The following is a 72,089-nucleotide window of genomic DNA, read 5'->3' as shown; positions in this document are numbered from 1 at the left end:
AGTTTGTTTTGGTTTTTGAACTCATTACAAAGTTTCCATATTCTTGTCTATAGACAAGGCAGTGCTACTGAGATTGTCAATGTTGTTATACTGTCTGTACTGCACAAGGAGTTGATTCCATTGATCTTTCGTACAATTATTATTACTGTTTTCCTTGTAAGTTTCCTTGAAAAGGATTCCTTACTTCAGCGCGAGTCACAGAAACAATTTGAAATGAAGTCTAGTGATGGAAGCAGCCAAGCCAGGTATGTTGATCTCTGCTTATCTGGTATTATATTGCAAAGCTATCCGGGTGATTTTGTCTAGGCTTCCCTAGGCTTCCCACACTGGTAGTTACCACAAAATTAAAGTTGAGCAAATTGCAGACGTGCTTTCTGATCTCACTGATCTACCGACATTTCTTGCATTGTTATTCGGGTGATTGTGTCTAGGCTTCCCACAGCAAATTGCACACGTCACACGTGCTTTCTGATCTCACTGCTCTGTTGACATTTATTGAATTGTTAACATTAGCATATATCAGTTTGTGGTATTTCAGTGTTGCTAACTCGCTATAACCAACAGGACGTAAGAAGCAATGTCAAGAATCTTTGACTGATGTTAAAGGGAGTGATGCCATGGATAATATCTTGTTCTTCTTTATGGAAAACATAGGACAAGTCTGTCTCAATTCTGTATTTAATACTTTCAATATTAGTGTTGCAACATTGAATTCTCGACTCTTAAAACAGGTGGCACTTCTTGGTTTCTTAGTAAACTATTCCAGCAATCTAATTAAGAATCACTGAGTTACTTGTCTCATTTAGACAGCAGCTGAAGTAGTAGTCCTTGCTTTGTGGATGGCATTCTCAGAAATTTAGCCAAGCAAGTACATTTGAGTTATGAACAGGTGGCATAAGATCCAGAACCTCAAAGTTCCTACAAAGGTTTTGCAGAAATGATATTCCAGTTAGGAATATTTTATCAGTAAAGGTGTGTCGGCTCCTATCGTGTGTCGGTGTGCAAGGCTGTTGTAGAACATCTGCTACTTTGCAGCTCAATATTGCTGGAAAGTAATATGCATTTCATATAATGTGGGATATTTGCACTAAAAGTGCTGAGAAACTAAATATACTGTTTTATGCGATCAGAAATAAGAAGGTTTTTACTATTATCAGGTCTATGAAGTTGCAGAACTTTCAAGCATCTTGATAGAAAAACAATTTGTTTAATGATCTCTTCTGGTGCTGGTAATGTCGAAAGTAATGTGCACGTATGTTTTACTTATCATAATCAAAAGCAATATTGAATTGACAATAGAGATACTCAGATGCACATAATGTTGGAGAGGATTCACTCATAATTGCTGATTATAGCACAGATAACTGCCATTGTTAATTACACTGCAGTTCTTGAAGGGAAAATCTTCTCAATGGATTGGTGTAAAGGGGATGGGAGAGCTTGATGATAGTCCATTCCATGCTGCATGCAAAAAGAAGTATGCTGGTCCAAAAGCAGAAGAAAAAGCGGTGGAGCTGAATTCTTTATGGGAGGATCACCTGAGGGATTTAGATTGGCATCCTTTTAAGATTGTCGCTGTTGAAGGTGGTAACAATCACAAGGTATCATCCCATCCTTCGTTTTGCCTTTCTAGTAAATTTTTGTCGATTGCAACCATTTAAAAGGAGAGTGTCCAACAACAACTTGTTGTGGTTCAGAATGTTGTTTTTTACCATCAACTGGGCATCTACTACTTATTTGTCATAAATAGGTTGTTGACACCTTAATTTATACTATTTTAGGTTTATATTTGGGTGTGCAATACAGTATGAATAACTCCATAGGCTGCATCTCGCAAGCTTTCTTCTTCTTTTCTTTTTTTGCAGAAGGTGGTAGCTGCAATAGATTCTCAGTAAATATGGAAGGCATTGTTAAGTTTGACAAGTCTTTTGTGCAATATGTAGTGTCAGAGTTTATGTAGTCATTTTGGTAAACTATGTTGCCGGAGTTTTATATACTCATTCCAGTTTGGTAAACAATGGTGCCTGAATTTTCATACTCATTCAGGCAAGTACAACTGTTTAATCTTAGTTGTGAAATGGTTTTTGCAATCAATGCAATGTTACTTTTTTTGTCACTGGTAAATATCTATTATTGTAGTTACATTTGAGGACACCAGAGTTTAAAATCAGCTAGAGCTCATAGTTATGCACTAAAAATACATTTATATATCTTCTGCCTGCAAGCTAAGAAGATATTGACATTAGGAAAAGTACTACAACTTCTGAAATGTAAAAATATATGAGATACTAAACACTTGCATGCACAAAATTCCCAGGCTTCAGTTTTACAGGCATAATTTGCTACTGATGGCTCTTGCATTTCTCCATGCTCCGCGGTGCTGCAAGCAACAGGTATACAATCTTACTTTTGGATTATGAACATAAGGCTACTTAAGTTAATGAGAATATGTAAACTTTTAGTGAGAAATTAGGATCTGGTATGCCAGGTTCCGGACCAGAGCATACCTAAACCAATTGCCTCGGAGCCTTTCATGATCCTTAACCTCTTGCACGAGTCTGTGAACATACTGATTGAGTGAAGATCATTGATATTAGTATTTATAAAAGTTTTCAAGTAGCTAACATTATAAACATAGCATATCAATTTAGCAGCTAGATTATGAGAACCGTTGAAGAGTATAAGATCATGTTGGGGCCTTTCTCTGACACCCCAAGGTTTTAGATCGACTGGTTACTTAACAAGAACAGATGTTGAAAGTAACAGTTAGTTATGTAACTGTGAACTACTAAATGAACATAAATCAGATATTTATGCCAACAGAGCTCTAAAACTCTTGAGAGTAGCAGCCTGATATCTTGATGTACTTTTGTAATTTGTTCTTCTTTTTTTCGCCTCTAGTTGCAATGCACATATGTCCAGTTACCTCAAAGTTCCTACAAAGGTTTTGCAGAAATGATATTCCAGTTAGGAATATTTTATCAGTAAAGGTGTGTCGACTCCTATCGTGTGTCAGTGTGCAAGGCTGTTGTAGAACATCTGCTACTTTGCAGCTCAATATTGCTGGCAAGTAATATGCATTTCATATAATATGTGGGATATTTGCACTACAATAATATTTAGTTATAACGACAGAAAACTCCTTTGTTATGTTATGGACATCCGTTAGTAAAACTGCTTGCTAACGGAATGACAACTAAAATATTCTATTAGAGGAAACGTTGCGGGGAAGTCGTTGCCAACAGATTTATTTTCGTTACTAAATTTAATAGCCAGCGGACTAATAACAAAATTTTTATTCCAGTACACAACAACATCCCGACCAACCTAACAACGGATTATTCCGTTGATATTATTAGCAACCCTATGGCAACCTAATATCCGTTGTTAAATTTAGTGGCATATTTGTAACAACAAATCTGTTGCTAATATTAGCAACCAAATGAAAACGAAATTTTCGTTGTTAAATTTTATAACAAATTAACAACAAAAAAACTGTTGATATTATTAACAACTCTATAGCAACCTAATGTCCGTTGTTAAATTTAGTGGCAGTTGTTGCTAATATTAGCAACCAAATGAAAACGAAATTTTCGTTGTTAAATTTTATAACAAATTATCAACAAAAAATCCGTTGGTATTATTAGCAACAGAGAATCTCTGGTTAATTTTTAGTAACAAATTCGTAACAGAAAATACGTTGTTGATTTGAATTTTATTTAGTAACAAAATACCCACTAAATCTGTTCATTTTGGCGACAAATTTTCAAAAAAAATCCGTTATTATGTTATTTTCCCAACAGATGCATAACATATTCTATATATAAGATTTTTAAAACCTGGACAATTTTATAAATAAAGATAACAAAAGACAAAAGTCTTTTTGTATTATAGTAAAACCAGCAAACAGATATAGAAATCCTTAAATACCGATAACTAATTCAAAATGGGGCTAAGAGTTACAACATCTCTCTAGCCCTATACTTAAAAACAGATCAAACATAACATCCAAAGTTAGCAAATCTGATACACTGGTACTAAACCAGATTTTGCCAGATGAGTGTAACCAAAATTATCAAGCCTAATAATTAAACGGGTACTAAACCAGATTACCAGATTTCCTCAGTGTTACGTTACACGCACACAAACATTTATAATTTCAAGTCAAATGCATACCAGACATGCTAATAAGTAGTTAAATACTAGTTGTCATCATTTTCACCATCTAAATTGGCAGGGGACTGATCACATTGAAGTCGGACCGAAGTAGCTTCAATAATCCTGGCCAACTAATTTTCCATTGCTTTCATCCGTTCGTTCATCTCAAGTAATTGGCGCTTCAGCCTTTGATTTTCTTCTTCACCAACAAAAGCAAAGGAAGACGTGCAAGGCTTATTCTTGGACTGATAGAAAAGTCTTTAGAAGAACCAACTCCATATACTCTCTTTTTTTTGTCAAGCCCTCCAACCGCTTCAAGAAATAATGCATTATTATCCACAGGCTGCCCAGCTGCCTCATGCAGTTCACGGAGTTTTAAAAAAGTTTCCTGCATTAATTCATGTTACACATGAGCAAAATATACAAGTTTTGCTATACATCTACATGTAATTCACGGAGTTTTCAGAGGCTGAGAGAGTTTATTTTACCATAATCATCAAATTCTTAACCTCAAATAATCACAAAAAGAAACAGGTAATTTTCAAACTTGGGTTTTTTTTGTAGATAACTTAGGGAGTTTTACAGTGTATTTATTTAGTACAATCCTTTATCACACAATATATAAGTTTTGCTATACATCTACAAGTCTACTTGCTAAACTTAATCAAACACAAACCAGTCCAAGACAGGGCAAATTGCAAACATCATCACACTTGTTTAAACTAGTAAACAAGTGGGCTTGCAGAGACGCGCAATCACATTGAATTCCAAACAACTAAACCTAAAACTATACTACTATAGTATGGGCGCATTGTTGACCAAATTTATGTATACCTACTTCTAATTAATTCCCATGGACTCTCTGTAACTCTGTTTAAGCAACTTTCCAACCATTTTACAAGCATGTGTGCATATGTTAATCAATAGACAAGCATATCTGCATAAATATCATAGTGGTGTAATCCTAATAATCAAATGGATATTCTCAATAATAAAACTCCCATATGTTTGTTAACTTTTTTTGTCAATCCACACGACTTCCTCCTCATCTTCACTCTCGTCATCCATGATATCATCACCCTCGCTAATAAAATTCTTCTTTTTCTTTACATGTCTGGTGTGTGTCTCATAAAATAGTTGGTCAACAGTGGGGGGTGCTTAAACTGAATTTTCTGTAAAAACAAAATAGAGCAAATTTTAGAGCACAACAATTTTGTTTTTAAGGTTTAAAAAATCCTGTGAAAATTGCATTATACAGCTTACCAAACGAGTTGCAACCAGCCTATGTGAAGCGGAACCACTCGTATGTGTTGAAAAGGAACCATCAATCCCGCTGCGCCGATTACTTCTTTGAATGAAAGACAATTTTTGAAATTTCTTAGATTCCCAAAACTTAATCCAGCTCGCATAAACATTCTTGCCAATTCTAGTATCTTGTTTCTTATTCTTTTCCCAGTTGGAACGAGCTACAGAAACAACTTCAAAATATTTCCTCCTTGCACTTGTCAGCCAACCATCATGAATAATATCATCTTCTTGCTTCCACACAAAAAAATTCTATAATAATAAAAAAAGACAGATTATACAAAGCAATTCAAAGTTTTGATGTGATTCTCATATAAGTATATATATCATGTTTCCCTTGGAATCACAAATGACTTAACTAATTCTGCTATAAAAAAGCAAAAAGCAGCTGCTGTAAAAAGGCCAAAAGCAGCAACTATATCTTATTTATAAATTTTAATTCCGGAGAAAGAGAAAACATGAGGTTAGTTAACTTTAAAATTCAAATTTATTAGTAAATAAAAGAATGCAGATTGTTAACAGATATAATACCAATCCATTATTAACAGATATAATACCAATCCATTATTAGTAATGGGTCTAGAGTTTTTTCCTTGTACACTTGCTAATACGGAGTAAGTATTAATTTTCAAGAATCTTTTAAGAATACCTCATAATAGTAGTGATAAAAGGAGAAGCAATTGGGTATTAAATATTGTACATTAAGCTTTCATTATTTTTTCCTTTGGAACTATGCCATAAAACAGAACATGTTTAGAAAATGGACTAATAGATAACACTCATAAATTTCCCAGTTGGATAATTTCATGGCATCTTCAATATATAGCATTGCTTCCCATCCACCACTCAGAAAATTTGCACTTAACCCAGGGTATATAAATGTTTATGTTTAACCCAGGGTATATAAATGTTTATGTTTAAACAAAAACCCAAGTCAGTCATTTCTCATAATTAATTGACTAGAAAAATAAAATACTCAACAATTAATAAAATTACTCATAATTATAATTAAAAAAACAAAAACTATCTTGGAGAAAAAAGCTCCACAATCGAGGATCTCAAGAACCAAGATACTCTCAGCTCCACTTAACTAATGAGATGTTGCATCTTAGTATATACTAGTATTTATATAAGGTCTCCATCCATTTGTATATTGCCTATAAATACTCAGATTGTTGGCAGCAAATATAATCGCTTCTTATTTATTACAAGATTATTAGTGATTAAGGAACTTAAGGATTACAAAATAGCTTCCCAAATTAATAGTACACAATGCTTGTGCATAATTCTCTTCATTGTTTCTCTTCTTTCTGGCCTAGCTAGTGCCCAGCTCTCAGCTAGCTTTTATTCTCGTTGATTTACGAGACTATTAGTATACATACTCATCAGTCGGAAGTTTTAAAAATTTAGTGGTCAGAGATAAAGTCAGAGATTACACTGTCCATACAGGTACTCAAGTAGTCAGAGATAATTATATTTAGATTATTTAGATGCAATGATTCAATAAAATTGATATGAAAGAGATATAATTACCTTGAATTCTTCAAAGTAAAAATTTTGAGTTTCTTGAGAAACTGACTTCCAATTGTATCCGGCAGGCTCAAGCTTCTGATACAATATCTTTTGGATCCTTGCAGAGCACTCATATGAAGGTTCCAATCTACAATATATAACAAATTAACACAAGGCAATGTTATTTCACTACATTATAGATAAAATAGAAAATGATTCGCTACATAGGTATTTTAATTCAAGAACTCTAAACTTACCCATCATCAATGACTTCTACTCGCACCCTTCCATCCCTCTGTGTAGAGCCAATATTCCACACTATATTATCATTAGCAGCTGTAGAGGATACATTTAGTGTGCTTGGATGTGATGGAGTTGGTGTGTATTCAATTGGTTCTGATTGAGCGCCACTTGTGCGTTGTCGTGATTGGGGTTCAGGTGTGCGTTGGTGTGATTGAGCACTGATTTGTAGTGATTCATTAGGTGTGCTCTGTCCAGATTGAGATGCACGTTATCTTGCTTGCGTTGGTGATGAGTGAATTCCAGACTGAGATGGTACACGTATTGGCAGTTTATCTTGTCTTGACTGAGATTGAGTAGAAAAACTTTGTCCAGATTGAGCTTGAACCCGTCCAGATTGAGAGGGAGCGCGCTGTCCATACTGAGCAGGAGCACGCTGTCCAGATTGAGAAGGAGCGCGCTGTTCAGGTTGAGTTTGTACGCGCTGTCCAGATTTAGCTGCTACTCCCCGTCCAGATTGAGATGGTGCCTTTTCAACAGTGTGTCTAAACCTCCTCATAGGTGCCTGTAATATAGAAGAAAACTAAGCGTCAAACTCAGCTCGCGTCTTTACAAACATATACAGACAAAATCTAGCAGGTTGGTTTACTAATCCATTACATATGGATGAATACTGAAGTCTTTGATGAGTCAACAACCAGATATATCATAAATAATTATATTACAACAATCAGTCCTGTAAGAAATTATATTTAAGTGCTTTTAATTAAAAAACAACACCTGTCACAAATATGCATAAAAAGAAAATGTGTAACAGCATGGTTTACTTGTCAATTACATAGCCTAAATCAACTTCAAGTGTCTCTCGAGCTAAAAAAGTGTTAATTCTTAACATCGTTATCTAAAATGTCCTTCAAGGGGAAGGATTTATAATTTTTTAAAGTATCTGGTCAAGGATTTATTCATGACAAAAATATATTAATTATCCTGATTGCAATGATATTAAACTACAACATATATCCTGATTACAAGGATATAAAACTCACATATTTTAATTATCCCACAACAACATATACCCTAATTAGAACTGATCCGAAATTCCTTATAAAACAAAATTATAAGTTGAACATAATAACTAATGACCATTTAAGATAGATCTAAAGGCTATATAATGTCCATTTAAAATTGATTTTCCCACAACACTCAACTGAATGAGTTAAAGATTTAACTTACTTGGTCTGTGTAACCCGCTGTCTCAACGAATGTTTTGGTAACTTGACTATGAAGAGCAACATCATCCTTTTTTCCAACATTTGCAGATTGAGAAAGTGTCTTTTCAACAACATTCTCAAACCTCTTCATCGGTACCTGTAATACAGAAGATAATATAATAAATTGCATAAAGTCATGTATATGATAAAGCTATTTAAGATTTCAATTTAATAATGTTCTGACAAAAAAACATGTTAACAAAACCTGTTTGTACAAGGTTAACAAGGATCATGAACATAAAACTCAATTTAATACTAAAACAAGAGAAAGAAAATTCAGTTTTTAGCACAAACAACTGCTTCCAAACTATGACTTCCTGAAGAGAAATTAATCTACACTTAAAAGGAAAAACAGTGGCAGAAAAACTGATAATGAAGTCAACCTTTGCATCTTTTCTCTTTACTAAATCATTAACTTTTGGACTCTTATGCCGCTCAGATAAACCTTTGTCATTTATATCTTGTCCATGGCTGCTTCCACTTGTATGATCAACAAGAGACAAACCTGCTTGCCTCACTTCTTTGTCACCTGCAGCGAGAAGAGCAGGGCCATCCTCTTTTCCAACATTTGCACTCCGGAAGCGCTTACTTTTATTCACTATATAATAACATCACTAAAACAAAAAAGCCCTAAATTGGTTTAAGGAACCATCATTCATATACCTTATAGTATAAACCCTAATACCAAAAAAGGGGGAAATGAAAAATTCTTAAATACAAGGACAGGAAAGGGTAAATATATATACCTTCGAATAGACATTTGAAAGGAATATGTCCTAAGTCCAATCATGTATTAGGATTTAGGAATAACTTTTATGTAATCTGTTTTGATTTCATTGATATTAATAAAGACTTGTTTTGTTTTTATTACGGGCTTTATCTATTTAAGTGTTTAAATAAGATATACCATAGTTTAGAGTAAAGCTTTTTATGGATTATGATGAGATCATAATAGTGAGACCTAAAAAGATGATAACTCTAAACTTAAATAGTTCCTGGTCATAGGATTACTAACTGGTAATTAATAATCCGCAAAGATCGGTACATACTATGCTTGCTTCATTATGAAGGATGTCTGTTCTCATAGACATTTGTGTGGTGACACTATAGCTAGTATGTAAGTGCTTATTATGGAATAAGTTCACTGAACATGACTCGCCCAGCTGAACAACTGATGGAGTTCACTCACGTGTCAGCAGTTGTTCGCTTAGTGATAGTTGTACAAGTATCCTTAGACTTGAGGTCATCATAGTAATCTTGTGTACACTGAACTATGCTTTGGTTTAGTTCTTAGTCTCTAGGGACAATTATTAGGGCTCTTCTGGGTATAGGAATTTGTACACGAAGATAGTGTATGATCAATAAAGGATCTACCCCTTACAGTGAAGGAAGCGAATGTTCAAGGATGATCCACTTATGCTAGTTCAGGAATCTCTGGCCAGAGTGAATGAAATTAGAAAGGAGTTTCTAATTTGCATAGAACTACGCATACTAAATGGTAAGCAAGTGATTGAATTAGATAGGCTTGACACGAGATTCATGCCTTGTATTTAATCGGAACATTGTAGGGTAGAAGGAGTTTATTGTACGGTAACTATTCACTGACAGGTTCTTGGTATTCTAAGCAGTGAATTCATATTATCCGGATAGTCGCGATATGTTGAGAAGCATCACTCACGATGTAGAATAAATGTGATTAATTAATTAATCATATTTAATAAATTAGAGAATTTATATAAATAATGATAAAATAGTTTTATTATTATTTATTTGTACTACCGGCTTAATATTGAACCTACAGGGTCACACCATAAAAGGAGAATGATTTTATGGTGGAGGAATTAATTAATAATGATTAATAATTATTTATTTGTGAAATAAATAATTAATTGGCAAATTTAATAATTGATTAAATGAGATTTAATTGATTATAAATTAATTAAGAAAAGTTCTTAATATTATTAATTTAAGGATTTAATTTTTTTTGGAAATTAAATCAAAAGAGAGAATTATTTCTAAAGTATTTAGAAAAAGGATTAATAATTAAAAGGTGTTTTAATTATTAATGAGAATAATAAATGGGATAATAATAATATTATTTATGGGAAAATTTCAGCTGAAAATTTTGCCTATAAATACACTATTATAGACCCTATTTTATTCCAACCCCAGAAACCCAAAAGTTTTAGAAAACCAAATTCTCTCCACCTCCTCCTCCTCCTAAAAGTCGTTTTCTTGGTGGATACCGGTGGAGTGCTTCACACTTGAGGAGCAACTGCTAAGGATCTCTGATCGTTGTCTCCGAATTAATTTTAAAAGGTTAGATTCGATCCCTCGAATTTTTATTCACGATTTATATGCTTTTATTTGGATTTTGTATGTGTAAAAGTGTTTTGTCATGCCCCCGCTGTGTTTAAAAATCCAACAATGGTATCAGAGCATAGGTTGTATGCATATAGATCTGTGGTAAAAATTTCAGAATTTTATGTGCTTGTATGAATTAATTATGATTTTTACAAGTTATATTATGGATTAATTTTGTCTGATGAGAAATCGTTTCTCAGAATAATTTTGAATGTTGATCTGGGTTCTACAAGTGTTGTAGATCGTCTGAGTATTTTTTTCATAATTTTATGATGTATAGATTTTTTATTATGAATTTTTGAAGTTCTTGCAATTAAAATTCGTAATTAAATAATCATAAATCACATATATATATAAATTGTTTATAAGTATGTATATATTTCTGTACATCTGCACCTGTACTGCTGCTGTGATGTCTGACTGCATCTGAGAGAGAAAGAGACAGGCACGGAAATCAAAAAAAAAAAAACTGGCAGGCGGCTGCGGCGGCTGATGAAAAACAAAAAGAAAAAAAAATAGGGGTGTAACGCATTCCGGGAATGCGTTACACACCTGTGGCGCATTCACGGGATGCGTTACACCCTTTAATGGCTTAAAAGGGGTGTAACGCATCACCGGAATGCGTTACAGGGCTTGTAACGCGTTCCTGTAATGCGTTACAGCCCTTCTGTTGATTTTAAAATTGATTTTCTGGGAGTTTCGTAACTCCGTTTTGGGCGTGCAATATACCGTTGGATTCTTTTTTTCGAGACGGATCTAATGGTGTGATCAATTTTAGTTTATATAAAAGTTTTGAACTGTTTATATTTCCATGAAGTGTTTTAAAGATGTTTTTGACTGTTTTAATTGCTTTTAAATGCTTCATGTGATACATAGAGATGTATAATGCTTAGACTAATGTGCTAGATGATGTAACATACCAACCTTGATGTTTATTCATGTTTATATATGTGATATATGCTTAGTTTATCATGCGATGATAGATTTAGGTGAACTTAAATAAACATAAGGCGTTTGTTAGACAACCTAGTATAGTGAAATTGTTTCATAACCTTAATAACAATATTATGAATACAATCATGAGATTCTTGTGTTTATGAAACACGTAATTGAATATGAATTTTTGATATGAGAGAAAGGATGATTCTGTCAACAACAGATTTCTATCTGTAAGAAAGGGTTATTAAGTGACGCCTCTTGACAATGCTCCACCCGATCTGGGAATCATCTGATTATTGATTATTGATTTGAAATATTTAATTTAAAAGGAAGAATCTCTTTATAATATGATTATGATTGTAACGTAATATAATCCCTCTAAAATTAAATAATATCAAGTAGTAGTTGGCCAATGATACAATGGGCTTGTGTCGGTCATAGCCTTCCAACATGATAGAAAGTAGTTCTTATTTTTGAATCATTGTCGGTTCGTGCTACAGCCGAGGGCTTTGATTTCGAAATAAGAAATACTTGTCTATTACATAGAGATGTGTACATTGAATAAGAATCTAAAGGTCGGTACGTGCTACAGCCGTGGGCCTTTGGGGACTGATTCAACTATACGGAATGTTGGGTTAGACTTGACTTAGAATATTGAGTTTGTCATGCTACAGCCGAGACTCAATTATTCAAGAGGCTAAAGTTTAATTAGGGAATAACATGAGATGTAATTGACCAGAGTTGTCTGTCTATTGAACATTGCATGGCGGTTCGTGCTACAGCCGGGGTTGTGTAATGGAATGTAGGATCCCTATTCCCACTAGCATTATGAATGCTTAATTTTTCACGTAGGGGGTTGAATAAATTAGGAAAACTAGTGGGAGCCACTTATGAATAAAGACCTGATTCATATAGTGTTTTGAAATGAAATCGAATATTTGCTAAGTGTTGTTATGTATTTATCATTTACAGATTTACTTTGTACGTTATGTCTTCTGCACTATCACTCAGGAGCATACTAGATGCTCACAAATTGACTGGTCCTAATTATGCCGACTGGCTTCGAAACTTGAGAATTGTTCTCAGGATTGAGAAGCTGGGATACGTGATTGACTCACCTAAGCCTACTGAACCTGCTAGTGATGCACATAATGATGAACATGCTGTGTATCGTAAGTGGATAGATGATGCAAATGTTGCTCAATGCATCGTGCTAGCTTCCATGAACATTGAGCTACAGAAGCAACATGAGCATATGGATGCTCACACTATCCTCATGCATCTACAAGAGTTGTATGATGTGGCGGGGAGGACAGCTCGATATGAGATATCGAAGGAGTTGTTCGGTTGTAGGATGTCTGAGGGATCATCTGTGAATGACCATGTACTTAAGATGATCAATTTGATTGAACGTCTTGGACAACTTGGTTTTGCCATGGATGGGGAGCTGAGCCAAGACTTGGTCTTGCAATCGCTTCCGAGTTCGTTCTCGCAGTTTGTTGTGAACTTTCACATGAATAAGTTGGATGTCAGCCTGCCTGAACTCCACAATATGTTGAAGACTGCGGAATCAAATTTTCCCCCTAAGAAGAGTTCTGTTCTTCTAATTGGTGAAGGTTCCAATCCTAAGAAAAGGAAGAGGAACTCTTCCAAGAAGAAGAAAGTAGGTGAGAAAATGCCGGTTCCACCAAAAGCTGAAGACCCCAAGAGCAAAGTTGTTTGCTTTCACTGTAACAAGGTGGGGCACTGGAAGAGTAACTGCAAGGTTTACCTTGCAGAATTGAAGAAGAAGAAGGATAGTGAGACTACCGCTTCTGATTCAGGTATGTTCATGATAAAAGTGAATATGTCATTAAATCAAACTTCTACTTGGGTATTAGATACCTCCTGTGGTTCTCAAATCTGCAATTTGTTGCAGGGACCAAGGAGAAGTAGGACTCTTGAGGAAGAGGAGGTGATTCTACTGATGGGAAATGGAGCAAGAGTTGCTGCTAAAGATGTAGAATCATTTCATTTACATATGCCTACGGGCAAGACTATTGTTTTAAATAATTGTTATTTTATTCCCTCGATTGTGAGGAATATTATTCCCAAGTTAGACTTGGATTTTTCATTTATTATTGAGAATAATGAATGTTCTATTCTTCGAGATAATATTCTTTATGGACGTGGTGCTTTAAATAATGGTCTGTATATATGTGACATAATTTACTTCAGATTGAACAAACTAATAAAAGAAAAGGGATGATGAAAATCTCACTTTATAGTGGCATTGCAGTCTCCATTTAGTAGACATGGAGAGAGGACTGCAAATTTGCTAGGAATGGTACACACAGATGTATGTGGACCAATGTCTAAGCAAGCCATGGGTGGATTTTCATACTTCATTACTTTCATAGATGATAGATCTATATTCGGATATGTGTTTGATGAAACACAAGTCTGAAGCCTTTGAAAAGTTCAAAGAGTATAAGTATGAAGTGGAGAAACAAACCAAACATAGTATTATAATTCTTCGATTAGATCGAGGTGGTGAATACTTTAATGGATAGTTTCTAGATTATCTCAAAGTAAATGGTATAGTCTCCCAGTGGACTCCTCCAGATTGGTATCTGAAAGGAGAAATCGAACTTTGTTAGACATAGTTCGGTCCATGATGAGCTATGCAAATCTTCCAGTATTCCTATGGGGTTATGCATTGGAAACCTCAGCATATTTACTGAATAAGGTGCTTTCCAAAATCTGTTCCTCAAACTCCGTATGAGATATGGAAAGAAAGGAAACCGAGTCTTAAACACGTTAAGATTTGGGGATGTCCAGCTTATGTCAAGTAAGTTAACCCAGATAAGCTGGAATATCGATCCGCAAAATGTAGTTTTGTGGGATATCCTAAAGAGACTTTAGGGTATTACTTTTGCACCGATCATCGGGTGTTTGTCTCCAGACGTGCTACCTTCTTGGAAAAGAGTTTATCCTTGAAGGAAACAGTGGGAGCAAAATTGAACTTGATGAAGTTCAAGAAGCACAAACTACTATAGATCGAGTGGAAACACCTGTTCTGACTGAACAACCTTTTGTGGAACAGCCCATTTATAGATCAGGGAGAGTGTCTCGCCAACCTGAGAGGTATTATGGCCTTGTCATTGAGAATGACAATGAGTTGTCGATCATTGATGATGACGACCCTGTGACCTATAATGAGGCTATGAGTAGTGTTGACTCAGAGAAATGGCATAGTGCCACAAAATCCAGAATGGAATCTATGTATACGGTATACAAAAGATAGATTATAGCAGATGGCCAGGTGGAGACCTATAAGGCCAGGCTTGTGGCAAAAGGATTCAAACAAAGGAAATGGATTGACTTTGATGAAACTTTTTACCTGTAGCCCTGTTAAAATCAGTTCGGATTTTGCTTGTGAATGCTGCTTACTACGACTATGAGATCTGGCAATTAGCCAGATGGTTTTCTTTCCAAGAGAAATGAAAACCTAGTGTGTAAGCTGCTGCGAACCATATGTGGTTTAAAGCAGGCTTCTCGAAAGATGGAACATTCGTTTTGATGAGACAATCAAAGAGTTTGATTTTATCAAAAACGAAGATGAACCATGCGTCTACAAAAGGGTTAGTGGGAGCGCGGTAACATTTCTTGTATTGTATTGAAATAGAGTTGACACCCATAACAACATAGCAGACCCACTCACAAAGCTACTTTATGAAAGTCACTTTGATCGTCATAAAGACAAGATGGGTATTAGATACCAGAGTGATTGGCTTTAGTACAAGTGGGAGATTGAAAGGAATATGTCCTAAGTCCAATCATGTATTAGGATTTAGGAATAACTTTTATGTAATCTGTTTTGATTTCATTGATATTAATAAAGACTTGCTTTGTTTTTATTACGGGCTTTATCTATTTAAGTGTTTAAATAAGATATACCATAGTTTAGAGTAAAGCTTTTTATGGATTATGATGAGATCATAATAGTGAGACCTAAAAAGATGATAACTCTAAACTTAAATAGTTCCTGGTCATAGGATTACTAACTGGTAATTAATAATCCGCAAAGATCGGTACATACTATGCTTGCTTCATTATGAAGGATGTCTGTTCTCATAGACATTTGTGTGGTGACACTATAGCTAGTATGTAGGTGCTTATTATGGAATAAGTTCACTGAACATGACTCGCCCAGCTGAACAACTGATGGAGTTCACTCACGTGTCAGCAGTTGTTCGCTTAGTGATAGTTGTACAAGTATCCTTAGACTTGAGGTCATCATGGTAATCTTGTATACACTGAACTATGCTTTGGTTTAGTTCTTAGTCTCCAGGGACAATTATTAGGGCTCTTCTGGGTATAGAAATTTGTACACGAAGATAGTTTATGATCAATAAAGGATCTACCCCTTCCAGTGAAGGAAGCGAATGTTCAAGGCTGATCCACTTATGCTAGTTCAGGAATCTCTGGCCAGAGTGAATGAAATTAGAAAGGAGTTTCTAATTTGCATAGAACTACGCATATTAAATGGTAAGCAAGTGATTGAATTAGATAGGCTTGACACGAGATCCATGCCTTGTATTTAATCGGAACATTGTAGGGTAGAAGGAGTTTATTGTACGGTAACTATTCACCGACAGGTTCTTGGTATTCTAAGCAGTGAATTCATATTATCCGGATAGTCGCGATATATTGAGAAGCATTACTCACGATGTAGAATAAATGTGATTAATTAATTAATCATATTTAATAAATTAGAGAATTTATATAAATAATGATAAAATAGTTTTATTATTATTTATTTCTACTACCTGCTTAATATTGAACCTACATGGTCACACCATAAAAGGAGAATGATTTTATGGTGGAGGAATTAATTAATAATGGCTAATAATTATTTATTTGTGAAATAAATAATTAATTGGCAAATTTAATAATTGATTAAATGAGATTTAATTGATTATAAATTAATTAAGATAAGTTCTTAATATTATTAATTAAGGATTTAATTTTTTTTGGAAATTAAATCAAAAGAGAGAATTATTTCTAAAGTGTTTAGAAAAAGGATTAATAATTAAAAGGTGTTTTAATTATTAATGAGAATAATAAATGGGATAATAATAATATTATTTATGGGAAAATTTCAGCTGAAAATTTTGCCTATAAATACACTATTATAGACCCTATTTTATTCCAACCCCAGAAACCCAAAAGTTTTAGAAAACCAAATTCTCTCCACCTCCTCCTCCTAAAAGTCGTTTTCTTGGTGGATACCGGTGGAGTGCTTCACACTTGAGGAGCAACTGCTAAGGATCTCTGATCGTTGTCTCCGAATTAATTTTAAAAGGTTAGATTCGATCCCTCGAATTTTTATTCACGATTTATATGCTTTTATTTGGATTTTGTATGTGTAAAAGTGTTTTGCCATGCCCCCGCTGCGTTTAAAAATCCAACAACATTAACAAGAGATGCTAGCTTTTTCATCTTAGATTCAGTTAACTTTGTCCCTGCGTTGCTCAATTTGGAGTTCAGTTTGTTGCCGCCTCCAGAGAGGAGTAAACCTTAATTAATATGTGTCTCCAAACCCAGCCCGCTTTATGTCCTGTATTTATGTTTTTTACTTTTAAAATCAGAATATGATTTATATAATAATTTATAGTTTACAATATAAGATATATGTAGTAATTTACAATACATATCAATACATAATTTTAAAATATTTTGTAACTTAATATTTCAATATTGTATTCTATATTAAAATGTCTTTTATAATATATATATATGATAAGATAAAATAAAATTTACATACATGATGGTGAAGAAAGACTACTCGGAGGAATCATCATTATCTTCACAATTATTACTATCATCGGTTTGTGAAGATCCATCTTCTTCCGATTCATATTCCATTTCTTCATCTGGAGTTCCGTCATCATCATCTAAATCTATTTCAACTCCATTTTCATCATTTAAATGTGTGGGAATATCATTTGTACTGATATCATTTAGATGTGTAGGAATATCATCTTGGAACGGCTCTTGATATGACATTGGGGTTTGAGGAAGATCAACAAGTGGACGAGCCTTTACTTTGCATACAACTAACCAATCAACCTTGTCTTTTTTAAGACTTGGATAATTATAAAAGTAAACTTGCATGGCTTGCATTGCTAGTACAAATGGTTCGTACACGCTCAATCTCTTTCTTTTATTGACCTCAACAATGTTTTAGCGTGGATGAATTCTTATTCCGGTATTAAGTGTAGGATCAAACCATTCACACATAAACAAAACAGTTTTCTTGACTGGAAAACGGGGATACTCGATAATCAAAATCTCTTCAACTATTCCAAAGTAATCATTCGATGCCTCACTGAAATTCGATCCCTTGATACATACTCCACTATTGAATGTTGATCTATTAGCCCCATATATTCGCGTGTGAAATTGTATCCATTCACATAGTAAACCGGTACAGACTTAACCGAACGAAGAGGTCCAAATGATATATCTCGAATGTATTCATTCGGAACTTGTGAGGGATTTTGAGCCTGAAATTATTAGTGGTGACTATTAAAATACGAAATAAATGGTTAATTCTTATCTACTATATTTATTAGTGAAGTATCAAGTAACTTACATAATGTTTAAACCACATGGAGAAATCACTTTCTAAGCACCTGTCAACTTCAACACTAGTTATGTATGGATTGTGCTCCCGAAGTTGATTTATAAAAATCCTGATTAACCAAAAAAAATTAGATAATAAGAACAATATTCATTAACCTGGACAAATAAGTATGTATTGTGATAAGAAAAACATACTCGATATATGGTGCAACCTCCGGACAGTTAAACAAGATATAATTGTGAGCTGCCATATATTCTCGATCATCAAGATAACGAGTAATGACACTCCCATGTAAACGTTCAGGATGAGAAAATATAGAAATGTTTCCCCCAAAACTCTCTCCACCTCCACTAGAATCATTCCTCGGAACTTTTCTATGTTTCGTCTGAACATGTTGTTTAAAGTAGTGTGAGCAAAAAGTGGAAGCTTCTTCAACTAAAAAAGCATTGCATATTGATCCTTCAACCCGAGCTTTATTTTTCACATTATTCTTTAAATGATGTAAAAATCTTTCGAAGGGACAAATCCATTGATACTGTACATAACCTGCAATGCGTGCTTCATACGGCAAGTGCACTAAAAGATGTTCCATGAAGTCGAACAATGATGGTGGAAATGTGTGTTCTAACTTGCAAAGTATAACGGGAATTTGTTCTTCAAGTCTACGCATATCACTTATCCTCAAAGTAGTTGATGTGAGATCCCTGAAGAAAACACTTAATTCTGTCACAGCCTCCCAAACATTATTCGGAAGAAATTCCTGAAAAGCAATTGGAAGAAGACGTTGCATAAACACGTGACAATCATGACTTTTCATTCCAAATAACTTGTATTCCTTCATGTTTATACACCTCCCCATATTGGACACATATCCATTTGGAAATTTTAGATCTTTTAGCCATTCACACATTTTTTTTTGTTTTTTGTCCAAGCTATAACATGCTTTGGGATACTTCTGTGTCAATTCATCAATTGCTAACTCGGGTCTCCGACAAATCATTGCAATATCATCTCTTGCCTTGGAATTATCTTTTGTTTTTCCTTCAATGGCCATTATTGTGTTGAAGATATTTTCAAAGACATTTTTCTCAACATGCATAACGTCAAGATTGTGTCTAATTGATAATGTCCTCCAATATGGTAAATCCCAAAAGATGCTTCGTGTCTTCCATCCACAATTGTAAGCCTTGATGATTCTAGCATTGTGTTTGTCGCTTCCTAATTCAGTAACTTTCATCAAACCAAGTGCCTCAATTTGTTGAAATGCATCTTCACCTGTTCGCACTGGTGGGGCAGATTCAGTCACTGTCTTTCCCTTGGTAAACCAATTTTTATTCTTTCGAAATGGATGATTGGAAGGTAAAATTTTTTGATGATTATCAAACCATGTAGTCTTTCCACCATTTTTAAGATTATAAGCATCATGATCATGAGCACAATGAGGACAAGCTAAGTGACCAGCAGTTTTCCATCCAGATAACATTGAATAAGCAGGGAAGTCACTAATAGTCCACATTAACACAACTCGCATACGAAAGTTTTGTTTCAAAGAACTATCCCAAGTCTACATGCCATCTTCCCACAACATTTTTAACTCAGCAATCAGTGGTTGAAGGAAAACATTTATCTTCTGTTTTGGATTTTTTGGCCCAGGAACAAGTACAGACAGAAACAAATATTGTTCTTTTGAACACATCCACGGAGGCAAATTATATGGAGTCACTATAATTGGCCAAGAAGAATATTTTCTACCTGTTTCACCAAATGGTTGAAAACCATCAGCAGAAAGTCCAAGTCTAACATTTCTCACATCTGAGGAAAATGAGGGATGTGCTTTATCAAATTATTTCCACTCCTCTGAGTCTGAACAATGGCGCATCACATCTTCTTCTTGATAATGTTTGGCATGCCATCTCATATGGGTTGCAGTTGTAGGTGAAGCATACAACATTTGCAATCTCGGTGATAGTGGAAAATAGATCATCTTCGTAAAAGGCACTTTCTTTTTCTCCTTCATGAATCCGTTAAGCTTGGTTTTGTATCTTGCATGTGAACAAAATTTACAGGACTCCATGTTGATGTCTTCACCCCAATATATCATGCATCCATTAACACAACAATCAATATGCTCAGAAGGAAGCCCCAATTCTTCCATATATTTTTTCATACTGTAGAAACTATCAAGAAATGAATTATCTTGAGGCAAGATGTCTTTAAAGAATCGTGACGTCTGATCATAACATGCCTCTGACCAATGATGGTCAGATTTCAAACTCAACATCTGAGCCATGGAAGACAACTGGGAAGTTTCACAACCTTCATATAACTCTCTCTCAAATGATTTTAAAATATCATACAACTTATGTGCTTCTGCATTTGGCATCTCTGGATCAAAACTTGGACCGGCAACATCCATCACCATGTTGTACATTTAGTTTTCATCGTCTCTTCTGCCTTGAGTATTGGAGTAATGTGTAGAAGATTGTTCTCCACTTTGTCTAGCAACATATGGCTCTCCATGTCGATCCCACACATAATAATCTCTTACAAACCCTTTCTTCAATAAATGTAATTTTACTGTCTCCGCATTCCAGAATTTGCCATTCTCACACTTAAAACATGGACACTGAATATTTGTCCCATTCATGGACGATTCTTGAGATATAACATATTCCATAAATTTCTATAACCCACTTAAAAAACCGAAGTTAAGAATCCTCTACTATCGATCATTTGATACATTCAATCTCGACCATTATTCATATTGAATTTTTTGATTTCCTACAAAAAAATAAATATTCACAACCCAACTAAAGTCAACAATTTTTCCATAACATAACATGAGTATGATGTCAATTAATTGTTATAATTCATTGTTAACCATTTAGATACCAAAATCAAATGCTAATAAGAAAATTGTAATTATACGAATCCAAACCAATCGAACTAGGTACTGTACTGTACGTGATTACTCGCATGGAATTTTAAAAATAGGAAACTAATTAATTAGTTTCATTTTATCATCATACTTAGACAAAGGTTAATATTGGCTAATTAATCATGCAATTAATTACCTAACTAATAATATGCGCATTAGCAACATATATAAATAATATATAGTATCATTAATCATATATACACGCTAAACTAAAATATAGATCTCAGGTGATAAATGTAGAATGGAAACATACGTTTATCCACCTCGGTATTTAGAGAAATATTTGCAGTCTCCGGCGAAGGAGACAAGGGACCGGAGGGAGTTACAGGAGGAAATCGAAAGTGATAAATGTATCAGCTGAAATTTGTGGATCGTCGTTGTGCTGAAATTTGGGGAAGAAAAACGGTGGTTTTATCGGATCTGCATAGTAGAAAACTAGGAGAAGAGGCTGGATATAATTAAAGATGAGATTGAATATGTATCAGCTGAACGGTAACAGGTAGTTGGCATTAAATATACGGAGTTAATATACCAACGGAATACTAACAAAACACTTAACATTTCAACGGAATGGTAACCGATTTTTTTTAACCGATCTAATATAACAACAGATTATTAACGGAACATATGTGGAAAATAAGGTTGAATTTCTGTTGGCATGTCATTACCTTTCCGTTGTTATGGGTGGCGGGATTTTTTGGCACCTTTTTATCAACGGAAATATCCATTACTAAATATTTGTCTGTTACAAATCAATTAGTATACGGTTAGTTTTCAAGTTTTTAGGTTCCGTTGATAATCCGTTGATAATTACCAACGGGTTTGTTTCCGTTACCATTTTCCCTTGGTATAAGTAAGAATTCTTGTAGTGTAAAGACAAGTGGTCGGGCGGTTCGGGTAGGATTATCAAGTCTTAAACAACACCGGGTCTGATCATCCAGCGTGTAAGAAAACAGGCTGTAATAATTTATTGTTACAACTTATAATCACTTTCCAAGATAAATTAGAAATACTTGCTTTCACAATATCTATATAGCCTTGTTAGATATATTTGATAATGTCATGGCTAATATGTTTTATGTTTAGCTTTCAGATCTTACTTGAACAAGATAAATCAGTACTTAACTGTTGATCAGTACTTATACTGGAAGTCAGGACTTAAGGATATCAGTACTTATGTTATCAGGAGATAATCATCAGAAGATAGATATCAGAACTTAAGTGCTGAAGGACGATCAGATAAGGACAGTAGCTGATTAAAGGAAAGAAGATCAAGATAAACATAAGAAGAGATATGCATGAAGAAGGAATTCTGTAAAGAATGGAATACTTGGAAGAAAAGATATCTGATTGATATATTTTAGGAAGCAGAATTATATTCCATATCAATTAGCGATTATCTTGTAACTGTGTAGTATATAATCACAGATATAGGGTTTACACTATAAGTGTTATCATTATTAGAGAAGATTATTCATTGTAACCCTAACAGCTCTCGTGATATTTGTTCATCACTGAGAGGTAACAGTTCCATACTGTAACAGAGTTTATTGTTTCAATAAAGTTTGTTTTCTGTTACTTAAGTTCTTAAAGTTCGATTTGAGTGTACTATACACTGTATTCACCCCCTCTAAAGTGTGTGTGTGACCTAACAATTGGTATCAGAGCCTATCTGTTAACATACATACAGTTAAAGATCCAAACATAATCATGTCGGATACAGAAACTCCAACTAAGCCTACCAAAACTGAGGAACCACCAAAGACACAAATTCAGAGTCGGTATGAGACCATCAGAGTTCCCATACTGAGACCATCTGAATATCCCATATGGAAGTTGCAGGTGAAGCAGCAAAGACCGTACCAAAGGAGAAGAGTGATTATACTGCTGAAGACATAGCATCAATTACTAAGGATGCTAAGGTACGACAGTTACTGCATAGTGCCATTGATAATGTAATGTCAAACAGGGTAATCAACTGCAAGACTGCTAAGGAGATATGGGATGCTCTGGAAACAAGGTGTCAGGGAACTGGCACAATTAAGAAGAACAGGAAGACAATACTCACTCAAGAGTATGAACACTTTGACTCAAAGACTAATGAGTCATTGAATGATTTATATGATAGATTTGTCAAACTTTTGAATGATTTGTCATTGGTTGATAAAGAGTATTATCTTGAAGATTCAAACCTTAAGTTCCTGTTAGCTCTTCCTGAAAGCTGGGATTTGAAGGCAACGACAATAAGAGACAACTACAATCTTGATGAAACAACTCTTGACGAAATCTATGGAATGCTCAAGACTCATGAGCTGGAGATGGAACAAAGAAGCAAGAGGAAAGGAGGAAAGTCAAGGACAGTTGCTCTTAAGGCTGAAGAAGAATTCCCCAAAGCAGCTTCCTCAAAGAAAGACAAGGGTAAAGCTCTTTTCATAAAGTCTGAAACTGAGTCATCAAGTTCTGAGAGTGATGATGACTCAGATTCTGAAAGCTTGCCTGAGACTGATGCTGATGAGGAGATGATGAAGCTGTGTGCTCTTATGGTGAAAGGAATCACAAAGATTGCATACAGGAAGTTCAGGAAGGGAAAGAAGTTTTCCAGGAAAGGCATAAGTTCTGATAAGAATAATTTCAGAAGATCTGAAGGCAGAGGAGGAAAGTCTGACAGAGGAGATTACACCAATGTTAAATGCTATAACTGTGGTGAGAAAGGCCACATATCTCCTGATTGCAAGAAGGTAAAGGGTGACAAAGGCAAGGCTCTTGTCACAAAGCAGAAAAGCTGGACAGACACCTCAGACTCTGAAAGTGAGGAAAACTATGCATTGATGGCAAATGCTGATAAAGAAAGTGCTGAGAGCAGTTCTGAAGCTGCTGAAACAAAGGTACCTCAGACTACTTATGCTTTTCATACTGATGATATTAATGAGTTGAGAAGATATCTTAAAACCATGTTTGTTAGTTATAGAGATCAAACTTTAACATGTGAAAGATTAACTTCTGAAAATCATGCATTTAAGAAAAGAAATGATTTCTTAGAAAAAGAGCTAGTCATGTTCCATCAAACTCAGAAGGATAGAGATGATGCTTTTTATGTTAGGAATGAAGTGCTAAAAATAAATGAATCTCTAAAAACTGAGTTAGAAAAGGAAAGAGAGATTATCAGGACTTGGACTAACTCTGGCAAAACAACTCAAAATTTGCTAAGTAGTGGAAACTGGAAAGAGGGCTTAGGTTATGGAGAAGATAAGAATGATAAAGGAACTGAAGAAATTAAGTTTGTTGATAAGCAAAAGCCAAAGTTAAAACCTGTTAAGTTTGTAACTGTAAAGTCTGAAAATGAAAAATCAGAAGTTACAAAGAAATTAACTTCTGACAAACTAAAACAGGAAAAGACAGCTGAAGTGAACATAGGCTTAATGACAAAGAAGCAGCTTAAGCATAAGTTAAAAGATGTTAAGAATGCAAACAAGGTAAAATCACCTAGGAAAAATAGGAATGGAAAGGAAGGTGTGAATAAAAGCAATAATTATAAACCAGTTCCTGATGCTTCTAGGAAAACATGTCATAACTGTGGAAGTTCTAACCATCTGGCTTCTTTTTGCAGGAAGAATATTAACTCCTTACCTTCAAAGTCAGGAGTTAAGAGTCATTCTGTTAGATACAAACCACAAAATCCTTGTTTTCATTGTGGTAGTTTATGGCATTCCATTTATACTTGTAAGGAATATCATAGCTTGTACTATGATTATTATCAAATAAAACCTTCTTTGAAGAAAGTTTCCATTGTTCCTTCTAGTGTAAATTCTGATTCAAAGTCTGATAGTGTAAGTTCTAATAAGAAAAATGTTAACATAAACTCTGATGCTAAATCCGCTACAAATGTTAACAAACTTAATAAGGCCAAAGGATCCAAGCAAGTCTGGGTCCCTAAAACTAATAATTAGTGGTCTTTGTGATTGCAGGGCAACAGGAAAAATATTCTAGTTCTGGACAGTGGATGTTCAGGACATATGACTGGAAATAAGGCCCTGCTATCAGACTTTGTGGAGAAAGCTGGCCCAAGTGTTTCTTATGGAGATGGCAATATTGGAAAACATTGGGATATGGCAATATCAATCTTGGAAATGTCATAATTAAACAAGTAGTTCTAGTCTCAGGACTTAAACACAACCTACTGAGTATAAGTCAAATCTGTGACAGAGGTTATCATATTGATTTCTTTGAAGAACACTGTGAAATTGTGAGTAAATCTAAAGGCAAAGTTGTTCTGAAAGGATACAGGCGTGGTAACATTTATGAAGCTAAGCTTTCAACAAGTACTGATGGTTCTGCAATCTATCTGATGAGTAGAGCATCAATTGAAGAAAGCTGGAATTGGCATAAGAAACTCTCTCATTTAAATTTCAACAATATAAATGAACTGGTCAAGAAAGATCTTGTGAGAGGATTGCCAAACACAGTATTTGCTCCTGATGGTCTTTGTGATTCATGTCAGAAAGCCAAACAAAGGAAATCTTCATTCAAGAGCAAGACTAAATCATCAATTCTTGAGCCTTATCATCTACTACATGTTGATCTATTTGGTCCAGTAAATGTCATGTCTATTGCAAAGAAGAAGTATGCGTTGGTCATAGTGGATGAGTTCACCAGATACACATGGGTGTATTTCTTGCATACAAAAAGTGAAACTGCATCAATCTTGATTGATCCTGTCAAACATCTGGATAAAATGGTCAAAGATTCTATAAAAGTTTTAAGGAGTGATAATGGCACTGAGTTCAAGAATTTGATAATGGAAGAGTTCTGCAAAAGCCATGGAATAAAGCAGGAATTTTCTGCTCCTAGAACTCCACAGCAAAATGGAGTTGTTGAAAGGAAGAATAGAACTCTCATTGAAGCTGCACGTACAATGCTTGAAGAAGCAAAGCTTCCAACCTATTTCTGGGCTGAAGCTGTGCAGACTGCTTGTTTTACTCAAAATGCAACACTCATTAACAAGCATGGAAAAACACCATATGAGATGGTGAAGAAAAAGAAGCCAAATCTGAAATACCTTCATGTATTTGGATGCAAGTGTTTTGTTCTCAAGACTCATACTGAACAAAAGCTGATGAAGGAATTTTTGTTGGATATCCACTTTCCACAAAAGCCTTCAGAGTCTATAATTTGAGAACAAAAGTAGTCATGGAATCTATCAATGTCTCTTTTGATGACAAGAAGATTACTGGTCTTGAAGATTTCATTGACCATGATCAGCTGAGATTTGAAAATGAAGACTCAAATTCTGATACTGAAAATTCTGAAAGTCTAAGTCCTGATACTGTAAACTCTGATGGAATAAACTCTGATGTTATTGAAACTGTGGTGGCTACGCCAAGGGAAGATGCGTCGATGCAGGGGGAGCATACTCAAGATCCTACCACAGCTCAAGAAACATCAGAACATACATTTGGCTCTTCAAATTTTGATTCGTCAAGTTCTGATAAGCCAAGTTCTGATAATGCTGAAAATTTAAATACTGAAGACTCCAACTCAGAGAGCATAGTTTCAGGGGGAGCATCAGAAAATGAAAATGAAGATAGCATGGATCATGGGGGAGCATCCAGTTCTAGAGAAAACCTTCCATCTGCAAGGAAGTGGACAAAATCACATACACCTGATTTGATAATTGGAAATCCTGATGCAGGTGTCAGAACTAGAACAGGTACTTCAAATGAATGTCTTTACAATTCTTTTCTCTCTCAGACTGAGCCAAAGAAAGTGAAAGAAGCTCTTCAAGATGCTGATTGGGTGCAAGCAATACAGGAAGAGTTGAATGAATTTGAAAGAAACAAAGTCTGGACCCCAGTGCCAAGACCAAAGAATAGATCTGTTGTTGGTACAAAGTGGGTATTCAGAAACAAAACTGACAGTGATGGCATAATTACAAGGAATAAGGCAAGGCTGGTTGCAAAAGGATATTCTCAACAGGAGGGAATTGATTATAATGAAACATTTGCACCAGTTTCTAGGTTAGAAGCCATAAGGATATTCTTGGCTTATGCTGCTCACAAAAAGTTTACTGTCTTTCAAATGGATGTGAAAAGTGCTTTTCTCAATGGAGAATTGGAGGAGGAGGTATATGTTGAACAACCTCCAGGTTTTGTAGATACCAAACATCCAGATGATGTCTACAGGCTTGATAAAGCACTTTATGGACTTAAGCAAGCTCCTAGAGCATGGTATGAGACTTTAGGTCAGTTTCTTCTGGAAAGTGGATTCAACAGAGGGACAATAGACAAAACACTGTTCTACCTCAACCATGGAAAGGACTTACTTCTGGTCCAGATTTATGTTGATGATATCATTTTTGGATCTACAAATGACAAACTTTGCAAGAAGTTTTCCAAACTAATGCAGTCAAGATATCAGATAAGTATGATGGGGGAACTTAGCTATTTTCTGGGCCTTCAAGTCAAGCAGAATGAGGAAGGCACTTTTATTTGTCAAACCAAGTACACCAGAAACTTGCTGAAGAAATTTGGAATGCAAGATTGTTCAAGTGCATCCACTCCAATGGCCACTATAACAAAACTGGATAAGGATACCGGTAAATCAGTAGATATTACTGACTACAGAGGTATGATTGGCTCTCTACTCTATCTAACTGCTAGTAGACCTGATATCATGTATGCTACCTGTTTTTGTGCAAGATTTCAAGCAGATCCAAGAGAACCTCACTTAACAGCTGTAAAAAGAATCTTTAAGTATCTAAAAGGAACAACTGCTCTGGGATTATGGTATCCTAGAGAATCAGATTTTAAACTAATAGGTTACTCAGATGCAGATTTTGCAGGTTGCAAAATTGACAGGAAAAGCACAAGTGGAAGCTGTCAATTTCTTGGAGGCAGATTGGTTTCTTGGTACAGCAAGAAACAAAAGTCAATTTCCACATCAAATGCAGAAGCAGAGTATATTGCTGCAGAAAACTGTTGTACACAGATTCTTTGGATGAAGAATCAGTTACTGGATTATGGGTTAACATATTTCAAAATCCATATTTACTGTGATAATCAAAGTGCTATTGCTATGACAGGTAATCCAGTTCAACACTCTATGACAAAGCACATCAGCATCAGGTACCACTTCATCAGGGAACATGTGGATGAAGGTACAGTGGAATTGCATTTTGTTCCCACAGATCAACAACTAGCAGATATCTTCACAAAACCACTGTGTGAAGCTACTTTTACAAGATTGGTAAATGAACTTGGAATGGTTTTAGGTTCTTTCTCTAAATCTGATTAGTCTTGTTCTGTGTTATCAGACTTTATGCTCAGTATTTACAGAATTAATCTCATTGTGTATTATGTGCTTAATTGATAAATGTCTTTAAGTACTGACTGTTGTCTGATATATGTTTCTAAACTCTGATAAGTGATATGTCTGTTCAAGTACCTATTCAATCCTATGAGGATAACTGTGCTAGATACTGACCTAGTAGTCTTCAATAAACAAATGATTCCATGTAAGAAGTAATTATTTCAGTGGAAATCTTATGACACTAGCAAATTCTGATAATTGAGCTTAGTTAAGTTTACTTTGTATATCTTATTACTAAGTCACAAATTAGAATAATGCTACTCATCTGTTAAGTTCTGATACTAGTAAAACTGCTTAATGTACTAAGTGCTGATAAACCTCACTTATCAAAAGAAAAAGCAAAAAGATCAAAGAATAAAATCAGGTACTCCTTTGAGATCTAGAGTAAAAATATGGAAGGGACGACCCAAGTGCATTGCTGGTATTAAGTAAATATGCATTAGAAAAGCAAAATATTTTCTTGGTGACTTTTCACACTCTATGATTACTGGAGAAATACTCTGATAATAGCATAAATTCTGATAAACAGTCATGACTCACTTACACTGAGAAGCCACTGTAAAATAGAATTTCAAAAGATGCATAAAATTAGCATAAAACAGTTGAGGTGGACTCAAGCATGAACTCATTCATCAGTAGGTTTCAGGACAATGACAGCTCTTTAGCAAAATTTTAGTTATGCCTTATTTCTAAGATGTACTGAAGTGACTCAGACTTTACTCTTTGTCTGTTATTTAGCTTAATGCACACACTAATCACTCCATATGAATGATGAAAATTACTGTGGTGGTCTATGTTATTTTAGATAAACAGTCACTGTATCACTTTGCACAAATTCTGAGGACAAGTTCTAGTTACACGTACTAATGATTAAGTTCTGAAGTGTATAACTCAGAACTTGTATGAGGATTTACTAAGATGGGCATTCCTTTTTCGAGTTAAGAAATTATGTTCTGATGACTGTTAAGTTCTGATATAAGTCTAAGTTCTGATATTACAGTCTAATGTTTTACTTGACTTATATGTGAATAAAATTTGATAACAGTCTCAGTTAATAATTGAATATGTTGAAGTGGAAGATTAATAGTCACTATGGTTAGGGTTAATGGCAGTCCAATGTTACTTGTTTCTTGTGCGCTATAGATCTGTTTACTCTGATGTCCAACCAACTCCAAACACCCAAAATCCATCAACCTCAGTACCTACCTCTCATTCTACTCAACCTACCCTCAGAACATATCTCAAATCCTATCCCTCCACTTCACAGACTGCTCAACCTTCATCTTCAGCACCTATTGTGAAATCCTCATCTTCCAAGCCAAAGAGGACAAAGAATATTCCTCAAACACCTCAAAAGAGAAGGAGGATTGCATTGAGAGATGAATCTGATTCTGAGGAACCGATTCCTGCTAGAGAACCTGTTGTAACTGAAGCTGAGAAAGAGATTTCTTAGAAGGATTCTGAAATTGGGGGTTCTAGGCTTCTCAAGAGGCTTAGACGAATGACAGTTCCTGAAACTCCCAAGGAATCCAAATCAACAAGGAAGTACAAGAAACAGAGGGCACAAAGGCCAGTTTCAGATGATGAAGAGGAAGCAGCTAAGGAAGGGGATCAGGAATCTCTGATCTCACAAGACAAGGAATTTGCTCCAGTCACTTCTTCTCCATCAACTCCATCTCAGGAAGCTGTATCTGACAAGGCTAACTCACCATCTGTGTCTCTTGTTGATCCAGGCACAAGTGCTGATATTGATGTTCAACACTTGGTTGTGTATGAAGTATTTCTCTTAGAAGCTCCAACAGCAAATAATCCTTCCACAACACATGTTACTGATGCTGTTCAAACTCCAGAGTTATCAACAACACCTTCTCTGCATCAAGATGCTGATGATCAGACTTTAGGTGAGCATCAGGATATGGCTGTTGATCAGAACTTAGTATCAGATCAGCAATTAGAGGATGCTGAAACCTCCATTGCTGCTCACACTGTTGTCTTATCAGAAGATACTGATTCTTTAAGTTCTGATGCTGCAAATGCTGGAGATACTGGTGATGCTGCTCCAACTGTAGATGCTGATGAAGCAGGTCCTTCAGGACATACTCCTCAATAGACTCTTCCTAAGTCTGAACTGGTAAAGAAGTTTGTTACCAGGGAAGCACCAGTACCTTGGAGTGAAACTCCTGCAGGTCAGGAGTGGACTAAGGAATGGAACTCAGTTTCATGTGTTCCAACTGAAAAACATCTGGCTGAGCACTTGACTAAAGCTGATGAAATGTTAAATTCTGATGATTTTAAAACCCAGCTTAGAGTCACTGCATTGAGTACTAAATATCTACAAGGTCTTCATTCAACTACTCATGCAGAGCTACACAAGATTCAGGAGAACTTTATCAAACAGGAACAAGTTTGGAAAATTGATAAGAAAAAGTTCTTTCAACCTACCATTGACAGGATTGCTTATATTGAGAAAACTCAAGAGAAATAACAAGCTCAGATTGATAAAATTCTGACAAATCAAGCTTCTCAGCAATCTTAACTTACTGAAATCCAATCCTCAGTGGAATTACTTATCTCTCTTTTACTACCTGCTGATGCCAAAATGGGGGAGAAGGTAATTAAGTCCAAATGCAAAACTAATAAGACACTGCAAGGAAAGGATGATGGAAATGATGATCAAGGATACTCTGGAATGGGTAGCGGTCATAGTCAAGGTAGAAGGTTTACATCAAGACAAGCTAGTCACAGGACAAGTTCTGATACTGGGAAAAGAATAAGTTATGCTGCTGGTAAAAGGATAAGTTCTGATGAACTTCTAGATCTTGATGAGGAAATGTCAAGACAGTTATTTCTTCAAGAAAATCCAGGAATGGACTTGGAAAGTTTAAAGAAAGAAGAAGCCAGACTTAAATCAGAGAAAGTCACATCTAAATCTGAAGCTTCTGGTAAAAAATCACTTCCAAAACTCAAAGGCATTGTGATCAAAGAAAGGACACATACTGAAGCAACATTGGCTAGATTACAACCACAGATAGATCCAAGATCCAAGGGTAAAGAAAAGATTGGTGAACCTATCAAGGTTTATGTACCTCCTGAGGAAGAAGAAATTACTGATGAAAAGGATGATCTTGCTCTGACTTCAAGAAAAGTTCTTAAAACAACCTCTGACATGGCTCAAGTTGTTCAGAGTCAAGAAATTGTAAGTTCTGATATTCAGAAGAAGCAAGTAACCTCTGACATAGCTCAAGTTAACTTGATATCAGAAAATAAATCAAAGACACTCCTACCAGGATTCACTAAAGCAAAACAGACTCAATCTTTGAAGACTACTGCAAGTGATTTTGAAGCAAGAGTAGTTACTGGAAAGGAAACTAGAGATAAAACTGGATTGGGAAGTGCTGATGAAAGAAGAGTACACAACACTACCAATGATCCAACTTCCTTGAGTGAACCAGGTATTGGAGTAACTCCGGAGAGATTGAATCAACTGGAATCTGTACAGATGGTTTACCATACCTACTTGAAAGAATACATCATGTTGTATTTCATGACAGATGGTAGGGTTTATCATATAAGACAAAATGCCATTCCATTGAAGTATTTTGAAGAATTGGAGCATGTACTTTTCTTACTTCAAGTGGATGACAGAATAACAGGGACTGCTGCAAACTACTTAAAAGAACAGATTCAAAGACAGAAAAGGCTTTATTCTGTTAAGTCTGACAGCATATATGTTCCAAAGTACAGAGATCACAATGATGATATTGTTGATATGATGCCTAATACTGCACAGATCAGAACATATCTTGGTATTAAGGGACTTGAATTCAATCTAGAGTCTGACAAAGCTTATGTCATAAGACTAGATCAGGAGTTGAGAAAAGCAAAGATCAATGATCTCAGAGCTGCAATCTTTCAAACTGGTGAAGATACTGCAGAGCTTAAAGATGTCAAAAGGAGAATGATTGATGAACTCAGATATGCTGAGAAATGTTTGTTGAAGAACTATCTCAGAACAAATCCTGACATCAGAGAGATCAGAAAATGATGAAGCCAAGTCGAAGATCTACAACTGCTTAAATTCTGATATTTATACAGACTGAAGTTGTTATCAGAAGTTAAAATTGGTAAAAGCTTTAAGGACTGTAAGTTGTAGTTATCTAGTCTAATTCTCATGCATTTGTACTTAATGTTTTTGACATCATCAAATATCTGTTAAACTTGTATATTATGTTAATTTATAAGTTAGGGGAGATTGTTAGATATATTTGATAATGTCATGGCTAATATGTTTTATGTTTAGCTTTCAGATCTTACTTGAACAGGATAAATCAGTACTTAACTGTTGATCAGTACTTATACTGGAAGTCAGGACTTAAGGATATCAGTACTTATGTTATCAGGAGATAATCATCAGAAGATAGATATCAGAACTTAAGTGCTGAAGGACGATCAGATAAGGACAGTAGCTGATTAAAGGAAAGAAGATCAAGATAAACATAAGAAGAGATATGCATGAAGAAGGAATTCTGTAAAGAATGGAATACTTGGAAGAAAAGATATCTGATTGATATATTTTAGGAAGCAGAATTATATTCCATATCAATTAGCAATTATCTTGTAACTGTGTAGTATATAAACACAGACATAGGGTTTACACTATAAGTGTTATCATTATTAGAGAAGATTATTCATTGTAACCCTAGCAGCTCTCGTGATATTTGTTCATCACTGAGAGGTAACAGTTCCATACTGTAACAGAGTTTATTATTTCAATAAAGTTTGTTTTCTGTTACTTAAGTTCTTAAAGTTCGATTTGAGTGTACTATACACTGTATTCACCACCTCTACAGTGTGTGTGTGACCTAACAAGCCTCGTAATCTCTCTGATCTCTGATCTCTAATCTCTCTAATCTCTCTGATCACACACGCACATTATCTAAATTATTACTACAACATTACTATTGTTATTACAACAATCTAGGGTTACTGTTATTATTACAACAAACTAGTAGAGTTCGAGTTTGTTTTTGGGGCTTTGTTTTTTATTAGTAAACAAGGAAGATGGCAGATGAAGAAACGAGTAAATACGCGAGAGGATTCAGGTTCGATCCCTTTGACGAAGAGCTTATTACTGATTACTTGAAGCCAATGATAATGGGAAAACAACTCCCATGCAACTTCATCAAGTTCAGACAAGTTTACGGTCCGTCTTCGAATCCGTGGCATGTTTTTCCTGACGATGATCAATCTTGGTTCTTCTCGCCTCATCTTAAAGACACTGAGAAGTGCATGTTTGTGTTTTCCAAGTTATCAAAAGTTTCGAGATCAAATAATTTGAAAAAGGCTAGTTCGAGAAAAGCTGGTTTTGTTACTTCTGAGAATACCTCGAAAAAGGGAGGGTGTGGTACTTGGGATGGAAAGACAACGCGGAAACAAATCAGAGATGGAGAGGGTAATGTGGTTGGGGAGAAGAGGTACTTGGCGTTTGAGATTAACGAGATTGATTCGGGTTTGATTGGAGTAAAGTTGGATTTTTTAAGATGCATGAGTATAGTTTGAGTGGGATTAATGCTGGTTTGGATTCTGCTCATAGTATTGTTTTGTGTAAAATTACTTATGATTCTTCAAAGGCGTGCACGGTTAATCTCAAATCAGGGAACAAAATTGCTGGTAATATTATAAGAACTAGTGGTGAAGCCCGCGGGAAAGAAGAGATGATCAACAAGAATTTGGAGGTAACTAGTTGTGTAATTGCAGAAAATCTCACTGCGATCAATGGTAGTGTTGATAATCAGTCTGGGGCTAATCAATCTCAGGAAATAGAAGATACCATCAACATGAATCTAGAGGCCCCTAGCAGTGTAACAACAGAGAGTCTCAATGGGATACATGGTGGTGTTTATGATTGGTTTGGTGCTACTCAATTTCAAGAGTTGGATGCTTTTTCCAAAGAAGAAGCCATCAACACGAATGTAGAGGTCCCTAGCGGTGTAACAACAGAGAATCTCACTGGGATACATTGTAGTGTTGATGATAGGTCTCGTGCTACTCAATTTCAAGAGTTGGATGATATTTTCAGGGATTCCGGTTTTGATGGCCTTGGTAGTGAGGGTTTCAGTTGGGGAGACCTAGGTGATATCGATCCATCTTTTGATATTCAGGGAGACGTAGACGATTTAGGTCCCTGTTTTGATGTAGATTGGATAATGAGGACTCTGTGTTCATACATTGTTCTTCTTTGAACTTTCCACTCAATGTATCAAATTTTGAATTTATTTGTATAATTTAGCAGACTGAAAAACTTATGTAACATCCAAGATTGATGAATGCAATTTTTTATGATTTTACTGAATTGATTCTTGTCTTTTGTTGCTGCAATTTTTTTACTTGCTGTATGTATGATAAATTCTACTAAAAATAGAAAAAGAAAAGGTTTCAATCAGTATGTTAATGCGTATGAAGTAATGGGGATTTCAGTTTCAATGAACTAGGAGGACATCGCCTTTTTAAACTAGTTTCGTTAGAAGCAGAACTACAACAGAAAAGCATGGATCAGAAATCAGATTTGTGTATTATTTATCCCCTTCCAGTTCATACCTATAATATAGCAATCAATGTAGAAAAATGTGAACTTTAGAAAGTAGAAATTTTGAATTTTCAGGATCACTACATACTGATAAGCTTAAAATAGATGTTTTGAGTGTATTTAATAGTTTGCTTTGGTTTTTGAAACAAGGAAGCCACACACTGTGAGGACACATCTCTTGAGGCTCCCTCATTCATTCAAGGGGAGCTGCCAACACTCACAACTGCGCACCAAATTCTTATGACTCAATTTTTTTCTATTCCAATTCCACTTGAATCCACTTCTCAATCTCAAGTGTAACAAAAATCAAGTAAATTAGCTCAAGAAGCTTTGCTCACCACCCAGAAACTCCATTTAGATGGTGAGAGGCTACATGCTGGGGTAGATTTTGATGACACCATCAAAACCATGGGGGTAGACATTTCTTAAATTGTTATCCGGGTGATTTTGTCTAGGCTTCCCACAGCAAATTGCACACGTCACACGTGCTTTCTGATATCACTACCCTGTTGACATTTCTTAAACTGTTAACATTAGCACATATCAATTTGTGGTATTTCAGTGATGATAACTCGCTATAACCAACAGGATGTAAGAAGCAATGTCAACAATCTTTGACTGATGTTGATGTTAAAGGGAGTGATGCCATGGCTAATATTGTGTTCTTCTTTATGGAAAACATAGGACAAGTATTTCTCATTTCTGTATTTAATACTTTCAATATTAGTGTTACAACATTGATTTCTCGACTCTTAAAACTGGTGGCACTTCTTGGTTTATTAGTAAACTATTCCAGCAATCTAATTAAGAATCACTGAGTTACCTGTATCATTGAGACAGCTGAAGTACAGTTAAACCTCTTTAAAGTAATATGGTTGAGAGCAAGAAAAAATATTACTTCAGCGAGTTTATTACTTTATCGGGAGTAAATATACATTGTGTTCCATTATGTTGAAACCGGAGAAAAATATTATTTTAGCAAGGTTATTACTTTATTGATTATCTGCATAAGCTGCAAAAACTCTGTCATTCGATACTTGAATTGCAACAACCATCTTTGCTTTGCTCTTTAACTGACCGTGATCGGTAAACTCTAGAAGTTTCCCTATCCGTATCACATTTGTATCAGAACCAGTGTAAGCTATACCTTCAAATACCGCTATTGAAAGTACCTGCCCGTCCTTTTTAAGGACGGACGGGATGCACTTGTAGGTCATGATGGCGGATGTGTTATTTTTTTGCGGGGAATGCAGAGAGGGTGTTAGAGGTTGTGAATCGGTGAGTGGGAATGCAGAGAGTGCAATGGCAGTAGATAGACGTGGTGGCGTAAACGAAGGATTTTCAGAGAATTTTTCAGAGGTGTCTTGTCTAAGCGAAATGCTCCGTAAAAATTCGATGTTGTGGTTTTCTCGTATTGCGAAAGATGGGACATTCATAATTGGAGGCTCTTCTGTTAATTCCATGATCTAAGATGATTAGAAGTATTTAAGGAGAAGAAAAGTGTGGAGATTGTATAAAATGTTGCAGTACTCTTGTGTTGAAGAAATGTCCGTTCTTCTTGTACTAGTTAAAATGATTGGCCCACTGCTAAGTATCCGATCCGATCCGATACGGTCTCATATTCCTTGACATGAATCCGATCTCAAAATCGAACTAGAAATTTAACATTATTTGATATGAATTTAATAGGTTAAATTTCTTCTGCTAATTCTGAGCAGCTAAACATTTTAAAGTTCATAAGATAAATTTAGTTTCAGAAGAGACAACAATGCTACTAATTCTGACTTCTAGAACTCGAATTTAAAGTATGTATGTGTTGATTTATGTATGTCAGAAATATTTTATTAGCCTAAAATTCATTACATTGAGTACCAAAAGTATCTATAAATGTAGAACTATAAGTTCCTTAAGAAGTAAGGCCAAAAGTTCATGAAACTAGAAACAAGAGAAAGTAGCTAGTATTTCTACTTAGTTGGTCATGTCAAGCTAACAATTTGTCGGCTATAATTTTTTGCGGATAAAGGAAAATCCTACAAAATTTAGGCACAGATAGATTCCTAGTGAAAAATTATAGCGGATAGATGGTTACAACAAACGTTTGTCAGGGCGAGTACCCTCCTATATTAAAATTATAACCTGACAGATGGTTACAACAATTATTTGTCAAAGTGCATCATCAGATTCAGTGTAGAGAACACCGTTGTCTGCTACTAGTACTGCGTTAATTGGAGCTGGATGAGCTTGGTTTGTTTTCAAGCATTTGAGATCTGAGATTCTCCATGCTTTAACAGTTTTGGCCAGGGAAGATGAGTAAATTCTGTTGTCTGATAGACTGATGTCCAGAGATTTTACACTTGGAATTAGGGGTGAGCAGAAAACCGCAAAAACCGCCCGCACCGCACCAAACCGCACCGCAAAACGCGGTTTTTAATTTTCGTGGTGCGGTTGCGGTTTGAATTTTTAATAAACCGCGCGGTGCGGTGCGGGTTGTGGTTTTAAATTTCTGAAATGTGGTTCAAACCGCACCGCACCGCAATATTTAATATATTATAAACATAATTATATATATTTACACACTTATATTCCTATCGGGTAACATAAAGAACCATTTTATGTTCTTAGTTAAACTGAATTTCACCATATGGCCATAGATTCCTTATTGAGTTATAATTATATGTTAAATTCATTAAGGAATTCAAATGTACCACACGATCTTTAGACAAATAAAAAAGAGAATACACAATCTCTTGTTTGTATTTCTTCACTAGGAAAACCAAAATCCAAGTATTTATACTAGTGAACTAAGATGTTGCATTCTGATTAACTAAAACTATTTTCGGAATTTTGATTAAATTTAAGTTTTCAATTTATTTAATTTTTTTGAACTTGTAAAGTATAAACCGCAGTGAACCGCACCACACCGCACCGCATTTTCGTGGTGTGGTTTATGCGGTTTTCGAGGGTACGCGGTGCGGTTGCGGTTTGGAAATTTGAGCAAACCGCATGTGCGGTTTGGTTTGCGGTTTGAGGAAAAAATCGCACCGCCCGCACCGCGCTTACCCCTACTTGGAATCAACATAAGCTGCGAAAACCCTGTCATTCGGGAAGTGTTATCACGGAGTTCCTTTTCCTCTCAGCTCCCGGCTCGATGGGGAATTTCCGCTATATTCGGGAAATAATTAAAATTAATAATTTTATATTTTTAATAAATTTTTATAATTAAAAATAATCTACTAATTCGTATTATATAAAAATATTAATAATATCTCAAATTTTTAGCATCAAATTATATTAAAATTGATTTATAATATAAAGAAATGACAAATTAAAAATTAAAAATATATATTATATTACATTGTAAAAAAATTGATCAAGAAAAGTATAGATTATTTTTAAAAAATTATAATAATAATTTAAATCCTATTATACACACAATCGGGGTCGGGGAGATACTAATTTTAGACCTCGTCCCGATCCCGAATTTTTTTATAAAAAATTTCTCGTTTCCCGCCGCCTAAGAATTTCCTGAATCCCCGACCTGAACCAGGAGGGGATTGTAATGGGTTCAGGCAGAGCGAGATTAATGTCCATATCTATATGTTTGGTTGAGACTAAAAAATGAAGAGTGAAAAAAAGCGAGCATATTCATTACTAAATCGTCTGAACCCCCAGTTGTTGATATTTAGGTTGACAAAGTGAATTTCATATATGTGAGGTAAACGCTCAATTTTTCGCGCTCTTGCTACGGTTAAGCGATCCTCTTCGGATAATTCGTCCAACCCCAGAATAGCTATAATGTCCTGAAGTTCTTTGTAACGTTGTAAAGTTTGCTTAACTCTTTGGGCAGTTTCATAATGGTCCTCACCAACAATCCGGGGTTGGAGCATAGTTGACGTTGAATCTAAAGGATCTACTGCTGGATAGATACCTTTGGCGGCTAATCCTCTTGATAGTACAGTAGTAGCATCCAAATGTGCAAATGTCGTAGCAGGAGCAGGGTCGGTCAAATCGTCTGCAGGTACATAAACTGCTTGAATAGAAGTTATGGACCCCTCTTTGGTCGAAGTAATTCTTTCTTGTAACGTACCCATTTCGGTACTAAGGGTAGGTTGATAACCCACAGCGGAAGGCATTCTACCCAATAAGGCGGATACTTCAGATCCTGCTTGGACGAAACGGAAAATATTGTCAATAAATAGAAGTACGTCTTGTTCATTAACATCTCGAAAATATTCAGCCATGGTGAGGGCAGTCAAACCAACTCTCATACGAGCTCCCGGCGGTTCATTCATCTGACCGTAAACTAGAGCCACTTTTGATTCTGCAATATTTTTTTCATTAATCACCCCGGATTCTTTCATTTCCATGTAAAGATCATTTCCTTCACGAGTACGTTCACCTCCTTATTAGATTAGTTAATAATCCTATTAATTGGATTTTGACGTTTATTCGGACAGGAAAAAGATATTCAAATAAATAAATACTTTTTCATCGAATGACTATTCATCTATTGTATTTTCATGCAAAGCAAATAGGGGGCAAGAAAACTCTATGGAAAGACGGTGGTTCAATTCAATACTATTTAAGAAAGAGTTCGAACACAGGTGTGGTCTAAGTACAAATTATATTAAAATTGATTTATAATATAAAAAAAATGACAAATTAAAAATTAAAAATATATATTATATTACATTGTAAAAAAATTGATCAAGAAAAGTATAGATTATTTTTAAAAAATAATAATAATAATTTAAATCCTATTATACACACAATCGGGGTCGGGGAGATACAAATTTTAGACCTCGTCCCGATCCCGAATTTTTTTATAAAAAATTTCCCGTTTCCCGTCGCCTAAGAATTTCCTGAATCCCCGACCTGAACCAGGAGGGGATTGTAACGTGTTCAGGCAGAGCAAGATTAATGTCCATATCTATCTGTTTGGTTGAGACTAAAAAATGAAGAGTGAAAAAAGCGAGCATATTCATTACTAAATCGTCTGAACCCCCAGTTGTTGATATTTAGGTTGACAAAGTGAATTTCATATATGTGAGGTGAGTGAAATAAATTGGAAAAATATTGGGATAAATTAATAAGAGTGCAAGACATATTGAAACTAATTAAAAAAAATAACATGCTCTCTTAAAATATAATAACAAATGAAGTACATTCAGAAAAGTATCATGATAAAAACTAAATTAGCCAATACGAGGGTGTGAATTATTGTCTAATTTAATAAAACTTTTAGTACTGATTTTTTTATTTTAGAAATATACTTAATAACAAATAATGAAATGTACTATATTTAATACAATATTGATATTAGATCAAATTTTAATATTTTATTTTTTCGAGTCACTATCCGACTAATCGAAATCATTATTCAAAAACTCGACTGTCTTAGCTAAGATCTCGACCGAGTACACATTTTCATTAGTCGAATAAAACCCGCATTTGAGTTTAGCTCGGGTCAAACTCGGTCATGCTTAGATTAAGAATTAAAGAGCCTAAAAATAATATTGAACCAATACAATTATTTAATTATTTAAGTGTATTACAAAATTTACTCATTCACCTCACTATGTAATCTATATATGCCCGATTTATTATTAATTTTAGTATGCCAATTTCGAGTTAAAGTAGATTTTTACAAAACTAATTTTTCAAACTCAAAATTATAATAAATTTATGTTGATTTAAAAATTTTGATCAATAAAAAAATTTAAATCAATGATTAATTTCATGCTTTTCACTTAAACATAATTAAGAATTAAGAATTAATCTTTTTTTGTAATAATTTAAGATTTATTATTGAAAGACAAGTATTTGAAGTCGAGTCGGGTCGGGTCGGATTATTAAGTCTTAAACAACACCGGGTCTGATCATCAAGCCTGTAAGAAAACAGGCTGTAATAATTTATTGTTACAACTTACAATCTCTTTCCAAGATGAATTAGAAATTACTATATAGCCTCGTATCCTTCATAGCTCTTCTTAAATCTTAATCTCTCTCTGATCACACACGCACATTATCTACATTATTACTACAACAATCTAGGGTTACTGTTATTATTACAACAATCTAGTTCGAGTTTGATTTTGAGTTTGTTTTTGACTAGTAAAGAAGGAAGATGGCACTGGCAGAGGAAGAAACGAGTAAATACGCGAGAGGATTCAGGTTTGATCCGTTTGACGAAGAACTAATTACTGATTATCTGAAGCCAATGATTATGGGAAAACAACTCCCATGCAACTTCATCAAGTTCAGACAAGTTTACGGTCCGTCTTCGAATCCGTGGCATGTTTTTCCTGACGATGATCAATCTTGGTTCTTCTCGCCTCATCTTAAAGACACTGAGAAGTGCATGTTTGTGTTTTCCAAGTTATCAAAAGTTTCGAGATCAAATAATTCGAAAAAGGCTAGTTCGAGAAAAGCTGGTTTTGTTACTTCTGAGCATACCTCGAAAAAGGCAGGGTGTGGTACCTGGGATGGAAAGACAACGCGGAAACAAATCAGAGATGGAGAGGGTAATGTGGTTGGGGAGAAGAGGTACTTGGCGTTTGAAATTAATGAGATTGATTCGGGTTTGATTGGATTTGATTGGAGTAAAGTTGGATTTTTCAAGATGCATGAGTATAGTTTGAGTGGGATTAATGCTGGTTTGGATTCTGCTCATAGTATTGTTTTGTGTAAAATTACTTATGATTCTTCAAAGGCGTGCACGGTTAATCTCAAGTCCGGGAACAAAATTGCTGGTAATGTTATTAAAACTAGTGGTGAAGCACGCGAGAAAGAAGAGATTATCAACAAGAATTTGGAGGTAACTAGTAGTGTAATTGCAGAAAATCTCACCGCGATAAATGGTGGTTTTGATAATCGGTCTGGTGCTAATCAAGATAGCATCAACATGAATCTAGAGGGCCCTAGCAGTGTAACAACAGAGAATCTCAATGGGATACATGGTGGTGTTTATGATTGGTGTGGTGCTACTCAATTTCAAGAGTTGGATGCTTTTTCCAAAGAAAAAGAAGAAGCCATCAACACGAATGTAGAGGGCCCTAGCAGTGTAACAACAGAGAATCTCACTGGGATACATGGTGGTGTTGATAATCGGTCTGGTGCTAATCAATCTCAGGAAATAGAAGATACCATCAACATGAATCTAGAATGCCCTAGCAGTGTAACAACAGAGAATCTCAATGGGATACATGGTGGTGTTTATGACTGGTTTGGTGCTACTCAGTTTCAAGAGTTGGATGCTTTTTCCATAGAAAAAGAAGAAGCCATCAACACGAATGTAGAGGGCCCTAGCAGTGTAACAACAGAGAATGTCACTGGGATACATGGTGGTGTTGATGATAGGTCTCGTGCTACTCAATTTCAAGAGTTGGATGATATTTTCGGGGATTCTGGTTTTGATGACCTTGGTAGTGAGGGTTTCAGTTGGGGAGACCTAGGTGATATCGATCCATCTTTTGATATTCAGGGAGACGTAGACGATTTAGGTCCCTGTTTTGATGTAGATTGGATAATGAGGACTCTGGAATGTGATCCGCAAGAAGGGCCTGTGGAAGATAACAGTATAAGCAATCTTGGTAAGAGAAAATTTGAAGCAGAGGAGAATTTATGCATGAGTAAGAAGATGTGCTTTTAATGATTATTAGCAGCAGCAATGACAAGTGATTGGTAAGTATTAACAGAAGCAGCTTCTGTGTTCTTACATTGTTCTTCTTTGAACTTTCCACTCAATGTATAATTTAGCAGACTGAAAAACTTATGTAACATCCAAGATTGATGAATGCAACTTTTTATGATTTTACTGAATTGATTCTTGTCTTTTGTTGCTGCATATTTTTTGTCTTGCTTTATGATAAATTCTACTGGATATAGAAAAAGAAAAGGTTTCAATTAGTATGTCAATGCTTATGAAGTAATGGGGATTTCAGTTTCAATGAACTAGGAGGACATCGCCTTTTTAAACTAGTTTCGTTAGAAGCAGAACTACAACAGAAAAGCATGGATCAGAAATCAGATTCGTGTATTATTTATCCCCTTCCAGTTCATACCTATAATATAGCAATCAACCGAGAAAAATATTATTTTAGCAAGGTTATTACTTTATTGATTATCTGCATAAGCTACAAAAACTCTGTCATTCGATACTTGAATTGCAACAACCATCTTTACTTTGCTCTTTAACTGACCGTGATCGGTAAACTCTAAAAGTTTCTATATCCGTATCACATTTGTATCAGAGCCAGTGTAAGCTATACCTTCAAATATCGCTATTGACAGGACCTGCCCGTCCTTTTTAAGGACGGACGGGATGCACTTGTAGGTCATGATGGCGGATGGTTATTTTTTTGCGGGGAATGCAGAGAGGGCGTTAGAGGTTGTGAATCAGTGAGTGGGAATGCAGAGAGTGCAATGGCAGTAGATAGACATGGTGGCGTAAACGATGGATTTTCGAAGAATTTTTCAGAGGTGTCTTGTCTAAGTGAAATGCTTCGTAAAAATTCGATGTTGTGGTTTTCTCGTATTGCGAAAGATGGGACATTCATAATTGGAGGCTCTTCTGTTGGTTCCATGATCTAAGATGGTTAGAAGTATTTAAGGAGAAGAAAAGTGTGGAGATTGTATAAAATGCTGCAGTACTCTTGTGTTGAAGAAATGTTCATTTTTCTTGTACTAGTTAAAATGATTGGCCCACTGCTAAGTATCCGATCTGATCCGATAGGGTCTCATATTCCTTGACATGAATCCGATCTCAAAATCGAACTAGAAATTTAACATTATTTGATATGAATTTTAATAGGTTAAATTCCTTCTGCTAATTCTGAGCAGCTAAACATTTTAAAGTTCATAAGATAAATTTGGTTTCAGAAGATACAACATTGCTACTAATTCTGACTTCTAGAACTCGAATTTAAAGTATATATGTGTTGATTTATGTATGTCAGAAATATTTTATTAGCCTAAAATTCATTACATTGAGTACCAAAAGTATCTATAAATGTAGAACTATTAGTTGATGGGTATAATTCTAACTACACAGCAACAATGGGCAGTTATATATATAATAACAAGAACATGGCAAATAACCAACTAACGAAACAAAACACGAAGACAATAACAAACTATAAAGACTGTAATTGACAAATAAAGTAAAGAAAACTTATCTCTTATCGCTTTCCAAATTCTGATAAGAATAAGAACACAACAGCTGAGTCGTCAAACCCTTCAAGAGGACTTAGACTGTTCTTGAAGAGATTATTACCCCCCACTTAAGATGTGATGGAATGCAGCAATATCGCTTCCAGGATAAAACAACAACAGATCAATCTGGCCACAGAACCAACAATGATCAACGGCGACTCGCACCTCAGTTTGCCCAAAAAACCTATGCAACTCATATATGTTTGCGAGGTAAGACACCGAGACTTGTGTCATTTTAATCTCAAGTATATAGGCATCTCAAGTTGCTCTTCTTCTATTTTACTCGATGTGGTACACCAAGTAACAAAACAGAAAAAGTAAACAAAATGGGTTTTCCTTATAATTTATATTATATCCTGATTAATTAATATTAATATTACAAAATATATTCAGAGTATGATTAAAATAATCCTTACTCAATATATTTTATATTAATAATTAAATAATCAATATAAATAATTAAACTTGTAATAGAAAAGAAAAATATAAGAGTTCCCACTAGCACTAGGCCACACAAGCATTCCACTTATACTAATAGTTGTAAACAACACTAACACAAGATGCTATATAAACTCAATATCTTTCTTTTACAATACCAATGTGGGACAAAATCCCCATAACCCATTTCAAACAAGCAACTTTATCTCAATATATTCATTAATTCCACTAAGAAAATATCTTAGATCCAAATATGAAAGTTTAAGTCCTCATATCAAGGAACAACCTCCAAGTGTTAGTTTCCAGAAATCATATCAAGAACATATATAAAATATGCCTCAAACTTTCCATTTTCTAACAATCCCCCACAAATCCATAATTAAATTGCATACCAGATTTTATCATGACTTACTTTTCAGAGTCGGTACCCTCCCGGGTTTGAACCCTCCTAAGTCCTCTACTTCGATGGCTACCGGATACAGATGGAATGTTTCACCTTGAATCTTTATCCGTTGGGTGTAACCACACTCCATAGACGACGACAAGTCAAAGGCTATGGTGCCAATCTACGGCTTTGAGACGTTAATGGTCATGTCTCGATCCTGTTCGTCGAATGTTTCGAGGAATAACCCTTTCCTCTAATTGCGACCACACAATTACATTCGCTTAGCTGGGCATCTCCAGAGATGTACTGCTATCATCTCGTCAAACGACTTGACCCCATTCAGAGTTCAAATAACTCTTGCTAACTAGCAGTTCAAGTACCTCTTAAGTTTTATAGGATTTAGACTCAGATACATAAGTATCTAAATGTATATGATAGAGGTACTACCAATTCATCCTTACAACTTGTTATTACCATATTGAATACACTTCGAGGGATCTCCTCTCAGGTGTATTGGGTTCCCGCTGTTGATGAATTATGATGGGTTACCAGTCCCATCCCCAACCTCGACTTAAGGACTATAGCATGCTCAATCCCTTTAGTCAGCGGATCAGCTATATTATCCTGAGTTCCTATGAACTCTATAGCAATAATCCTATCAGACACAAGACCCCTTATAGACTTTAGTCTAACTTGGATGTGTCTCTTTGTTTTAGCATTATACTTTACACTTCTGACTTTGTCGATAGTTGTACGGCTATCACAATGAACATAAATGACAGGAAGCGGCTTGCTTACTACAGGTAACATACTCATGAGTCCATGTAACCATTCAGCCTCCGTCCCCGTGGCATCAAGTGCACACAACTCAGCCTCAAAAGTAGACCGGGTAATCAAAGTCTGTCTAGAAGACTTTCAGGACACTGCTCCACCCGCAAGGGTAAACACATATCCAGTCACTCCATTGGAACCAGATTTCTTAGCTATCCAACTTGCATTTATTAGCTATCCAACTTGCATCACTTTACCCCTCGAGTACCCCCCGAAATCTCCGGTAATGCAAGCCAAGGGAAATAGTTCCCTTCAGATATCTAAGAACTCTATCCAGTGCCTCCAAATGAGTCTTGTTTGGACAGCTAGTATATCTAGCCAACTTAGACACAGAATAAGAAATATCTGGCCTAGTCATATTAGCAAGATATTGCAAACTCCCAATAATCTAAGAATACCTTAACTGAGACACATGAACTCCTGAACTATTCTTGACTAAGGCAACTTTTGAATCATATGGTGTACTAGCGATTCTACAATTTGAATAACCATACTTCTCAAGTATAGATTTCTCTATATAATGAGACTGTGACAAAGTTATTCCATCAGTTGACTGAGTCAACTTGATCCCAAGAATTACACTAGCTTCACCCATATCCTTTATCTCAAAGTGCCTCTTCAAGAAACTCTTTGTCTCATTAATAATCTCAATACTGGTTCCAAACAACAAGATATCATCTACATACAAGCACACGATCACACAATCATTACCTCTAACCTTATAGTAGACACACTTGTCACTTTCATTAACTAAAAAATTCGAAGTTTAAAACAGTTTCATCAAACTTTTTATGCCAGTCTAAAGGTGCTTGTTTAATGCCATAGATGGACTTGACTAGTCTATATACTTTATTCTCATTACCAGAAGCAACAAATCCCTCATTCTGATCCATATAAATCTCTTCTTCAAGGTCACCATGAAGAAAAGCTGTCTTTACATCCATTTGATGGATGATAAGACCATGTACAGAAGCCAATGCAATAAGCATTCTGATTGTTGTCATTCGGGCAACTGGAGAATATGTATCAAAATAATTAATGCCTTCCCTTTGCCTAAAGCCCTTAGCAACTAGCCTAGCCTTGTACTTATTTATTGAGCCATCAGGGTTTAGCTTCCTCTTGAAGATCCATTTACATCCAATAGTAGAACACCCTGGAGGGAGATCGACTAACTCCCATGTTCCGTTTGAAATAATTGAGTCAATTTCACTCTTTACAGCGCCTTTCCAATGCCTCGACTCCGAAGAATCCTTGGCTTGACGGAAAGTTAAAGGCTCATCCTCGACATTATAAGTGATAAAGTCACTTCCAAAGTCCTTGACTACCTTTGCACGCTTACTCCTTCTAGGTTCCTCTACTTCGTTAGGAGTAGAGCTATTACCAGGATCCACCCCCACATTTGTCATCTTTTCCACATGATCAGGAATAGAAGTCGATGTGTGAGTGGGATCATCCTCAGAACTACCCAAAGGTATACCAGTCTTCATAAGGAATACTTCCTCAAAGAAAGTTGCATCACGAAACTCAACTATCGTATTCGCCACAATACCATCTATGTTAGATTTTAATACTAAAAATCTCATAGCAGTTGTGGTTTCAAGATAGCCCAGAAAGATAAAATCAACAGTTTTCGGACCCAGTTTTTTTCTCTTGTGTTCAGGGACAAGCACCTTAGCAAGGCACCCCCACACACGAAGATAACTCAAACTTGTCCTACGCTTTCTCCATAATTCATATGGTGTCTTGTCCATATGTTTCAGAGGGACTCTATTCAGAATATGGCAAGCCGTATTCAGAGCCTCTCCCCACATGTACTTAGGCAACCCAGAATTAATTAGCATACTTTTAATCATGTCTTTAAAAGTTCTGTTCTTTCGTTCTGCCACCCATTAGACTCAGGTGTGTATGGTGGAGTAACCTCATGAACTATACCATTGTTTGCGCAAAATTCATTAAACAAGGTACTCGTATACTCACCACCTCTATCAGACCTCAAACGTTTAAGTACTTTGCCAATTTGTGTTTTAGCTTCATTTTTATACATAATGAATTTATCTAGTGTTTCATTCTTATGTTTAAGCAAATAAACATAACAATATCTACTACAATCATCTATAAAGGTAATGAAATATCTACAGTGATCCTTAGTCAACACACCACCAAATTCACATATGTCTGAGTGCACTAAATCTAACAAGTCTGAATCCCTAACAACATTATGAAAAGGTTTCCTTGTTTGTTTAGCAGTTACACACACTTGACACTTAGATTTCTTATCAATGGCGTACTTTGGAATGAACTCTAAATTCATCATATTCTTTAGAGCACCAAGATTTAAATGACCAAGTCATAAGTGCCACAAATCAGATGATTCTACACAATTAACAGAAGGTGCAACACTATCATTAATAAAACCACCCAAAACGGGTTCAACATTTATTAAAAACAAACCATCAGACAAGTAACCCTTGCCAAATAATGTACCAGTATGAGTAATAACTACTTTATTACACTTCAAAGAAAGTTCAAAGCCATTTTTAACTAAACAACTTCCACTTATAATATTTCTACGAATAGAGGGAACATGATGCACTCTAGTGAGAGACAGAATCCGCCCAGAAGCAAACTTCAGGTCCACGTTTCCTATTCCAAGCACTTGTGCAGCACTAGCATTCCCCATCGTCACTGTCACTCCATGAATGTTGATAAGATACAAACAAGCTAATATCAGCACAAATATGTACATTAGCTCCGGTATGAATCAACCACTCATGTGACAGATAAGTGAAAAGTAGTACAGGGTGGTAAGTAACATACCCGTCATCGGTACCAGAGGCAACAACCTCACCCATGACCATTTTAGATACTGGCCCACTCGTGGTTCCAAGTCCAAGCACAGTATTTGCTTGAGCTACCACTCCAGCTTTCTTAGCTTTCTTACTTAGACAGTCCTTGCTCCAATGACCAACCTGTCCACAAGACCAACATGGTTTGTTCGCCTTTGGTTTCTTAGCCTTGTTCTTGTCAAGTTTAGTGTTAGCCTTCTTAGTGACTACCTTTCTTTTCTGTCCTACAGTCACTACATTTACCTCCGAGCTCTCATGTTCCACAGGCAACACATGTCCCTATTTGGACTTGTGCTGCTCCCGTACTGAGATGTCCAACATCAAGTTAGTCCATGTGATCTCTCCTTTCTGTCTTTTCAGAGAGAGAGCAAACTCTTCCCAAGACTTAGGGAGCTTTTCAATCACAGACATCACTCGAAACTTCTCAAGCAAGACCAAACCGGACTCACCCAAATCATGAACTAACATCTCAAACTCATGAACCTGTCCAGTCATGGATTTTCCATCCACCAGCTTAAAATCAAAAAACCTAGCCACAGAATACTTCTCAAATCCTTGAGAATCAGTATTATGGGTTTGGTCCAGCTTATCCCATAAGACTTTAGCTGTATAGGCATCCGATGAATAAACATCGAACAAGGTGTTCTCCAAGGATGCCAAAATAGCTGCCCTGGCTACCCTTTCCTTCTCAGCCCATAAAGCATAAACCTTAACAGATTCAGCTTTCTCTTGATCCAACCCAGGAGGATCATACTGTACCACTAACCATAGACCCTTAACCCTTAATCAGAGCTTCATTTTTTTCTGCCAACGAGAAAAAGAAGCTCCACCACTGAATTTATTAGGCATACCCGATAAATCAATTGGATGGGGAAAATGATACGTGGTCCAGTCAATGGTAGTAGTACCACCAGAACCAGTCTCAACAGTTTTAGGAACATCACCAGTTTCGTTAACCATCTTGCTAATTAACTATATATAACTATAATCTCTTCAAGATTGATGGGTATAATTCTAACTACACAGCAACAATGGGCAGTTATATATATATAATAACAAGAACATGGCAAATAACCAACTAACGAAACAAAACACGAAGACAATAACAAACTATAAAGACTGTAATTGACAAAGAAAGTAAAGAAAACTTATCTCTTATCGCTTTCCAAATTCTGATAAGAATAAGAACACAACAGCTGAGTCGCCAAACCCTTCAAGAGGACTTGACTGTTCTTGAAGAGATTATTGCCCCCCACTTAAGCTGTGATGGAATGCAGCAATACTGCTTCCAGGATAAAACAACAACAGATCAATCTGGCCACAGAACCAACAATGATCAACGGCGACTCGCACCTCAGTTTGCCCAAAAAACCTATGCAACTCATATATGTTTGCGAGGTAGGCACCGAGACTTGTGTCATTTTAATCTCAAGTATACCTCTCAATATATAGGCATCTCAAGTTGCTCTTCTTCTATTTTACTCGATGTGGTACACCAAGTAACAAAACAGAAAAAGTAAACAAAATGGGTTTTCCTTATAATTTATATTATATCCTGATTAATTAATATTAATATTACAAAATATATTCAGAGTATGATTAAAATAATCCTTACTCAATATATTTTATATTAATAATTAAATAATCAATATAAATAATTAAACTTGTAATAGAAAAGAAAAATATAAGAGTTCCCACTAGCACTAGGCCACACAAGCATTCCACTTATACTAATAGTTGTAAACAACACTAACACAAGATGCTATATAAACTCAATATCTTTCTTTTACAATACCAATGTGGGACAAAATCCCCATAACCCATTTCAAACAAGCAACTTTGTCTCAATATATTCATGGATTCCACTAAGAAAATATCTTAGATCCAAATATGAAAGTTTAAGTCCTCATATCAAGGAACAACCTCCAAGTGTTAGTTTCCGGAAATCATATCAAGAACATATATAAAATATGTCTCAAACTTTCCATTTTCTAACATAAGTTACTTAAGAAGTAAGGCCAAAAGTTCATGAAACTAGAAACAAGAGAAAGTAGCTAGTATTTCTACTTAGTTGGTCATGTCAAGCTAACAATTTGTCGGCTATAATTTTTTGCGGATAAAGGAAAATCCTACAAAATTTAGGCACATATAGATTCCTAGTGAAAAACTATAGCGGATAGATGGTTACAACAATCGTTTGTCAGGGCGAGTACCCTCCTATGTTAAAATTATAACCGACAGATGGTTACAACAATCGTTTGTCAAAGTGCATCATCAGATTCAGTGTAGAGAACACCGTTGTCTGCTACTAGTACTGCGTTAATTGGAGCTGGATGAGCTTGGTTTATTTTCAAGCATTTGAGATCTGAGATTCTCCATGCTTTAACAGTTTTGGCCAGGGAAGATGAGTAAATTCTGTTGTCTGATAGACTGATGTTCAGTAATTTGATACTTGGAATTAGGGGTGAGCAGAAAACCGCACAAACCGCAAAAACCGCCCGCATCGCACCAAACTGCACCGCAAAACGCGGTTTTTAATTTTCATGGTGCGGTTGCGGTTTGAATTTTTAATAAACCGCGCGGTGCGGTGCGGGTTGTAATTTTAAATTTCTGAAATACGGTTCAAACCGCACCGTACCGCAATATTTAATATATTATAAATATAAATATATATATTTACACACTTATATTCCTATCGGGTAACATAAAGAACCATTTTATGTTCTTAGTTAAACTGAATTTCACCATATGGCCATAGATTCCTATTGAGTTATAATTATATGTTAAATTCATTAAGGAATTCAAATGTACCACACGATCTTTAGACAAACAAAAAAGAGAATACACAATCTCTTGTTTGAATTTCTTCACTAGGAAAACCAAAATCCAAGTATTTATACAAGTGAACTAAGATGTTGCATTCTGATTAACTAAAACTATTTTCGGAAATTTGATTAGATTTAAGTTTTGAATTTATTTAATTTTTTTGAACTTGTAAAGTATAAACCGCAGTGAACCGCACCACACCGCACCGCATTTTCGTGGTGTGGTTTATGCGGTTTTCGAGGGTACGCGGTGCGGTTGCGGTTTGGAAATTTGAGCAAACCGCATGTGCGGTTTGGTTTGTGGTTTGAGGAAAAAACCGCACCGCCCGCACCGCTCTTACCCCTACTTGGAATCAACATAAGCTGCGAAAATCCTGTCATTCGGGAAGTGTTATCACGGAGTTCCTTTTCCTCTCCGCTCCCGGCTCGATGGGGAATTTCCGCTATATTCGGGAAATAATTAAAATTAATAATTTTATATTTTTAATAAATTTTTATAATTAAAAATAACCTACTAATTCGTATTATATAAAAATATTAATAATGTCTCAAATTTATAGCATCAAATTATATTAAAATTGATTTATAATATAAAAAAATGACAAATTAAAAATTAAAAATATATATTATATTACATTGTAAAAAAATTGATCAAGAAAAGTATAGATTATTTTAAAAAATAATAATAATAATTTAAATCCTATTATACACACAATCGGGGTCGGGGAGATACTAATTTTAGACCTCGTCCCGATCCCGAATTTTTTTATAAAAAATTTCTCGTTTCCCGCCGCCTAAGAATTTCCTGAATCCCCGACCTGAACCAGGAGGGGATTGTAACGGGTTCAGGCAGAGCGAGATTAATGTCCATATCTATCTGTTTGGTTGAGACTAAAAAATGAAGAGTGAAAAAAAGCGAGCATATTCATTACTAAATCGTCTGAACCCCAAGTTGTTGATATTTAGGTTGACAAAGTGAATTTCATATATGTGAGGTAAACGCTCAATTTTTCGCGCTCTTGCTATGGTTAAGCGATCCTCTTCGGATAATTCATCCAACCCCAGAATAGCTATAATGTCCTGAATTTCTTTGTAACGTTGTAAAGTTTGCTTAACTCTTTGGGCAGTTTCATAATGGTCCTCACCAATAATCCGGGGTTGGAGCATAGTTGACGTTGAATCTAAAGGATCTACTGCTGGATAGATACCTTTGGCGGCTAATACTCATGATAGTACAGTAGTAGCATCCAAATGTGCAAATGTCGTAGCAGGAGCAGGGTCGGTCAAATCGTCTGCAGGTACATAAACTGCTTGAATAGAAGTTATGGACCCCTCTTTGGTCGAAGTAATTCTTTCTTGTAACGTACCCATTTCGGTACTAAGGGTAGGTTGATAACCCACAGCGGAAGGCATTCTACCCAATAAGGCGGATACTTCAGATCCTGCTTGGACGAAACGGAAAATATTGTCAATAAATAGAAGTACGTCTTGTTCATTAACATCTCGAAAATATTCAGCCATGGTGAGGGCAGTCAAACCAACTCTCATACGAGCTCCCGGCGGTTCATTCATCTGACCGTAAACTAGAGCCACTTTTGATTCTGCAATATTTTTTTCATTAATCACCCCGGATTCTTTCATTTCCATGTAAAGATCATTTCCTTCACGAGTACGTTCACCTACTCCGCCAAATACAGATACACCCCCATGAGCCTTGGCAATATTGTTAATCAATTCCATAATGAGGACTGTTTTACCCACTCCAGCCCCCCCGAATAGTCCAATTTTTCCTCCACGACGATAAGGGGCTAAAAGATCTACTACTTTAATTCCCGTTTCAAAAATAGATAATTTTGTATCTAACTGTATAAAGGCGGGCGCAGATCTATGAATAGGAGATGTTGTGCTAGTATCTACAGACCCTAAATTATCAACGGGCTCTCCGAGTACGTTGAAAATTCGTCCAAGAGTCGTTCCACCAACCGGAACACTTAGAGGAGCTCCCGTATCAATCACTTCCATTCCTCTCGTTAGACCATCTGTAGCACTCATAGCCACAGCCCTAACTCGATTGTTTCCTAGTAATTGCTGTACCTCACAAGTAACATTAATTTGTTGACCAGCAGTATCTCGACCCTTAACTACCAGAGCGTTATAAATATTAGGCATCTTGCCCGGTGGAAAAGCTACATCTAGTACCGGACCAATGATTTGGGTGATATTCCCGAGGTTTTTTTTTTCAAGCGTGGAAGCCCCCGAACTAGAAGTAGTAGGATTTATTCTCATAATATAATAAATAAAGTCAAATAGGTCGAAATTCTTTTTGCGAAAATGATCGAATTCAAAAAAAAAATGTCCGATAGCAAGTTGATCGGTTAATTCAATAATTCAATAAGAAATGGGAGTTAGCACACGATTTCGTTGGTACCCTACAACCGAATCCAATTCGATTGTTTACTTATTCAATGAGTGAATTTTCAAGCTCAACCTGCCCGTTTTCAAAATATCAAGTATAAGAATCTTGAGAAACTCTTTTATTTGTCTATCATTATAGACCAGCCCATTTATATTATCTATGGGACTCGAACCCGAACTCTATTTACGATTCATTTTTTCTATCTCATCGACTTTTCTTATTTCCTATTTCATCATATCTATTTATGTCTAGCCTCTTCTTTTCATTTTTTATATCTTTTACTAGACAAATTCCGTATATTTTTATGTCTAGGATTTACATATACAACATAGGCCACTCTAAGGAGGGAATTTCTTATTATTCAAGTTCTATTTAAGTGGTTCAATTCAAAAAAAAGGAAAAAAAATATAAGAATTGGGTTGCGCCATATATATGAAAGAGTATACAATAATGATGTATTTGACGAATCAAATACCATGGTCTAATAATTGATTAGTTGATAATATTAGTATTTGTTGGGAGTTTTTTGAAAGATTCCTGGAAAAAGTTTCATTAAAGCCTAATTCATGTCGAGTAGACCTTGTTGTTGTGAGACTTCTTAATTCATGAGTTGTAGGGAGGGATTTACGTCACCACAAACAGAGACTTAAGCAGGTGTTGGATTTAAAGCTGGGGTTAAAGATTACAAATTGACTTATTATACTCCTGAATATGAAACCAAAGATACTGATATCTTGGCAGCATTCTGAGTAAGTCCTCAACCTGGAGTTCCACCTAAAGAAGCGGGGGCCGCGGTAGCTGCCGAATCTTCTACTGGTACATGGACCACTGTGTGGACCTGTTAGATATATTTGATAATGTCATGGCTAATATGTTTTATGTTTAGCTTTCAGATCTTACTGAACAGGATAAATCAGTACTTAACTGTTGATCAGTACTTATACTGGAAGTCAGGACTTAAGGATATCAGACGTATGTTATCAGGAGATAATCATCAGAAGATAGATATCAGAACTTAAGTGATGAAGGATAATCAGATAAGGACAGTAGCTAATTAAAGGAAAGAAGATTGAGATAAACATAAGAAGAGATATACATGAAGAAGGAATTCCGTGAAGAATGGAATACTTGGAAGAAAAGATATCTGATTGATATATTTTAGGAAGCAGAATTATATTCCATATCAATTAGCGATTATCTTGTAACTGTGTAGTATATAAACACAGACATAGGGTTTACACTATAAGTGTTATCATTATTAGAGAAGATTATTCATTGTAATCCTAGCAGCTCTCGTGATATTTGTTCATCACTGAGAGGTAACAGTTCCATACTGTAACAGAGTTTATTGTTTCAATAAAGTTTGTTTTCTGTTACTTAAGTTCTTAAAGTTTGATTTGAGTGTACTATACACTGTATTCACCCCCTCTACAGTGTGTGTGTGACCTAACAATTGGTATCAGAGCTACTCTGTTAACACACATACAGTTAAAGATCCAAACACAATCATGTCGGACACGAAAACTCCAACTAAGCCTACCACAACTGAGGAACCACCAAAGACACAAATTCAGAGTTCCCATACTGAGACCATCTGAATATCCCATATGGAAGGTAAGGATGACCATGTTCCTGGAAGCAACAGATCCAGAATACCTTGATAGAATCAAGGAAGGCCCTCACAAACCAACCAAGCTCGCTGTTGCAGTTGCAGGTGAAGCAGCAAAGACCGTACCAAAGGAGAAGAGTGATTATACTGCTGAAGACATAGCATCAATTGCTAAGGATGCTAAGGTACGACACTTACTGCATAGTGCCATTGATAATGTAATGTTAAACAGGGTAATCAACTGCAAGACTGCTAAGGAGATATGGGATGCTCTGGAAACAAGGTGTCAGGGAACTGACACAATTAAGAAGAACAGGAAGACAATACTCACTCAAGAGTATGAACACTTTGACTCAAAGGCTAATGAGTCATTGAATGATTTATATGATAGATTTGTCAAACTTTTGAATGATTTGTCATTGGTTGATAAAGAGTATGATCTTGAAGATTCAACCTTAAGTTCCTGTTAGCTCTTCCTGAATGCTGGGATTTGAAGGCAACGACAATAAGAGACAACTACAATCTTGATGAAACAACATTTGACGAAATCTATGGAATGCTCAAGACTCATGAGCGGGAGATGGAACAAAGAAGCAAGAGGAAAGGAGGAAAGTCAAGGACAGTTGCTCTTAAGGCTGAAGAAGAATTCCCCAAAGCAGCTTCCTCAAAGAAATACAAGGGTAAAGCTCTTTTCATAAAGTCTGATACTGAGTCATCAAGTTCTGAGAGTAATGATGACTCAGATTCTGAAAGCTTGCCTGAGACTGATGCTGATGAGGAGATGATGAAGCTGTGTGCTCTTATGGTGAAAGGAATCACAAAGATTGCATACAGGAAGTTCAGGAAGGGAAAGAAGTTTTCCAGGAAAGGCATAAGTTCTGATAAGAATAATTTCAGAAGATCTGAAGGCAGAGGAGGAAAGTCTGACAGAGGAGATTACACCAATGTTAAATGCTATAACTGTGGTGAGAAAGGCCACATATCTCCTGACTGCAAGAAGGTAAAGGGTGACAAAGGCAAGACTCTTGTCACAAAGCAGAAAAGCTGGACAGACACCTCAGACTCTGAAAGTGAGGAGAACTATTCATTGATGGCAAATGCTGATAAAGAAAGTGCTGAGAGCAGTTCTGAAGCTGCTGAAACAAAGGTACCTCAGACTACTTATGTTTTTCATACTGATGATATTAATGAGTTGAGAAGATATCTTAAAACCATGTTTGTTAGCTATAGAGATCAAACTTTAACATGTGAAAGATTAACTTCTGAAAATTTTGCATTTAAGAAAAGGAATGATTTCTTAGAAAAAGAGTTAGTCATGTTCCATCAAACTCAGAAGGATAGAGATGATGCTTTTTATGTTAGGAATGAAGTGCTAAAATTAAACGAATCTCTAAAAACTGAGTTAGAAAAGGAAAGAGAGATTATCAGGACTTGGACTAACTCTGGCAAAATAACTCAAAATTTGCTAAGTAGTGGAAACTGGAAAGAGGGCTTAGGTTATGGAGAAGATAAGAAAGATAAAGGAACTGAAGAAATTAAGTCAGTTGATAAGCAAAACCAAAGTTAAAACCTGTTAAGTTTGTAACTGTAAATTCTGAAAATGAAAAATTAGAAATTACAAAGGAATCAACTTCTGACAAACTAAAACAGGAAAAGACAGCTGAAGTGAACATAGGCTTAATGACGAAGAAGCAGCTTAAACATAAGCTGAAAGATGTTAAGAATGCAAACAAGGTAAAATCACCTAGGAAAAATAGGAATGGAAAGGAAGGTGTGAATAAAAGCAATGATTATAAACCTGTTCCTGATGCTCCTAGGAAAACATGTCATAACTGTGGAAGTTCTAACCATCTGGCTTCTTTTTGCAGGAAGAATAAGAATATTAACTCCTTACCTTCAAAATCAGGAGTTAAGAGTCAGTCTGTTAGATACAAACCACAAAATCCTTATTTTCATTGTGGTAGTTTATGGCATTCCATTTATACTTGTAATTGTACTATGATTATTATCAAATAAAACCTTCTTTGAAGAAAGTTTCTATTATTCCTTCTAGTGTAAATTCTTATTCAAAGTCTGATAGTGTAAGTTCTGATAAGAAAAATGTTAACATAAACTCTGATGCTAAATCCGCTGCAAATGTTAACAAACTTAATAAGGCCAAAGAATCCAAGCAAGTCTGGGTCCTTAAAACTAATAATTAGTGGTATTTGTGATTGCAGGGCAACAGGAAAAATATTCTAGTTCTGGACAGTGGATGTTCAGGACATATGACTGGAAATAAGGCCCTGCTATCAGACTTTGTGGAGAAAGCTGGCCCAAGTGTTTCTTATGGAGATGGCAACATTGGAAAAACATTGGGATATGGCAATATCAATCTTGGAAATGTCATAATTAAACAAGTAGCTCTAGTCTCAGGACTTAAACACAACCTACTGAGTATAAGTCAAATCTGTGACAGAGGTTATCATGTTGATTTCTTTGAAGAACACCGTGAAATTGTGAGTAAATCTAAAGGCAAAGTTGTTCTGAAAGGATACAGGCGTGGTAACATTTATGAAGCTAAGCTTTCAACAAGTACTGATGGTTCTGCAATCTGTCTGATGAGTAGAGCATCAATTGAAGAAAGCTGGAATTGGCATAAGAAACTCTCTCATTTAAATTTCAACAATATAAATGAACTGGTCAAGAAAGATCTTGTGAGAGGATTTCCAAACACAGTATTTGCTCCTGATGGTCTTTATGATTCATGTCAGAAAGCCAAACAAAGAAAATCTTCATTCAAGAGCAAGACTGAATCATCAATTCTTGAGCCTTATCATCTAATACATGTTGATCTATTTGGTCCAGTAAATGTCATGTCAATTGCAAAGAAAAAGTATGCGTTGGTCATAGTGGATGAGTTCACCAGATACACATGGGTATATTTCTTGCATACAAAAAGTGAAACTGCATCAACCTTGATTGATCATATCAAACATCTGGATAAAATGGTCAAAGATTCTGTGAAAGTTTTAAGGAGTGATAATGGCACTGAGTTCAAGAATTTGATAATGGAAGAGTTCTGCAAAAGCCATGGAATAAAGCAGGAATTTTCTGCTCCTGGAACTCCACAGCAAAATGGAGTTGTTGAAAGGAAGAATAGAACTATCATTGAAGTTGCACGTACAATGCTTGAAGAAGCAAAGCTTCCAACCTATTTCTGGGCTGAAGCTGTGCAGACTGCTTGTTTTACTCAAAATGCAACACTCATTAACAAGCATGGAAAAACACCATATGAGATGGTGAAGAAAAAGAAGCCAAATCTGAAATATTTTCATGTATTTGGATGCAAGTGTTTTGTTCTCAAGACTCATCCTGAACAGCTATCAAAGTTTGATCTAAAAGCTGATGAAGGAATCTTTGTTGGATATCCACTTTCCACAAAAGCCTTCAGAGTCTATAATTTGAGAACAAAAGTGGTCATGGAATCTATCAATGTCTTTTTTGATGACAAGAAGATTACTGGTCTTGAAGATTTCATTGACCATGATCAGCTGAGATTTGAAAATGAAGACTCAAATTCTGATACTGAAAATCCTGACAGTCTAAGTCCTGATACTGTAAACTCTGATGGATTAAACTCTGATGTTATTGAAACTGTGGTGACTACGTCAAAGAAAGATGCACCTATGCAGGGGGAGCATATTCAAGATCCTACCATATCTCAAGAAACATCAGAACATCTGGCTCTTCAAGTTCTGATTCGTCAAGTTCTGATAAGCCAAGTTCTGAAAGTGCTGAAAATTTAAATACTGAAGAATCCAACTCAGAGAGCATAGTTTCAGGGGGAGCATCAGAAAATGAAAATGAAGATAGCATGGATCATGGGGGAGCATCCAGTTCTAAAGAAAACCTTCCATCTGTAAGGAAGTGGACAAAATCACATACACCTGATTTGATAATTGGAAATCCTGATGCAGGTGTCAGAACTAGAACAGGTACTTCAAATGAATGTCTTTACAATTCTTTTCTCTCTCAGACTGAGCCAAAGAAAGTGGAAGAAGCTCTTCAAGATGTTGATTGGGTGCAAGCAATGCAGGAAGAGTTGAATGAATTTGAAAGAAACAAAGTCTGGACCCTAGTGCCAAGACCAAAGAATAGATCTGTTGTTGGTACAAAGTGGGTATTCAGAAACAAAACTGACAGTGATGGCATAATTACAAGGAATAAGGCAAGGCTGGTTGCAAAAGGATATTCTCAACAGGATGGAATTGATTATGATGAAACATTTGCACCAGTTGCTAGGTTAGAAGCCATAAGGATATTTTTGGCTTATGTTGCTCACAAAAAGTTTACTGTCTTTCAAATGGATGTGAAAAGTGCTTTTCTCAATGGAGAATTGGAGGAAGAGGTATATGTTGAACAACCTCCAGTTTTTGTAGATACCAAACATCCAGATTATGTCTACAGGCTTGATAAAGCACTTTATGGACTTAAGCAAGCTCCTAGAGCATGGTATGAGACTTTAGCTCAGTTTCTTCTGGAAAGTGGATTCAACAGAGGGACAATAGACAAAATACTGTTCTACCTCAACCATGGAAAAGACTTACTTCTGGTCCAGATTTATGTTGATGATATCATTTTTGGATCTACAAATGACAAACTTTGCAAGAAGTTTTCCAAACTAATGCAGTCAAGATATCAGATGAGTATGATGGGGGAACTTAGCTATTTTCTGGGCCTTCAAGTCAAGCAGAATGAGGAAGGCACTTTTATTTGTCAAACCAAGTACACCAGAAACTTGCTGAAGAAATTTGGAATGCAAGATTGTTCAAGTGCATCCACTCCAATGGCCACTGCTACAAAACTGGATAAGAATACCGGTAAATCAGTAGATATTACTGACTACAGAGGTATGATTGGCTCTCTACTCTATCTAACTGCTAGTAGACCTGATATCATGTATGCTACCTGTCTTTGTGCAAGATTTCAAGCAGATCCAAGAGAACCTCACTTAACAGCTGTAAAAAGAATCTTTAAGTATCTAAAGGAACAAGCTGCTCTGGGATTATGGTATCCTAGAGAATCAGATTTTAAACTAATAGGTTACTCAGATGCAGATTTTGCAGGGTGCAAAATTGACAGGAAAAGCATAAGTGGAAGCTGCCAATTTCTTGGAGGCAGATTGGTTTCTTGGTACAGCAAGAAACAAAAGTCAATTTCCACATCAATTGCAGAAGCAGAGTATATTGCTGCAGGAAGCTGTTGTGCACAGATTCTTTGGATGAAGAATCAGTTACTGGACTATGGGTCAACATATTTCAAAATCCCTATTTACTGTGATAATCAAAGTGATATTGCTATGACAGGTAATCCAGTTCAACACTCTATGACAAAGCACATCAGCATCAAGTACCACTTCATCAGGGAACATGTGGATGAAGGTACAGTGGAATTGCATTTTGTTCCCACAGATCAACAACTGGCAGATATCTTCACAAAACCACTATGTGAAGCTACTTTTACAAGATTGGTAAATGAACTTGGAATGGTTTCAGGTTCTTTCTCTAAATCTGCTTAGATTTGTTATGTGTTATCAGACTTTATGCTCAGTATTTACAGAATTAATCTCATTGTATATTATGTGCTTAATTGATAAATGTCTTTAAGTACTGACTGTTGTCTGATATATGTTTCTAAACTCTGATAAGTGATATGTCTGTTCTAGTACCTATTCAATCCTATGAGGATAACTGTGCTAGATACTGACCTAGTAGTCTTCAATAAACAAATGATTCCATGTAAGAAGTAATTATTTCAGTGGAAATCTTATGACACTAGCAAATTCTGATAATTGAGCTTAGTTAAGTTTACTTTGTATATCTTATTACTAAGTCACAAATTAGAATAATGCTACTCATCTGTTAAGTTCTGATACTAGTAAAACTGCTGAATGTACTAAGTGCTGATAAACCTCACTTATCAAAAGAAAAAGCAAGAAGATCAAAGAATAAAATCAGGTACTCCTTTGAGATCTAGAGTAAAAATATGGAAGGGACGACCCAAGTGCATTGCTGGTATTAAGTAAATATGCATTAGAAAAGCAAAATATTTTTTTGGTGACTTTTCACACTCTATGATTACTGGAGAAATACTCTGATAATAGCATAAATTCTGATAAACAGTCGTGACTCACTTACACTGAGAAGCCACTGTAAAATAGAATTTCAAAAGATGCATAAAATTAGCACAAAACAGTTGAGGTGGACTCAAGCATAAACTCATTCATCAGTAGGTTTCAGGACAATGACAGCTCCTTAGCAAAATTTTAGTTATGCCTTATTTCTAAGATGTACTGAAGTGAATCAGACTTTACTCTTTGTCTGTTATTTAGCTGAATGCACACACTAATCACTCCATCTGAATGATGAAAATTTCTGTGGTGGTCTATGTTATTTTAGATAAACAGTCATTGTGTCACTTTGCACTAATTCTGAGGACAAGTTCTAGTTACACGTTCTGATGATAAAGTTCTGGCGTCTATAACTCAGAACTTGTATGAGGATTTACTAAGATGGGCATTCCTTTTTCGAGTTAAGAAATTATGTTCTGATGACTGTTAAGTTCTGGTATAGGTCTAAGTTCTGATTTCTCAGTCCAATCCTTTACTTGGCTTATCTGTGAATAAAATTTGATAACAGTCTCAGTTCGAACTAGAATATGTTGAAGTGGATGATTAATAGTCACTATGATTAGGATTAATGGTATTCGTCCTTGAACAGTCCACTGTTTCTTGTTTCTTGTGCGTTTTAAAACATGATTCCTCTTTCCAATGACTGTTATTCTTTTTCAAGGTCTACGGAGACGAGGTAGAATTAATTCTACCTGTCAGCATTCAATTTTTTTGCGTCTCCTGGCATTCTCTTGCCTATATAAGCAACCACTTCACATCAGCCTTCCCATCACACTTTTATCACAAAATCACTCTCGTTTTTCACTTATCATCACAAATGGCTGAATTTGGCTGGTTCTACAATTATGGTGATGAGACTGTTCATGTCTTTGTGAATGGAATTCCAACTCCATACCCTATCACCAACATTCCTCACAATCTCTGGATTCAATTTCCAGAGGTTATCAAACGTGATCTGGTGGCCGTTCGAAGAGAACTTCATCTTCAGCGTCTCCGCCAGCAAGAGCGAATCATCCGACTCGCCATTCTGTTTGTCGAGAGTAGGAAGAAGAAGAAATGATTTAATCTTGTCTTCTTCCTGTTTTTCTTCATCATCAGCTTTGTCAGGCTTCTTAGCTAGGACTAAAGTTGTTGATGTTAGGTTTAGAAGCTTAGGGAAAATCTTGTATAAGTATTGATGTAATTTCCATTTCATAAATATATTGTCTTGATATATTAATGAAAATTGTTTTTACTTCAAGATTTTGTCTCTGAGTTATTTTATCTTGTGTTGATAAATCCTGATTGATATTCTGATGACCATATAACTTTTGTTTTATATTAAGTTCTGATTTATTTTCAGCACTTACATATCTAATTTATCTTGTTCATTTTCATGTGATGTATTTTCAGAATTTCAATGATGCAGTGAAAAATAATTCAATCAGTGCTAACGGTTTAAATTTTGAATTAAAACTGTTTCTCTTGATAAATGGAACGGTTTTTCCTTGAAACTAGGCAACTGGGTAAGTAATGATTCCTGTTTTCTCGAGCCCAGTAACTGTCCGTTATTACTGCATGTCTGACAGGTATCCAACGGTAACATTTTTGTTCAGAGTATAAGTACAACAGAGAGAAGATTTCTTTAATCTTTTATTTTCTTTATATTTTATCTCTCTCCTTACTTTTACTCTCTTTCTCCTTCTTTCTCACGTTGGTTTTTCATACAGACATTATCTCAAACACCTAACAGGCATACTTGAATCTTATTTTTTTTCACATGGCACCAAAGGATTTAATCATTGATGGAGCTAAGTTTGTCCCTAACAACTATGCTGCAGTTCTTGATCACACCGAAGCTCCATCTGAATTGCACTTTGTGCAAGATCTTCTTGCACATAGTAAGGTTGGGTATGCATTAACACAGCCTGAATTCTTATCAAGCCAACAAGTTCTGAGGTTTTGGAGGACTGGACTTTTTGATGATGGTGGTCAACGTGGAACTCCCAGTATTATCTTCCAAGTGGGTGATTCATCCTTTGTAGTCACTCCTGGTACAGTAAGCAGGGCTTTACATCTTCCAGAAGATTGTACTTTCTCAATTCCAGAGGACTCAGCCCTTCGGGAGTTAATGGCTGAATTGGGATATGACAAGAGTTTGACGAAACTTGGACAGTTGAAACGGGCTAATATCAGAAAAGAATGGAGTTTCTTCTTTGATTGCATCACCAAAGCTTTTGGAAACAAATGTTCGAATTTTGATGCCATTCCCATTATGAGTCAGCACATCGGGTATGCAATTATCAATCAAACTCATTTTGATTTTTCAACTGCTTTAATTGGTTTTATTGGGGATAGGATGACAGAGGATCGAGATGTTGTTTATTTTGCTAGATTCTGTCAACTTATTTACACTTATTGTACTGATGAACCTCAGTTAGTCAGCACCCAAACCCCACCTTTTAAGGTTGCAAAACGATACTTTAATGACCTGGTAAATGCTGATACTAAGAAAAAAGTGCTTAGACCATTACAGATTCCTAAGTCTGTAAAACAGATCCTGGTAAGTGATGATCCTGATACTTATAGATCTGTTTACTCTGATGTCCAACCAACTCCAAACACCCAAAATCCATCAACCTCAGTACCTACCTCTCATTCTACTCAACCTACCCTCAGAACATATCTCAAATCCTATCTCTCCACTTCACAGACTGCTCAACCTTCATCTTCAGCACCTACTGTGAAGCCTTCATCTTCCAAGCCAAAGAGGACAAAGAATGTTCCTCAAACACCTCAAAAGAGAAGGAGGATTGCCTTGAGAGATGACTATGATTCTGAGGAACCGGTTCCTGCTAGAGAACCTGTTGTAACTGAAGCTGAGAAAGAGGTTTCTCAGAAGGATTCTGAAATTGGGGGTTCTAGGCTTCTCAAGAGGCTTAGACGAATGATAGTTCCTGAAACTCCCAAGGAATCCAAATCAACAAGGAAGTACAAGAAACAGAGGGCACAAAGGCCAGTTTCAGATGATGAAGAGGAAGCAGCTAAGGAAGGGGATCAGGAATCTTTGATCTCACAAGACAAGGAATTTGCTCTAGTCACTTCTTCTCCATCAACTCCATCTCTGGAAGCTGTATCTGACAAGGCTAACTCACCATCTGTGTCTCTTGTTGATCCAGGCACAAGTGCTGAAATTGATATTCAGAACCTGGTTGTGCCTGATATACTTTTCTTAAAAGCTCCAACAGCAAATAATCCTTTTACAACACCTATTACTGATGCTGTTCAAACTCCAGAGTTATCAACAACACCTTCTTTGCATCAAGATGCTGATGATCAGACTTTAGGTGAGCATCAGGATATGGCTGTTGATCAGAACTTAGTATCAGATCAGCAATTAGAGGATGTTGAAGCCTCCATTGCTACTCACACTGTTGTCTTATCAGAAGATACTGATTCTTTTAGTTCTGATGCTGCAAATGCTGGAGATACTGGTGAAGCTGCTCCAACTGTAGATGCTGATGAAGCAGGTCCTTCTAGGACATACTCCTCAACCGACTCTTCCTAAGTCTGAACTGGTAAAGGAGTTTGTTATCAGGGATGCACCAGTACCTTGGAGTGAAACTCCTGCAGGTCAGGAGTGGACTAAGGAATGGAACTCAGTTTCATGTGTTCCAAATGCATTACATCTTGCTGAGCACTTGACTAAAGCTGATGAAATGTTAAATTCTGATGATTTTAAAACCCAGCTTAGAGTCATTGCATTGAGTACTAAACATCTACAAGGTCTTCATTCAACTACTCATGCACAGCTACACAAGATTCAGGAGAACTTTATCAAACAAGAACAAGTTTGGAAAATTGATAAGAAAAAGTTCTTTCAAGCCTACCATTGACAGGATTGCTTATATTGAGAAAACTCAAGAGAAACAACAAGCTCAGATTGATGACATTCTGACAAATCAAGCTTCTCAGCAATCTCAACTTACTGAAATCCAATCCTCAGTGGAATTACTTATCTCTCTTTTACTACCTGCTGATGCCAAAAAGGGGGAGAAGGTAATTAAGTCCAAATGCAAAACTAACAAGACACTGCAAGGAAAGGATGATGGAAATGATGATCAAGGATACTCTGGAATGGGTAGCGGTCATAGTCAAGGTAGAAGGTTTACATCAAGACAAGCTAGTCACAGGACAAGTTCTAATACTGGGAAAAGAATAAGTTCTGCTGCTGGTAAAAGGATAAGTTCTGATAAACTTCTAGATCTTGATGAAGAAATGTCAAGACAGTTATTTCTTCAAGAAAATCCAGGAATGGACTTGGAAAGTTTAAAGGAAGAAGAAGCCAGACTTAAATCAGAGAAAGTCACATCTAAATCTGAAGCTTCTGGTAAAAAGTCACTTCCAAAACTTAAAGGCATTGTGATCAAAGAAAGGACACATACTGAAGCAACATTGTCTAGATCACAATCACAGATAGATCCAAGATCCGAGGGTAAAGAAAAGGTTGGTGAACCTATCAAGGCTTATGTACCTCCTGAGGAAGAAGAAATTGCTGATGAAAAAGATGATCTTGCTCTGACTTCAAGAAAAGTTCTTAAAACAACCTCTGACATGGCTCAAGTTGTTCAGAGTCAAGAAATTGTAAGTTCTGATATTCAGAAGAAGCAAGTAACCTCTGACAGAGCTCAAGTTAACTTGATATCAGAAAATAGATCAAAGACACTCCTACCAGGATTCACTAAAGCAAAACAGACTCAATCTTTGAAGACTACTGCAAGTGGTTTTGAAGCAAGAGTATTTACTGGAAAGGAAGCTAGAGATAAAACTGGATTGGGAAGTGTTGATGAAAGAAGAGTACACAACACTACCAATGATCCAACTTCCTTGAGTGAACCAGGTATTGGAGCAACTCCTGAGAGATTGAATCAACTGGAATCTGTACAGATGGTTTACCATACCTACTTGAAAGAATATATCATGTTGTATTTCATGACAGATGGTAGGGTTTATCATATAAGACAAAATGCCATTCCATTGAAGTATTTTGAAGAATTGGAGTATGTACTTTTCTTACTTCAAGTGGATGATAGAATAACAGGGACTGTTGTAAACTACTTAAAAGAACAGATTCAGAGACAGAAAAGGCTTTATTCTATTAAGCCTGACAGCATATATGTTCCAAAGTACAGAGATCACAATGGTGATATTGTTGATATGAAGCCTAATACTGCACAGATCAGAACGTATCTTGGTATTAAGGGACTTGAATTCAATCTAGAGTCTGACAAAGCTTATGTTATAAGACTAGATCAGGAGTTGAGAAAAGCAAAGATCAATGATCTCAGAGCTGCAATCTTTCAAACTGGTGAAGATACTGCAGAGCTTAAAGATGTTAAAAGGAGAATGATTGATGAACTAAGATATGCTGAGAAATGTTTGTTGAAGAACTATCTCAGAACAACTCCTGACATCAGAGAGATCAGAAAATGAAGAAGCCAAGTCGAAGATCTACAACTGCTTAAATTCTGATATTTATACAGACTGAAGTTGTTATCAGAAGTTGAAATTGGTAAAAACTTTAAGGACTGTAAGTTGTAGTTATCTAGTCTAATTATCATGCATTTGTACTTAATGTTTTTGACATAATCAAATATCTGTTAAACTTGTATATTATGTTAATTTACAAGTTGGGGGAGATTGTTAGATATATTTGATAATGTCATGGCTAATATATTTTATGTTTAGCTTTCAGATCTTACTGAACTGGATAAATCAGTACTTAACTGTTGATCAGTACTTATACTGGAAGTCAGGACTTAAGGATATCAGTACGTATGTTATCAGGAGATAATCATCAGAAGATAGATATCAGAACTTAAGTGCTGAAGGATAATCAGATAAGGACAGTAGCTGATTAAAAGAAAGAAGATTGAGATAAACATAAGAAGAGATATGCATGAAGAAGGAATTCCGTGAAGAATGGAATACTTGGAAGAAAAGATATCTGATTGATATATTTTAGGAAGCAGAATTATATTCCATATCAATTAGCGATTATCTTGTAACTGTGTAGTATATAAACACAGACATAGGGTTTACACTATAAGTGTTATCATTATTAGAGAAGATTATTCATTGTAACCCTAGCAACTCTCGTGATATTTGTTCATCACTGAGAGGTAACAGTTCCATACTGTAACAGAGTTTATTGTTTCAATAAAGTTTGTTTTCTGTTACTTAAGTTCTTAAAGTTCGATTTGAGTGTACTATACACTGTATTCACCCCCTCTACAGATACACAAAGTAAACTTTAAACCAAGCTCAGTATCAGAATTTGCTTGTGTTAAAAGATTTCCACATAAACAATTACTTCAAACATGGGATTATTAGTATATTAAAGACTACTAGGTCAGTATCTAGCACAGTTATCCTCATTGGATTGAATAGTCACAAAAATATTAATATCACTATCAGAGTTTAAAAATTCACATCAGACAACAATTAGCACTTAGAAAATTTCAATTTAAGCACATAATACACAAAGATAGTAATATCTGTAACTACTGATCATAAAGTCTGATGTATCAGAACATAAACTAAGCAGATTTAGAGAAAGAACCTGAAAATATTCCAAGTTCATTTAATAATCTTGTAAAAGTAGCTTCACACAGTGGTTTTGTGAAGATATCTGCTAGTTGTTGATCAGTTGGAACAAAATGCAATTCCACTGTACCTTCATCCACATGTTCCCTTATGAAGTGGTACCTAATGCTGATGTGCTTTGTCATTGAGTGCTGAACTGGATTACCTTTCATAGCAATAGCACTTTGATTATCACAGTAAATAGTGATTTTAGAATATGTTAACCCATAATCCAGTAACTGATTCTTCATCCAAAGAATCTGCGCAAAACAGCTTCCTACAGCAATGTATTCTGCTTCTGCAGTTGATGTGGAAATTGACTTTTGTTTCTTGCTAAACCAAGATACCAATTTGCCTCCAAGAAATTGGCAGCTTCCACTTGTGCTTTTCCTGTCAATTTTGCATCCTGCAAAATCTGCATCTGAGTAACCTATTAGCTTAAAGTCTGATTTCCTAGGATACCATAATCCTAGATCAGCTGTACCCTAAGGTACTTGAAAATTCTTTTTATAACTGTTAAGTGAGGTTCTCTTGGATCTGCTTGAAATCTTGCACAAAGACAAATAGCATACATGATATCAGGTCTACTTGCAGTTAGATAGAGTAGTGAGCCAATCATACCTCTGTAATCAGTAATATCTACTGATGTACCAGTATCCTTATCCAATTTTGTTGCAGTGGCCATAGGAGTGGATGCACTTGAACAGTCTTGCATTCCAAATTTCTTCAACAAATTTCTGGTGTACTTAGATTGACAAATAAAAGTTCCTTCTTCATTCTGCTTGACTTGAAGGCCCAGAAAATAGCTAAGTTCTCCCATCATACTCATTTGATATCTTGACTGCATTAGCTTGACAAACCTTTTACAAAGTCTGTCATTTGTAGAACCAAAATGATATCATCAACATAAATCTGCACCAAAAGTAAGTCATTTCCATGGTTGAGATAAAATAATGTTTTTATCAATAGTCCCTCTGTTAAATCCACTTTCCAGAAGAAAACTGAGCTAATGTCTCATACCATGCTCTTGGAGCTTGCTTAAGGCCATAAAGTGCTTTATCAAGTCTATAGACATGATTAGGAAATTTGAATCTACAAAACTTGGAGGTTGTTCAACATATACTTCTTTTTCCAATTCTCCATTAAGAAAAGCACTTTTACATCCATTTGAAAGACTCTAAACTTTTGTGAGCAACATAAGCCAAAAATATCCTTATGGCTACCAATCTAGCAACGGGGTGCAAATATTTCATCATAATCAATTCCCTCCTATTGAGAATATCCTTTTACCACCAGCATTGCTTTATTCCTTGTAATTATGCCAACACTATCAGTTTTGTTTCTGAACACCCACTTGTACCAACAACAGATCTATTCTTTGGTCTTGGCACTAGGATCCAGACTTTATTCTTTCAAATTCATTTAACTCTTCTGCATTGCTTGCACCCAATCAGCATCTCGAAGAGCTTCTTCCACTTTTTTTATTTCAGTCTGAGAAAGAAAAGAGTGATAAAGATATTCATTTGATGTTGCTGTTCTAGTTCTTATATCTGCTTCAGGATCTCCAATAATCAAGTCAGGTGTATGTGCTTTAGTCCACTTCCTTGCAGATGGAAGGTTATCTCAAGAACTGGATGCTCCCCCATGATCCATGCTGTCTCCATCAATTTTTTATTATGCTCCCCCTGAAATTATGCTCTCTGAGTTGGATTCTTCAGAATTTGAGTTTATAGAATTATCAGAATTTGGCCCATCAGAACTTGATGAATCAGAATTTGAGTTTCCATAATATCAGAACTTGCCCTATCAGAACTTACGAATCAGAACTTGAAGAGCCTGTTCTAGGTTCTGATGCTTCTTGGATGTGGTTGGATCTTCAATATGCTCCCCCTGCACAGGTGCATTTTCATTTGGCATAGTCACCAAAGTTTCAATAACATCAAAGTTTAATCCATCAGAGTTTGCTAGTATCAGGATTTAGACTGTCAGGATTTACAGAATCAGAATTTAAAACTTCATTCTCAATCTCAGTTGATCATGATCATTGAAATCTTCAAGTCCTGTATCTTCTATCATCAAAAGAGACATTGATAGATTCCATGACAACCCTTGTTCTTAAATTGTAGACTCTGAAGGCTTCTGTGGAAGTGGATATCCAACAAAAATTCCTTCATCAGCTTTTAGATCAAATTTGGATAGTTGTTCAGGATGAGTCTTAAGAACAAAACACTTGCATCCAATACATGAAAATACTTCAGATTTGGCTTCTTTTTCTTCACCATCTCATATGGTGTCTTTCCATGCTTGTTGATAAGTGTTGCATTCTGAGGTAAAACAAGCAGTCTGCACAACTTCAGCCCAAAAATAGGTTGGTAACTTTGCTTCATCAAGCATAGTTCGTGCAACTTCAATAAGAGTTACTATTCTTTCTTTCAACAACTCCATTTTACTGTGGAGTTCCAGGAGCAGAAAAGTCCTGCTTGATTCCATGGTCTTTGCAGAACTCTTCCATAATCAAATTCTTGAACTCAGTATCATTATCACTTCTTATGATTTTCACAGAGTCTTTAACCAATTTATTCAGTTGTTTGACATGATCAATCAAGATAGATGCAGTTTCACTTTTTGTGTGCAAGAAATACACCCATGTGTATCTGGTGAACTCATCCACTATGACCATAACATATTTCTTCTTTTCAATAGACATGACATTCACTGGACCAAATAGATCAACATGTAGTAGGTGATAAGGCTCAAGAATTGAAGATTCAGTCTTGCTCTTGAATGAAGATTTTCTTTGTTTTGCCTTTTGACAGGAATCACAAAGGCCATCGGGAGCAAATACTGATTTTGGCAGTCCTCTCACAAGATCTTTCTTGACTAGTTCATTTATATTGTTGAAATTTAAATGAGAGAGTTTCTTGTGCCAATCCCAGCTTTCTTCAATTGATGCTCTACTTAATAGACAGATTGCAGAACCATCAGAACTTATTGAAAGCTTAGCTTCATAAATGTTACCATGCCTGTATCCGTTTAGAACAACTTTTCCTGTAGATTTGCTAACAACTTCACAATGTTCTTTAAAGAAATCCACATGATAACCTCTGTCACAGATTTGACTAACACTCAGCAAATTGTGTTTAAGTCCTGAGAATAGAGCTACTTTTTCAATGATGACATTCCCAAGATTGATATTGCCATATCCCAGAGTTTTTCCGATATTGCCATCTCCATAAGAAACACCTGGGCCATCTTTCTCCATAAAGTCTGATAGCAGGGCTTATTTCCAGTCATATGTCCTGAACATCTACTGTCCAGAACTAGGATGTTTTTCCTGTTGCCCTGCAATCACAAAGACCACTAATGATTAGTTTTAAGGACCCAGACTTGCTTGGATCATTTGGCCTTATTAAGTTTGTTA

The 72,089-nt window shown here is 35.8% G+C and overlaps 1 pseudogene; it reads right to left on the bottom strand.

The window, feature by feature from the left end:
* Positions 1–17,615: 17,615 nt before the first annotated feature.
* On the bottom strand, positions 17,616–20,842 carry LOC141718208 (uncharacterized; annotated as a pseudogene).
* Positions 20,843–72,089: the final 51,247 nt, after the last annotated feature.

The sequence above is a fragment of the Apium graveolens genome, chromosome 4 (genome assembly GCF_009905375.1).
Source record: "Apium graveolens cultivar Ventura chromosome 4, ASM990537v1, whole genome shotgun sequence".
NCBI lineage: Eukaryota > Viridiplantae > Streptophyta > Magnoliopsida > Apiales > Apiaceae > Apium > Apium graveolens.
Note: the sequence above shows the minus strand (reverse complement) of the source record. Positions and strands in the feature narration are given on the sequence as shown.